The sequence below is a fragment of the Heteronotia binoei genome, chromosome 5 (assembly GCF_032191835.1).
Source record: "Heteronotia binoei isolate CCM8104 ecotype False Entrance Well chromosome 5, APGP_CSIRO_Hbin_v1, whole genome shotgun sequence".
NCBI lineage: Eukaryota > Metazoa > Chordata > Lepidosauria > Squamata > Gekkonidae > Heteronotia > Heteronotia binoei.
The window spans coordinates 166,213,341-166,285,429 of NC_083227.1; positions in this window are offsets into that span (position 1 = coordinate 166,213,341).

The window sequence follows — 72,089 nt, forward strand, 5'->3', positions numbered from 1 at the left end:
CTAACAGGATTGGGGACTCAGCAGCGTGGATACAATTGGGTATTTTATAAATCTATTTTATTTTATGAAACTTACAAAAACAAACTCTCCACTACAATTAAAAATTATAGGGCTGATAATATTGATTGTCAAGTTTCTCTACCGACAAAATGGGAGGCTCTAAAAGCCGTCCTCCGAGGCATGTCAATTTCTTTGGCTTCTCACCTAACACGGGATAGGGAGCAGAAAGTTAAATCGTTAACACAATCCATAGTCACTGGAGGAAGCTCACAAGAAGACTGGTTGCAAAAAATATATATAAAAGACTCTTAGCAGAACGCAAAGTTCTTGAGACACTTGAGACATCTCGCATTCAGAAGAACTTGCTCTACATGAAACAACACTTTTGGCAAAAAAAACTCCCAGGAACTTAAAGGTACTCTCCTGGAGGATGAAGGAAAAAAATCAATGAGGCATATTCACCAACTAAAAGACAGCTCAGGGAAGCTATAGACTGGAACAAATAAGATAGTTAAGGTTCTTGCCGATTATTATAAGTCCCTTTATGCAGCTACACAAATAGATGCCCAGTCCATTAAAAATTATCTCCTTTCATCTGCAAGTTTCAAAACACTATCTGATTCACACAAATCTTTTTTGGACCAACCTATAGCTAAACAAGAAATTCAGGATACAATAAAGCAATTAAAATCTCACAAGACCCCAGGCAAAGATGGGTTTGGTCCTGAATTTTATAAAGTTTTCAATTCTGAGTTGGCTGATTCAATGGCATCCTTATGCAATTACATTTTAGAACATAAAGAACTCCCTCCGACTTGGACAGAGGCCAATCTGATACTGATCCCAAAAGAGCACAAGGAAAGGAAAGGTCCCCTGTGCAAGCACCAGTCGTTTCCGACTCTGGGGTGACGTTGCTTTCACAACGTTTTAATGGCAGACTTCTTACGGGGTGGTTTGCCATTGCCTTCCCCAGTCATCTATGCTTTACCCATCATCCTATCACCCAATAGCTTTATTAAATGTGAATGCTAAAATCTTTACAAAAATCCTTGCCAATAGACTACAAAAATAATCCCAGACTATGTCTGTTTATCAAACAGGTTTTTATTCCTCAGAGATCACTAACTGATAATGTCAGAAGAACCTTAAATGTGATTAATCATTGTAAAAACCATAAAATGGAAGCTATGACACTAGCCTTGGACCTCGAAAAAGCTTTTGACTCTGATATAAGTTACCTGAAATCCCTTTTATCGCTGATGAATTTTGGCTCTAACTTTCTAAATGCCATTGAGGCAATTTGCGCTAACCCTCTGGCCACAATGAAAACAAATGGTGCTTCCTCACATAAATTTGTTCTCCAAAGAGGCATTCAGCAGGGATGCCCCCTGTCGCCTCTGCTCTTCGCCCTGGCCATGGAGCCTCTTGCAGAGGCAATAAGGGGTAACTCCCTTATTAAGGGAGTCAAAATAGGTAATACTGTGCATAAGGTTAGTCTATATGCAGATGTTCGTGTATTATATATTCTGAACCCTACAGCTTCTATTCCAACTTTACTATCAACTGTATCTGACTTTTCAGAGATCTCAGGTCTACACATTAACCAAAGTAAAACAGAATTGTTTCCATTGGACTTTCTGATACTGTCGCTGGCATCTTTAAATCCAAATGCAATTTTCATTGGCTTGCAGACTCCTGGCATCATTTAGGGGTCCAGGTTCCCTTAGATCTTTCTAAACTGATCCAATATAATTTTGAGAAGGTAACACAGAATGTGAAGGCACAATTGAAAAAATGGTCTAAGACGAATTTCTCCTGGGCTGATAAGCTACACTTGATAAAAATGTTTATTTTGCCCAAATATCTTTTTCTTTTTCGATCCCTTCCAGTGCACATCCCAAAATCTACAATGCTTTCATGGCAGAAACTGATCGTAGATTTTTTTTCTGGGCCTATAGGAAACACAGACTTTCTGCCACCACTCTGTATAAACCAGCAAAGGGGGGGGGGTGTGAATATGCCTAATTTAATGCTATACTACGAGGCCTCCAATATTGCAAACATTATACAAGGGTTTTCTAATGAGACTCTGGATGGTTGGAGACAAATAGAGAGTACTCACACTTCCCCATGCTCCTGGGAAGACTATTTTTGGAATCTTCCTAAACATGGGCACAAACTGCCAATAGCCAATCCTTTTTTGGAGTCCTCATCAAACATCTGGGACAAAAAACGGAGACTTTTACTCTCTGGAATTCCGCAATTCTCATCCTTTTTGAACCAAGCATGGTTCCCTCCAGGTAGAGAATTACAGGCTTTTGAGAATTGGCGTCTGAAAGGCATAACTAGATTTATAGATCTTTTAGACAAAGCGAAAGTAATGGAAAAATCTAATCTTGAGACCAAATTGGGGGAACCAATCCCTTGGTTCCTTTATTTGCAGCTCAGGCATCTGGTAATCACAATGGTTCTTCATAAAAACTCGATCAGATCCTTTACAGCTTTTGAAATCCTGCTAAAGAATCAAAAATCTAATGAATCAGGACTGGTGTCAAAACTGTATAAAATACTCCTAGGTGATACCAAAGAAAAAATACCACATCATTTAAAATTATGGCAAGAAGACTGTCAAAATAGAATAACAGAGGAGCATTGGGACCAACTTTGGAATACCTTTAGTTTCACTTCAAAAAATTTTAACATACGATTCCAGGCTCTAAAAATGGCTACCCATTGGTATTATACTCTTAAACAACTCTATAGCATGAAAGCTATTAGTAGCCCTTTCTGCTGGAAAGATTGTGGACAAGGTGGTGACTTCATACATCTGTGGTGGTCCTGCCCTAAAATTCATAATTTTGGGGTTCTTATATTAAAAGAAATGAAGGAAATCACTAAAGAATCTCTCCCCTTTCATCCAGAGACTGTTCTGTTAGGCTGGTGGCTTAATGCACCATCAAAGGTCCGGCCCTTACCCAGCCGAGCCTGATTGCAGGTATTGAGGCTGGGGGCCGTCTTTGCCCCTCCCGGAAGGAGGGAGGAGCAGCATCACCCGATATACGGGTGTTTTGCTGGGGTGGGGAATCGGGGCTTTATAAGCCTCGGTTCCCGCCCTCCAGTCACGCAGTTTGTTTGGCTCTCTGGACGAGAGCCACGTGCGTCAGGAGCGTTGCGCGAGGGCCTCAGCGGGGAGCGGTTGGACGGTGCGACCCGGCTCCTTCCCTTAGCGGGCGGCGCGTGCGACAGCTGATCGGCGCTGCGGGGCTAATCGTTGGCGCGGTGCTAGGGACCCAAGCAGGAGCGGTTGGGCGGCGTGGCACCGGCTTCTTCGGCTCCTTTCCTCTTTCGGGCGGCGCGTGCGGCCAGCTGATTGGCGCGGCGAGGCTGAGTCTTTTGCGCTGCGTTTTTCGGGGCCTGGGTGGCTGGGCCGCGGGGGGGGGCTTGCGCAGTAAGCCCTTCGGGCTGTTCAGGGCGCGCACGACAGGTGGAGCGAGGCCGTGTGGGGGCAAAAAAGTCTGGTGGGCCAGGTGGTGAGTAGAGGCCAGCGCGGCACTGGGCTTTGTGGGGGCTGGGCTACAGGCCGGCCACGTTGCCCCATAAGGAGCACAGCGCTTCAGTTCGCAAGCGCTCGGCCAATAGTAGGCAGTAGCCTCGTGTTGGGGCCTACAAAAAGGGGGTTTCTGGTGCCTATTAGGGCCTTCCACACGCGGGGCTGGGTGGGTGAGGCATTCGGCCTGTTCGTGGTTAGGCCCTGAGGGCAGGAAAACCCCTTCCCCCCCCCCGTTTTTTCCTTTTTTCTCTGGTGGTTGGAGCCTGCTGGGCTAGTGGTTAGGGTGTAATTGGGCGAGGCCTTCCTGAAACGCCCCCCCCACCCCATCCGGACCTCCTTTCCTTGGGCGCAGGGTGCCGTCTCCTTAATTCCACCCCTCCTTACACCACTTTAATTGTAAGGGAGTGCTGGGTGGGAACCCTTTGAGTGGGGTTGCAGTCACTCCTGTTTTTGGACAGTGCCATAGAAGTATTTGGGATGGCTCCCCAAAAAGGGCAGGGCAAATCAAAGGGCAAACAGCCCGCCCGCCCACCTTGTGGGCGGGGCCAGCAGCAGCCCCTGGTGGAGGAACAGGTTGATAGCGAGCAGGTGCGGCTGGCCATTATGGGCCAGCTGGACGCCCTAGAGCAGGAGAGAGTCGCTAGGGGCGCTCCCATTTGGGAGGGACGCCGCCGGGCCTCAGGCCGGTCGGCAAGGCTGACCTTTGAAACAGAATTGCTTGCACGTCTTTCTGCTTTACAGGGTGGGCCAGCTGAGACCGAAACACCACTGGAACCGGACCAGGAGGAGGATCCGGAGGAGGGCCCATCGGGTGTGGCACCGGGCGGTGGTGCACCTGGCGGCGGTGAGCTTCGCACCCCGGGTGGCGCCGGGGTCTTCACGGGTGACGGTGGTAAGCCCCTTTTTCAGCCAAGTCATGGGTGGCCGTGGGGCCCCATTCAACCTCCCCCCCCCCAGCAGGTGCAGGGTGGGGCGTTTTGGGGTGTAGGGCAGCTAGGAGTCAGTGAGCAGTTGGTTCCAGTCCAGCTGTGGGCTTGGGGTTTTCACACACCTAGCCCGCTGCCCAACTCGGTCATTTCTCCAGTTGGCCAGCAGGTAAGCGCCATCGCGCCATCTGCTGTTTCTACCCCCCTGTCCACACCTGGCATTTTGCCGTGGGGTGGTCAGCAGTTTGCTCAGCTGCAGGGGGCTTGGCCAGTGGCTCAGGGTAGTGGGTGGTTTTACCCCCCTAACCCTTACGGCAATATTCCTTTTCATGTCCTCCCATATGGGGATACCTCCTTACCCCTGGGTGACCATTTGACAATCGCTACGCGGGAGAAAATTCTCCGCGGCGAATATGTGGACGTCTTCAGTCTCCTATTCAGAGAGCTCGAAAAGAAGAATAAGGACAAGCTCGATGATAAGGAGAAGGAAAAACTGAAGAGGAGAAAAGTGGATAGATCTTGGGCGAATTGGTTGCCGGGATTTCTGATCTATGCTGGAGTCATTGCAAGAGCGCAGCCGGCTAGGGCGGCCGCCCTCTTTCAATATATAGACATTGTGTATCGGGCGTACACGGACTTCGCCAGTGCAGCATGGCTGCAATATGACGAAGCTTTCCGGATGCGGGCCGCAGTTAATCCTGGAATGCCGTGGGACCAAATAAACCAGCAGCTGTGGTTGCAGCTGATGTCCCCAGCGAAACCAAATGCTGGTGACAGGTCCGATAGCGGCCATTTAGTGCTGAGGGTGCAACAACAACAACAGTCTTCTACAGGTGCCCGCGTCACCGCGGGCCAGTCGGTTCAAACCCGGTTGCTTTGCTGGGAGTTTGCATCCAAAGGTGCGTGCCCCAGGAAGCCCTGTAAGTTCCGGCATGAGTGCCCTCTCTGCGGCGGACCCCACGCACTGTCGGCCTGTAGCAGATCTAAGTTTAGGCCAGGCAGCAAGCGCCCTGGGGGCGGTGGGGGCGGGCAGAACCCCCCTGGTAAAGGGGCCCAGCCCCATCCGCCTGACGGCTCTCAATAGGTGGTTACGCTTATACCCGTGCAAGGCCGATGCTCGGTATTTGCGTGACGGGTTTAGCTTAGGTTTTCGGATTCCCTATCAGGGGCCTAGGGCCCCCTTTTTGGCTCCTAATTTGCGTTCTGTTGTTGGGCTCGAGCACGTGGTCCGGGAAAAAATAGCCAAGGGATGTCGGGAAGGAAGGGTCCTGGGACCTTTCGATACACCACCGGTTCCCACGTTGAGGGTATCGCCCTTGGGGGTGGTTCCCAAGAAGGTGGCGGGCGAATATCGCATTATTCACCACCTGTCGTACCCCAGGGGAGCATCGGTAAACGATGCTATTCCCGAGGAATTATGCTCGGTGCGTTATACCTCCTTTGACCAGGCGGTCAAAGTGGTGCGCTCCTGCGGGATTGGGGCGGAGATGGCGAAGTGTGACATTAAGTCAGCTTTTCGCCTCTTGCCTGTTCACCCCGGGGACTTTGAGCTACTTGGTTTTTGCTTTGAGAAAAAATTTTATATGGACCGGGCTTTGTCGATGGGTTGCTCGATTTCTTGCGCAGCGTTTGAGCGCTTCAGTTCCTTTTTGGAATGGGCGCTCAGGCACAAGACTGGGGTCAATGCTACGGCGCACTACCTGGACGACTATCTTTTTGTCGGTCCAGCGGGGTCTGAGCAATGCGCTAAGTTGCTGAACGCATTTCAGGAATTAGCCCTTGAACTCGGGGTGCCCTTGGCACACGAGAAGACTGAGGGGCCAAGCACGGTCCTCACTTTTTTAGGCATCGAGCTTGGCACTCTGCAGCAAACGTCACGTTTGCCGGACGCCAAGGTCGCCGACCTGAAGGCCAGGCTGGCCACTTTGAAGGGGCAGCGGAAGGTTTCGCTGCTGGAACTACAACAGGTTGTGGGCCACCTTAACTTTGCCTGCAAAGTGGTGGCCCCAGGTAGGGCTTTTTGTAGGCGCCTTTGTGACGCTATGGGCCGGCTGCGCCTCCCCCATCACAGGGCCCGCGTTACTTCTGGAATGCGAGCAGACTTGGAGGTCTGGGAGGATTTTTTGGAATCTTTCAATGGCGTTTCTTTCTGGAGGGAGGACCTGAAGTTAGAAGCAGAGCTTCAGATTTCTTCGGATGCCTCCGGTGCCAGCGGTTTTGGGGTATTTTTTAGAGGACATTGGTGCGCGGAGCAATGGCCCGCGGAATGGTTGGACAGCGGGCTCTGTAGGGACCTGACGTTTTTGGAATTTTTTTCCATCCTGGTGGCCGTTTGGCTCTGGGGGGAGCAGCTAGCCAACCATTCGGTCCTCTTTTGGTGCGATAACTTGGCGGTCGTCCATGTTATCAATTCTTTATCTTCTAAATCTGTGTTGGTTATGAATTTGGTTAGGTCTTTCACCCTACGTTGCCTCCGGTTGAATATTTTATTCCTGGCTAGGCACGTACCTGGGATATGTAACGGGGTGGCGGATGCTCTGTCTCGCCAACAGATGGAGCGTTTTCGAGAACTGGCCCCAGAAGCAGATCATTGGCCAGCGAAAATGCCAGAGGAACTGTGGCGTCTTGGGAAAAGGAAGCTGGTAGGGCCATTCAGTTGGCACTAGCTCCTAGCACCAGGAAGGCGTACGACAGAGCGTCCAGTCAATTTCGGGAGTTCAGAAGTGCGGCAGCACTGCCTGACCTTTGGCCGTTCCCTGTGGAGCACATTATGCATTTCTGTGTGCACCAGAAGGAAAGAGGCCTGGGACTGAAATCCATTCGGGGCCAACTTGCAGCATTGGCTTTTGCTAGCAAGGCCCGCGGTTTCCCTGAATATACTAGTGATTTTAGGGTTAGAAAAATGCTCGAGGGTTGGGCCCGGGAGCGGACCCAGTGGGTTGATGATAGGCAACCTATATCCCCGTCTGTCCTTCGAGGGTTGTTTGGGGGTTGGCCCTGTGTTTGTTCCTCCCCCTTTGAAGCAGCATTGTTTCATGCTGCCTCACTGTTGGCCTTTTTTGGGGCCTTGCGTGTAAGCGAGCTGGTGGTTCGGTCCAAGGCCGATACTTCTGGGAGGGCGCTCCAATCCAAGGATATCAAAATTGCTAACAGTCAGCTTGTTCTGACAATTCGCCGGTCCAAGACTGACCAAAGGCAGAGGGGATCTGTCATCACAATTGGTATGTGCTCCATTCAGGACTTATGTCCGGTCAGGGCTGTCCGGCGTTACATTCGCGTTAAAGGGAATGGTGAAGGCCCCTTTTTAAGGCATGCCGACGGCTCCCCTCTCACCAAGTATCAATTTTGGAAGGTCACAAGTAAGGCTCTGGCCAGGTTGGGTTTACAAGGCTTCAAATTTGGAACGCATTGCTTTAGGATTGGGGCGGCCTCCACAGCCGCTTCTATGGGTTACACGCCCTCTGCCATTCAGCATATAGGCCGATGGCGGTCGGCGGCTTACAAAACATATGTTCGCCCTTTGGTCACCTAGATGGAGGTGGGGGGGCCTGGCTTTTTGTATTGTGGTTACTGTATGTTGACAGTTGTTTGTCTTTTCAGGTGCTGGTGCTTGTGGTGAGAGACGTCGCGTTCTCATCTGCGGGCACAGCATGGTTTTCTGGGCTGCTCATTTCGCCAGACGGTCTTCAGTAGGCACCCAGCTTGGCCTCAGTGCGTGGGCCACTGTGGATTGGCTGGGTCGTCGGGGGCTGCGCTGGCCCGGGATCATGCCCCTGCTTTTCAAGGAATGGAAGGCAACACCTCCACACATTCTTGTCGTCCATTTGGGTGGGAACGACTTGGGGCTGCTGCGTGGGAAAGCTCTCTCCCAGCAGGCCTTGGCCGACCTCCGGGAAATTCGGCGGAGGTGGCCTGGAGTTATCTTGGTTTGGTCGGCAATTTTGCCGCGTAGAGTGTGGAGGCATGCCATTTCACCGGGCGGGGTGGAACGAGCCCGGCGTAAAGCTAATCGGGCTATTCAGAAAGCCATGGAAGGGGGTCTAGGAATCTTTCTCCCTCATCCGGCCATACGGGTCGAGCAAGTTGACCTGTATCGGCCGGATGGTGTTCACCTTTCCGATTTGGGTAACCGGGCCTTTTTGGACGAAATTCGGCAGGGGGTGCGGTTGGCTCTGGGCCAATCGTTGGGGCACTAATGCCAAAGCAGAGGCTTGACATTGGCGGTGGCTAGAGGAGGTTGGCCACAGGGTTTTCCAGGGGAGCACCTATGGCCTAGCACCGTTGGTGCGGTGGTCTGTATGAACCGTAGATGGGCTACACGGCTCAGTGCGGGGATTGCAGATCACAGGGAGCCTCACCTGGGCGGATCTTTCCACGGGGATTGATGCCGGCTCGGATGGTGGTGGCTCGAGGCCTGGCCGCTCAGCTACAACCCGAATTTGGCGGGCTTGTGCTGGGGGCAGGGTGGCTTGCCCTTTGGACAAGGCGGGGTCCGGGGTTGACCCCAGGGCTTGTCTGGTCAGGTTCTCACCCCTCCTGCCAGTTACAGTTATTTAATGTTTTAATAAAGCGGCCCGGTTTTAAACCCAATACTTGTGTCTGCTTCTTCATTCCGACTGGGGGGGCAACAAAATTTCTGCAGACAGGATTGCCCTCTTGCTGGCAATAGCGTGATTGGATCTTGCTGCACACTGGAAAGACAAGGCTCTGCCTTCAATACATGCTTGGAGAACCCAACTGTGGGATTATTTCCTACTAAGTAAAATCTCAATTTATAGTGCTGATGCTCTGACAGAACGTATTCAAGAAAAATGTACTGTGTTCTGGTTCCAAATCGTGGAATATCTCACCAAACAAAATATTCTCCCATAAACCCATTTTTATCATGATATGCTCTATTTCCAATATGTTCTGGGCTCACTTTCTCTCCTCTAGTCTGAATACAAAAAACTGTGAGCTCTAATGAGTTGACTGGATTTCTTAATAGAATATTGGGGCAGTTTATTTGTACATTCCTACAATAGAATCAGTCAATAGAATGTATTTTCACTGGATGCTCTTCAGTATAATTGTATGACTGCTTCTTGGTTCTCTATTTTATGGATTACTCTTTCTTTTTCTTGTTTTTTTAAAAATTTGTTTATTATCCTCGGCGGGGAGGGCGGAGTATAAATAAAAATTTATTATTATTATTATATTATTATATCCTCGCTAAGGCTGCATTATTTGAGGTGATAGATTACAGTGTTCTTTATTCTAAACTGAAAATCTGTTAATAAAAGACTGAAAGAGAAACAGGGTGAAGAATGAGAGAAAGAACAGAAGGGGAGGTAGAAAAAGAGGGGGAGAAAGGAGTGAGAGAAAAGAAAAATGAGAAGAAGGAAAAGACAGGGCCCCGAGGAGAGGCAGTTGTAATCAGTTAGCTCACAGCAGAGAACTGTCTGTGTCAGTGGCCATCTGATGGTGTTCTTGCCTATCAGTAGGCGGGGGAGGGCATAGGGCGAGGGACAGGACAGTGAGCCAATGTGAGGTCAGAGGGGTTGATGGACACATGATGGGCCAGTGGCTCATGGAGTACAGGCTTAGCCAATGAGGGGCCTGGATTTGACTTCACCAGAGGACTTTTAGGCTTTTATTATAAAGGATATAAAACAAGATGAGTAACTAGTTATAGACTTTACAACTTCTTCAGAAGTTTTCATTATTCATTAATTATCTTCCTCTTGTTGTTCTGTGGTTATCTACCTATTGGAGCAATTCAGCTTTAACATAAGGAGCAAGCCAGTCCCTTTTGATAAGAAAGTACAAAACCTTCTATTGCTGGAAAAACACTCTCTCAAGGTGCAAGCAACTGAGCCTTATGAAGGAACCCTCTTAAAGCTATAAGTAACAATACAGTAATAAAGGTTGTTATTAAACTAATATTGTACATATAAATGACCATGAATTGAACTGAAACTTCTTTCTTTCTTTCTTTCTTTCTTTCTTTCTTTCTTTCTTTCTTTCTTTCTTTCTTTCTTTCTTTCTTCCTTTCTTCCTTTCTTCCTTTCTTCCTTTCTTTCTTTCTTTCTTTCTTTCTTCCTTCCTTCCTTCCTTCCTTCCTTTCTCTCTCTCTTTCTTTCTTTCTTTCTTTCTTTCTTTCTTTCTTTCTTTCTTTCTTTCTTTCTTTCTTTCTTTCTTTCTTTCTTTCTTTCTCATTCTCAGAATTATTTAGCCTCACTGTTATAGGGAACATATACCCTTGGGAATCACCTGTAGTTGCAATTAAACTTTCCTACTGGGAGCAAGCCAGTCCCTTTTCTTACTCAGATACAACCTTCTGTTCCATAGCACTTGAGTCTTCCTGAAGGAAAATGTTTCTCTAATTTTTATAAAGAGCACGCCAGTCTAATTTCTTAAGCAGGAGTAAAATCTTTTGTTCTGTGGCTGGTAGAATCTGTTCCCTATGATTTCATGCAGCTGGACATAAACTCTCATTTCCTTAAAGGTACAGATACTAATTTTAACAGTGATTGAGGTTGCCAAATCACTTATGTACTACATTTTATGTAATATTGGTTCAGTTATTTTAAATAATCTGTGATAATACACTGTAACACTTTTTCTATTTTTCTATGGAAACCATCCCAATGGTCAATGTGCATCATAAGCATGTTACCAGTTTTGTTCTTTATCACACCAATATACACTCATTTTATTAACACAGCATTTTATGGAGCCATATTACCCAAATGAAGCAGTAAAAGCAAAAAAAAAACAAATAGATGGGATTGTGGTGTAAATTACAAGGAACAATCACTGTGATTGAAAGGGCCCTCCTCTTTTCCCATAGGTGTTCCCCCTGCTACCACTTAAAACCAGCCCTCCTTGCTCCTCCCCCGTCTGCCAAGGCTCTGGCTCCAATCCTGGGTCCAAAGTTCCCCCTTTTTCTTCCACCCCACTCCCTCTCCCTGGCTTGACCTGGCATGCAATTGTATGCAACTTAAGTGATGATATTCTGTGTTGTGAAATATATACTTTTCTTTGAGATATTCTTCTTTATCTCCTACTCATTTCTTGCATGAACTAAGCCTCTTTTTTCTCTGACGTCTTGGCCTGTATCTTTTTTGGTAAGCCAGGCAAGCTCTGCAGGACTCCAGGAGGCTGTCTGCTGGTTTCCAGAGGTGTGAGGGGTTCAGCAGCAGGGCCAGATCTGGTGCTCCATTGCAGTCACTCCACTGTGAGCATTTGCAGTGGCAGCAGAGTTCACAGTGGTGGAGGGGAGGGCGGGTCCTGAATGAGTGATTGAGGTGTTGTGGCTGCAGAGCTGGTCCTAGGGCTCCATCACAGCCAGCATTCTCAGCAGCGGCAAGTGGGGAGTTTGTCAGGGGTCTTCAGGAGGGCTCAGCAGCTCAGGTAAGTCCTTTAAATGCTTCTTGTAAGCCAGTGTTGCTTGGAGTTCAAAGCAAGCACCAGCAGCAGCTGCATTCCCAATGCGATGACATCACATGTATGTCACGTTGGGGACATCCCCTCCTCCTCTGGAACACCCCCCAAAGCCCCCCACCAGCAAGCTGAGGGGGCCCGACAAGCCAAGGGACAACTATTATTTAGGAACATACTTGAAATAGATAAATCTGCAGATTCTGCCTATGAAATAATAAGATGGAATAATGAGATTGGATCTTGCTATCTGTGGGCACAAATATCGGAGAAAGACCTCCATCCTCCCCTCCCTCCTGGAGCCATTTCTGATCCTGGGAATGTTGATATATACCGTAAGTACTAGTTGTCAAGAAACTGGTTTTCCTTTGCAGTTTCTTGTTCAAGTTTTCAACTTGGGTTCAAACGTTTGGCCTAGTAAAAAAGCCTGGTAAAGAGGCCTTGCAAAAGAAAAAAAAATCCTCTGAAATAAAGCAAGCTGTTAGAAACTTCAGAGACATAGATAAGAGAGATGGGATATAGCCCAGCTGCAAATCATTCCATTAGGCCTGGTAACTCTAAAGACAGGAGATAAGGGAGGATACATTCCATCTTGTTCGCTCATGAGATATGAGTGAGAGAGAGATGTTTGTTCATTTGAACCTGGAACACCTGCACAGAGAGTCTGGTTAATTGAGAAGCCCCTTTGAGTAGTCAAATCATCACCTTAGCAACTGGTCTGGTGGTTAGGTTGTATCATTTGCCCTACACCTGATTGGCTAATTAGAATCTAGTTTGTTGCTACAGGCCACGTTGTCAGGCGATGGAATCTCAAGGCAGTATTCATTGAAAGAATGTATACTTTATTGGAAACTCATAGCTGGATACAGAAGTTGAGACTAACGCCTGGAGTCAGGCGATTACTATTCTTAAGGAATCTACATCAAAGGATTCTCTAAACAAAGTCACTATTCCCATAACATAAAGGGGGTGAAGGTGCAAACTTTCATGCAAGAGCTCCAGTTTATCGTCTTGCCCTGGGAAGAAGACTGGCGGCCGCGTTATCTACCAACGGCCGCATTCTTTTGTTCTCTGGCAACATAAAGTTTACACATCAATCGCTACAAGCCATTGTGTGTGGTGATACATGCCACTGTGTTTTTTATCAATTGTGTCAGACCCTGGGCAATTGCTGTGACAGACCCTGTACTTGGATTAGCCTGGGTTGTGGGGGATTGTTTGGTTGTGAGGGAGAGTATTTGCATCTGTGCATGCACACATGGAAGTCATGGTTGATTCTGGCTTGGATGTTTCAGAGAGATGGCTTGCTTGTCTGTCTCTGCATCCCAGCCTTGGTATTCCAAGGAGGTATCCTATTCAAGTACTTGCCAGTGTCAGTCCTCCTTAGCTCCTGAGTGCTGACAAGATCAGACTTGCCTGAACTATCCAAGTCAAGGTTTGTTTGGTGGGTCTTCCTGATCAGAAACCTTGTCTTGGACTTTGAAGTATGGAACCTTGACGACTTCAGCCTACTGTTGGACGATATCTGAAAATCTGAACCTTTGTTTGTGGAGAGTCTTTTCTAGACTTTATTTTTATCCTCACTGGTCACTGCTCCACTTTGATTATTTCTGCACAATTAAATTACTTCCATTCTAATCTTCTGGACTGCTTGAATTCAGGAGGCTCTAATCTGAATCTAGTACTTCAGCCCTCATTGTCTACGGCTACCAGAGTAATTGTTTATGAAACTTGTCTTGAAAGTGTCCTACCCTGCAAAGGTGACTTTCTTGATTTTAGTTTGCCCCTTGATCTCTGGCTGTCTGGATAGTAGAAGGTGACTGGCGGCAGCACTACTTTGAGGTGTGAGAACTTACATTTCAGCCTTTTGGGGTTGTTTGGCTTTGACCAGCACCCCATTCGTTGGGGGCAGCGGGTCCCCTGGTTTGGAAGCTTCTCTCCACTTCAGGGTTATCAGAAAGTGGAAGGGGGGAGGGAAATGTCTGCTGTGCACTTCATTTTACCCTATGGAGACCGATTCCCATAGGGTATAATGGAGAATTGATCCATGAGTATCTGGGGCTCAGGGAGGATTTTTTAAAGGTAGAAGCACCAAATTTTCAGCATGGTATCCAGTGTCTCTCCTCAGAACACCCCCCCCCCCCCAAGTTTCAAAAATATTGGACCAGAGGGTCCAATTCTATGAGCCCCCAAACAAGGTACTCCTATCCATTATTTCCAAAGGAGGCAAGGCATTTAAAGGATGTGCAGTCCCTCTAAATATGATGGTCAGAACTCCCTTCAGAGTTCAGTCATGCTTGTCACACCCTTGCTTCTGGCTCCACCCCCAAAGTCTCCTGGCTCCACTGCCAAAGTCCCCAGATATTTCTTGAATCGAAACTTGCAACCCTAAACCCCATTGAAACTTTGGCTCTGGATCAGCAGTTAGGACTTGAAGTCCTGTCACTCTGATAGCTGCACAGGCCAAGCAGGGACAGGGTAGATGGCAAAATCATTCCTTTCTTTCTTTTCTGTGAGCAGAACTCCACTCGAGCAAGAGGCAAAATCAGCAGTTTCATTCCCTTCACTCTCCCCACTACAGCTGCCCAACCAGTGCAGCTGTTAGTACACACAAGTGAGTCCCTTAACTACATTCCCCAGGATTGGAAATGGCATGAGGGCAGGGGGGGATGGGGAACATCCTAGAGAGTCACCATTTTCAACTAGCCAATCTCTTTTAAGGAAAAATATTCCTATGCACAGTCTGAAATACAGATATAGTTCAGATAGAGGCCTGGTGAGACCCAGTTCTTGGTTTTTCATTTCTTGCTTGAAAAAGGAACTTTCAGTTACAGAAAAAGGAACTGGTAGATGTTGTTTCATAATACAAGAGAATGTCTTTTACATTTATATATAAAATGTTTTTTTTTCAATTTACCCCCTGCTCCATCTGTCCCCTCAGGCTCATAATATCTTCTATTAGCGGAGAAAACATTTGAAAGCTATATAAAAATCTTCTTTGGTATTATGCCGTTCATTGACATCGCTACAAAAATTCTTGTCAAATGATAGTACATTTAAGAAGAAACAATAGTATTAAATTCTGAATGCATTAGAGCAGAGCTTTCAGATGCCAAATATTAGATTTCTGGGGGGAAATCTTCAGAATACTGAAGAATGCAGAAAGCACAATGTTGAAAGCTGATGTGGCTTGACAAAAAAATAATGAGGCACAGTTTGTGCTGCTAAAGCTTCATACTTTTACTCACCCAAACTTAATTGGCTTGAAAGTTGGTGCAAATTGTTGATAGCAGCATATGTCGCTAAACAGAAAACAACAGATATGTGAAATGTGTAAATTAACACTTTAGATCTTCTGTTGTTTACCCTGCAAATCATCAGCTGATAAACGGTAGGATTATGGCGTAATCATAACACCTTGTTATTTTTGCATAACACCTTATTTTTGCACCATTCCATTTCATGCAAATTAGGAAAAAAGATAAATTTTTACGTTAAGATTTTACGCTAAAACTGTCTAAATCCCTTCCTGCTGTTGAACATCAGTAATGTACAATTCAAGTCAATGCTTAACAAGACGAATGGGTTCTTTAGTATTAGCCAGGTGAGTTTGCATGAAAATGGATGCACATCATTCATGCTAATTACTTGCTTGGGTTTGTTTTTCCTATGCATCAGCAGTCTCAGTTCTACCCGGTAGCATCATGTATACATTAAAAAAAAAAAACCTTATTGGGCACTAATTCCATTTGCTAGGTGGAATTCTAGAAAGAGATAAAGGACTTTTCTTCACAGCCCATGAGCTAAGCAGTAAGTGAACAAATGGCAGTACCATGGGCACATTTGTCTTTCTTATGTGCCACTCCCTTTATCCATACATACCCGGGAGAGCCGGTTTGGTGTAGTGGTTAAGTGTGCAGACTCTTATCTGGGAGAACCGGGTTTGATTCCCCACTCCTCCACTTGCACCTGCCTGGAATGGCCTTGGGTCAGCCATAGCTCTGGCAGAGGTTGTCCTTGAAAGGGCAGCTGCTGTGAGAGCCCTCTCCAGCCCCACCCACCTCACAGGGTGTCTGTTGTGGGGGAGGAAGGTAAAGGAGATTGTGAGCCGCTCTGAGACTCTTCGGAGTGGAGGGCGGGATATAAATCCAATATCTTCTTCTTCTTCTTCTACCCATCCAGCGCCTGTTTAGGTAATCTTTCAAAAAATGTTATTCTGAGAAGGCATATCGGCAGACTGATCTTTTCCAGTGGGGGGTCTTCAAAGCTTCAGCGGGTCCTCGGCATAAGTAGGCATGATATAAATTTTGTTATCCGAAGCTGTCGTTTTGATGTTGGTGAAAGTTTATTTTCCCCTGCCCCTGGAAGCTTACTCTCTGGGCTACCAGAGGTCTGTCTACACCTAGCCTGTAACTGTTGTGTTTGGTAACCATCTGTCAAGCATGGTGAAATTCCATTGATAATTGATCGTTATAGGGTCCTTCCTAACACTGGTCTGTGAAGTATCAGGGAGGACCAAGCTTTGTTAGCGCTGTTATTCTTTCCCTTCCCCCTTCTTGCTTTATTGTCTGAAAAGTAGAAGTAGTGAGAAACGAAACTAGCTTGAGAAGAAGTAATCAGCACCTTCCCATACATTCCTGGTAGGGAGTGCGACACATCTGGGGAGAGCAAGGACAGAGTCCTGATAACACTATGAGAATGTAGGCATTTATGATAGTTTATGTGTGAGCGCTACCCTGCACCCCCACCCTTTGAAATCCTTTTGAAGTAAGCCTTAAAAGTATTGTATCAATGTATTGGCAGCATTACTCTCAAGAACCTGTTACACAGAAAGTATCGGTTTATCAATAAATGTAGTCTTTATATCAACTTCGTCTCATCATTGAACCCGCATGCTTGACACCATCTTCCAAATAGCATTCACCTTATCTTTTTCCTATTAAAGCTGAAGCCCAGAGCTTTATTAATATGTGAAGTTCCCTATTAGTATATACATCACCCTAATACTTTCAGAATTATGGTTTTACAACTTCTTCTTTATCTTACCCTCATAGCAGTTGATTTCACCAGTTACTGATCTATATAAAGAAACTAGCTTAAAAATTTTTTTTAAAAGCTTGCTGCTTTCCTCCACTCTAAATTTTAAGAAATGCAAATTAAATATATTAATTATTGGCTATTTCCAACTCCAGTCCACTCAGACTGAGGAATCATGCAAAGGCTGTAACAGAAACTTCTGTGGACAGAAAAATGGAGGAGGAAGTTGGGAGAAGGAAAAAGCTTTTTAAGACTTCTATAATACTTTATTGTTAATGTTTTTCTTTTTTCAGTGAGAAAAAAAATCAGATATGGGGGAGTTTCTCAGGGACAGTAATTGTGGAATCACCCCTTATTTTTGAAAACCTTGCTAAATTTTTTGCCCTGTTCCTGAACTGAGCTCCTTGAAGGACAGGCAAGATAAAAGTCTACTTAATTCATTAATTAATTAATATTCATTGCATTCCATGGTTCCCTTCCACATCAGTTTGCATGTTTGAAAATAGAACTTTACAAGTGAGACCTGAAAGAACTTGCTAGGGGGCACCTTATTTTCTCCTCCCCCAATATTTTCTCTTTCCCTTCCCCAAGAGGCCCCATAGCATCTCCTCTTTTCCTTCTGCCTTCTCTCATTTTCATTCATTTATCCACCTCCATTTCTTCAGTTTGTCCTCCTTTCATACTACTGACACCCTGTCCCAGAAGTCGGACTGAGCTGTGTGGCTGCTGGTGCCAGGCCTAGTTGTCTGGCAGAGCCAAGTTATGTGGGTAGAGTTTCCAGTAGTCCCCACTAGGCCTGACCCCAGAGAGTCCTCCTCCACTTGCAGCTTCTGAAATGGCCTTGGGGTCAGCCATAGCTCTCACAAGAGTTGTCCTTGAAAGGGCCGCTTCTGGGAGAGCTCTCTCAGCCCCACCTACCTCACAGGGTGCCTATTGTGGGGGAGGAAGATAAAGGAGATTGTGAGCTGCTCTGAGATTCTGATTCAGAGAGAAGAACAGGGTATAAATCTATGGTTTCTTCTAAAACAAACCCTCTGTTTGGTTTGCTGGTTTCCCTTCCTTTCTAGCAGTTCACTGGGAGCACCCGTGTTGTTCTGCTGGATCACCCCACCCCCATTCAGCCTGGCACCTACAGATTTGAAGGCACACACACACCTTCTAAAAAGCAAGTAGTTTTCAAGCTTCTTTTAGCCTTCCGAGGTGGAAAGGCACATGGTGGCTGTTGGGGTGAGGCTTTCCTCTGCTGGCCAGCTGACTGGGGGTGGGAAGGAGCCTGCAAAACCAGGGATCCCCTGCTGGGCCTTGGGGATTGGGAGGCCTACCCCAGATCCATTTTGTGACTCTATTGATCATATCCTCCATGGCATGGGAAAAAAAGATATATTGATATGAACATTACAGCATATTAATTGCTTTTGTTGGATCAGCAATATTCTTTCTCCAACCCACTCCGCATCACATGAGATTTGATCTGAAATGCTTGCCTGACTATCATGTTGCCTATGGAAGGACAGAAGAAAGGTCTCTGCTCTTCCTGTGAGGTAAAATGTTGTTCTACAGGCTTGCTTTTGTTCTGGTGTTTGGTGGTGGTTTTGCTGTCACGTCACAGCCAGTGTTCCCTCTAAGCTGAGCTAGTGTGAGCTAGCTCACAGTTTTTTAGCCTCCAGCTTAATTCAGGAAGGATGACCCCAGAGCAAACTAATTTATGCAGTAGTCAAATTGGTCACTCACAACTTTAATGCTAGTAGCTCACAAAGTAGAATTTTTGCTCACAAGACTCCAAAGCTTAGAGGGAGTATCACAGCTGACTTATGGCGACTCTGTAGGTTTTCCAAGGGTAAGACAGGTTTAGATGTGCTTTGCCATTGCCCACCTCCATATAATGACAGTAGTGTGCCTTGTTGTTCTCCCTTCCAAATATTGACCAAGGCCAACTCTGTTCAGCTGATGAAATCAGGCCAGCCTGGTCTATTCACTTCAGGGTACAGGCATGTATGGGGGAAGCAAAAGCAGCATTTAGGCTGAATCCTTCACACATGGGAATTGTCTAATCTTTTTTTTAAAGGCTGAGGGAGGGCTTCTTCATCTATAGCCATAATTTATAAAAGAAATCATTCATATAGCACATTGACTCATAAAATACCTAACCATAAGGTCTGGCATTGATTACTAGTTTAAACACCTTTTAAAGGTATATATCATCCATAGAGGATAAGTCTGTTCACAGCAATTAGCTGTGATAGTTAAATGGGTTTGAGCCACAATTCTGTCTGATTACCAAATGCTTTGGACCAAAAAAGGGGAAATTGCTATCATCCTGTCTTTACAAGAAATAACTGACCACTCTAGGAGATGGAATATTGCTGATCCAACAAAACAATTTATATGTGTAATGTACTGAGTTCCGAGACAATCATGTTATAATGTTCTTTTAATGTTCTGTTCTCAAAACATTCCATTTACTTTTTATTTAAAAAAAATCCAAACATGAAAAAAAGACTTCCATGAGGGAGACAGGATTATTTGTATATGCATATACTGGGTGAAAAACCCATTACATTTGCAGTTTCCATGGTAACAGGTCTGAAGCCTTACCTTTTTCATTCCATTACCAGTGGTGAAGCACAAATAATTTTTGCAATGTTTGAATCCAGTATTAATGTATTTTTCTATGTTGTTAAAGGCCAAAATCCCTCAAGAAAGACCAAACATTTTCTGTAATCAAGGGCTTTACAAGGTAAAGATTTAAACACCATGTTCAGTAAGCATTCATGATTATGTGGAATTCTAAGTGCTCATTTCTATTTACTATGCAAATGAAGATCAGATTGTTTGCAACCAAGATGCTTCTCAGTCTCTTGGAGAAATGGTTTCAATGTAACGTCATCTGGGGTAGCCGCTAGCACATGCCTGATGAAGTCTGGATTTCTCAAAAACTCAACATGTTTCTCCTTGCATGTTTATTCAGAAGTAAATCCCATTGATTGCAAAGGAACTTTATTCCTGATTGCAGACTTCTCATTTACTCATTAACTGCTCATGAAATTCACAAAATTCACTGAGTTCTATGTTACTTCTCCTCCTTCAGTCTTGTACAATTTACAGTTCTTGGATTCATGTGTCATTTTCTCATGATTTATCAGTTTTTGTGCGTTGCATACTGTAGAAGTATCTGTGAAAGCTCTAGTAAATTGTTGTTTTGGATTATAATGAAGCTAGGACTCTTTTCCATCCTCAAAGTTAGAAACATAGATGAAAGAAAGACATTAAAGCAGGTATCCCTGAACAATAACAATATTTGCAGGTAAAAGGTAAAGTTAGTCCCCTGTGAAAGCACCGAGTTGTTACTGACTCATGGGGTGACATCACATCATAACATTTTCTTGGAAGCCTTTTTGTTATGGGGTGGTTGGCCACTGCCTTTCCCAGTCATCTACACTTTACCCCCAGCAAGCTCATTTTTACCGACCTCAGAAACATGGAAGGCTGAGTCAACCTTCAGCTAGCTATGTGAACCCAAACTCAGGTTGTGAGCACAGCTTGAACTGCCTTATTGCATCTTACCACATACTACAGAGCTCCTTATTTGCAGGTACTAGAGGCCAATTGCCAGAGTAGCAAATACTTGTTTCCACGATTCACAATTAATGGCTCTTATCAGATTTAATCACATGCACAACAGGAGCAAGGCTCACTGCTCAATGAGGAAATGCATGGCAATTGCCAAGAGCTGTAGCCCAAGGAATTTTTTTCCACTTCTCTAATGCACGACAAACAAATTGCTTTGCAATCCCTTCTACAATCAGCAGCCAAATAGGTGATGGAGAGGACAAATGAACAACAGTTTCTATGTAGCACTGAATGTGATGGAGAGAAGAGGAGATATGGATAACATATTTCTTTCAACCATAATATTTGGTTTAAAATTCATAAATGGAATGGCAGATGAGAATGTAAGAACATAAGAGAAGCCATGTTAGATCAGGCCAATGGCCCATCCAGTCCAACATTGTGTGTCACACAGCGGCCAAATATATATATGTGTCACACAGCGGCCAAATATATATATGTGTCACACAGCAGCCAAATATATATATGTGTGTGTGTGTGTGTGTGTATACACACACACACACTGTGGCTAATAGCCACTGATGGACCTCTGCTCCATATTTTTATCTAACCCCCTCTTGAAGGTGGCTATGCTTGTGGCCGCCACCACCTCCTGCGGCAGTGAATTCCACATGTTAATCACCCTTTGAGTGAAGAAGTACTTCCTTTTATCCGTTTTAACCTTTCTGCTCAGCAATTTCATCGAATGCCCAGGAGTTCTTATATTGTGAGAAAGGGAGAAAAGTACTTCTTTCTCTACTTTCTCCATCCCATGCATTATCTTGTAAACCTCTATCATGTCACCCCGCAGTCGACGTTTCTCCAAGCTAAAGAGCCCTAAGCGTTTCAACCTTTCTTCATAGGGAAAGTGTTCCAGCCCATTTAATCATAATGTGTATGTAATGACCAGGAAATTGGATGGAAGAGGGCAATTAATGGCATAGGAGTTTCAGCCTTCAAAAAGTATCAGGTAGTAAAGATGTTCATGGCTGATTGGAGTTTATTGTTGAAAACAAAGATTCAAACAGGTCCACGTTTTCAATAAAGTTAGATGTGTCTTTGAATGCTGTGAACATAAATACCATACCTAAACTTACCTTTTTTATAGTGCAGCCTATTGATTCTACAAAAATTGCACGCATCTGTGAAAACAAAACTGCAACAATATCTAGGTGATTTCATTTATTTTTATGTTTAACACTGAAGTATTCGTTCAATACATAATTCAAAGAGAAGGCACTTTTTACCATATGTGGTGAGCTTGCAAGAAGGCAAGGAAATTATGGAAAGATATACATGCAGAGATTCAGAAAGTTTTAAAAATTAATTTTGGAATGAAACCAGAGACTATGCAGCTGGGAATTTTACCAGATAAAACTGAAAGAATACTTCATGAATTGTTCAGATACATGCTGAGGGTGGCCAGAATAACATGGGCAACCAAATCGAAAGCTGAGCAAACAATGAAAAGTGGAGAGATAAAATGGCAGAATGTGCCATTATGACCAAACTAACCAATTATATAAATAGAAGACCAACAGTGTTCCCTCTAAGTTGAGTTAGTGTGAGTTAGCTGTCAGTTTTTTGGCCTCTGGCTCACACTTTTTTGTTTTTGCTCAGGGAAAAATGGCACCAGGACAAACTGATTTATGCAGTAGCTCACAACTTTAATGCCAGTAGCTCATGAAGTCAAATTTTTGTTCACAAAACTCCACAGCTTAGAGGGAACATTGAAGACCACTCAAAGAATTTGAAAAAAATGGGGAAATTAAATAATTATTTTGTACCTTTATAGTCTGCCGTTTCCCATAAGGACTCAGGGCGGATTCCAACATGTAAAACAGCAAAATCAACAATAAAACATCAGAATAGTTAAAACAAGCCAATAAATTAAACTTAATTATTTAAGACGGCATGGATGGTTTGAGCTCATGGGGCATAATTAAGAACATATGAACATAAGAGAAGCCATGTTGGATCAGGCCAACGGCCCATCAAGTCCAACACACTGTGTCACACAGTGGCAAAAAAATTTATATACACACATACACTGTGGCTAATAGCCACTGATGGACCTGTGCTCCATATATTTATCTAAACCCTTCTTGAAGGTGGCTATACTTGTGGCCGCCACCACCTCCTGTGGCAGTGAATTCCACATGTTAATCACCCTTTGGGTGAAGAAGTACTTCCTTTTATCCGTTTTAACCTTTCTGCTCAGCAATTTCATCGAATGCCCACGAGTTCTTGTATTGTGAGAAAGGGAGAAAAGTACTTCTTTCTCTATTATCTCCATCCCATGCATTATCTTGTAAACCTCTATCATGTCACCCCGCAGTCGACGTTTCTCCAAGCTAAGGAGTCCCAAGCGTTTCAACCTTTCTTCATAGGGAAAGTGCTCCAGCCCTTTAATCATTCAAGTTGCCCTTCTCTGGACTTTCTCCAATGCTATAATATCCTTTTTGAGGTGCGGCGACCAGAACTGCACAAAATACTCCAAATGAGACCGCACCATCGATTTATACAGGGGCATTGTGATACTGGCTGATTTGTTTTAATTCCCTTCCTAATAATTCCCAGCATGGCGTTGGCCTTTTTTATTGCAGACGCACACTGTCTTGACATTTTCAGTGAGTTATCTACCATGACCCCAAGATCTCTCTCTTGGTCAGTCTCTGCCAGTTCACACCCCATCAACTTGTATTTGTAGCTGGGATTCTTGGCCCCAATGTGCATTACTTTGCACTTGGCCACATTGAACCGCATCTGCCACGTTGACGCCCACTCACCCAGCCTCAACAGATCTCTTTGGAGTTCCTCACAATCCTCTCTGGTTCTCACCACCCTGAACAATTTTGTGTCATCCGCAAACTTGGCCACTTCACTGCTCACTCCCAACTCTAAATCATTTATGAACAAGTTAAAGAGCATGGGACCCAGTACCGAGCCCTGCGGCACCCCACTGCTTACCGTCCTCCACTGCGAAGACTGCCCATTTATACTGACTCTCTGCTTCCTATTACTAAGCCAGTTTTTGATCCACAAGAGGACCTGTCCTTTTACTCCATGACTCTCAAGTTTTCTAAGGAGCCTTTGATGAGGAACTTTATCAAAAGCTTTCTGGAAGTCAAGGTAGACAACATCTATCGGGTCGCCTTTGTCCACATGTTTGTTCACCCCCTCAAAGAAATGTAACAGGTTAGTGAGGCAAGATCTTCCCTTGCAGAACCCATGCTGAGTCTTCCTCAATAACCCGTGTTCATCAATGTGCCTACTCATTCTGTCCTTGATAATGGTTTCTACCAACTTTCCCGGTATTGAAGTCAGACTGACTTGCCTGTAATTTCCCGGATCTCCTCTGGAACCCTTTTTAAATATGGGGGTGACATTTGCTACCTTCCAGTCCTCAGTAACGGAGGCAGATTTCAATGAAAGATTACAGATTTTTGTTAGAAGATCCACAAGTTCAACTTTGAGTTCTTTCAGAACTCTCGGATGTATGCCATCCGGACCCAGTGACTTATTAGTTTTTAATTTGTCTATCAGTTGTAGGACCTCCTCTTTTGTCACCTCAATCTGACTCAGGTCTTTCAACACCCCTTCCAGAATTAGTGGTTCTGGGGAGGGCAAAAAGTTCTCGTCTTCCACAGTGAAGACGGAGGCAAAAAATTCATTTCGCTTCTCAGCCATTTCCCTATCCTCCTTCAGTAATCCTTTTACCCCATGGTCATCCAAGGGTCCCACTGCCTCCCTGGCTGGTTTCCTACTTCTAATATATTTGAAGAAAGTTTTATTGTTGGTCTTTATGTTTTTTGCAATATGCTCCTCATAGTCCCTTTTTGCCTGCCTAATTATCATGGACAGCCTTAAGTTACCATGCTTACTATAAGTAAAGATGAAAAATTAATGTTTTGTGTTAGCTACTGAAATGCTTTCTATTATTTCAGTTATTAGTATTAAGTTAGCATAGGTATTAATATATCTGTATTAATATAATTTAGGTTGTTATATCATAATGGCATAAATATAGGTATTTTTGAAATAATGATTACAAAAGTTAACTTTGATGTACAAATAAACTTTATTGTTATCTTTTTACATTTTTAGAAATGCTTTGAAAATATTGGATTTAAATTTGACTATTATAACTGTGATAGTTCTAGGATGTATTAGGATATATAAAGAAATAATGAATGTTATTAATGAATAGCAGCCCCGTGGCGCAGAGTGGTAAAGCTGCAGTACTCTAGTCCAAGCTCTTTACTCATGACTTGAGTTCGATCCCAGTGGAAGCTGAGTTCAGGTAGCCAGCTCAAAGTTGACTCAGCCTTCCATCCTTCCGTGGTCGATAAAATGAGTACTCAGCTTGTTAGGGGAAAGGTGTAGATGACTGGGGAAGGCAATGGCAAACCACCCCATAAAAAGGCTGCAGGGAAAACATCATGATGCCATGTCACCCCAGAGTCGGAAACAACTGCTGCTTGAACAGGGGACTCCTTTAAAAAAAAAATGAATGTTAACAATAGTAACTTATGATAATAAATGTTAGGTTTCAGTAATAAGCATAGTATGTAGAAATTACTGAATATTAGGTATCTTAAATGCTTATGTTTTATATTTACTCTGATGTTATTTGTCGTTATGATGAACAAATAACAGAAAAATATGATACCTATAATTTCCCTCCTTTGTTCTTTCTTTTCTGTACCCCTACCTCAATTTATAATAGTAATAAATATTTTAAAAATTGAATTTTATCGAACAGCATTTCTGGAGACTATAAACATTTAGTCTGCAATGAAGAACACAACTACCCATTCTTAAATTTTCATTGAATATAAGACACAAGAAAATGATTTTCAATTGAGCCATATTGCTCCAGTGGACAATCTACAAGGGGGGAGGGGTCAAAACTGTGGTGGGTGAAAGAAAATACTGCCTCAGTATTGAAGAAGATATCACACCCATTCTCATTAGTTTGAGAGTTAATAAAGGATCACACAGGGAAAACCCCCTTCGGCCACAAGTAATTCTTTCGCCTCACACGCCCATTCACTATGAGAAGCCAGAAAATGAGTCCATTTCACATAATAGTAAACTGTCCCTTTCTTCTGTTTAGAGCCCAGGATTTCTTCAACTTCATGGTGGGTTTGACCCTTAATCATCACAAGCGGAGGAGCCATTTGTTCATACCAGGATTTTTCTTTAGTAAGCAACAATGAAAAATCAGGTCCACTTTTTTTAAGTCTTAAGCTATTCTGCTTCCACAATGACACTTTATGAATTACTTTTTTAATAACAACAACAACAAAATTTTATTTGTATCCCGCCCTCCCTGCCGGAGCAGGCTCAGGGCGGCTAACAACAATAAGGTATGCATCACAGTTTGTCCTTATGGTGGGAAGACCCCATGCTGGAGAAGTAAACTTTTAGTTAAATCTCATCTCTGTGAACTTCTTCATCTGAACTATCACAAAATTGACTTGATTACCATCGGATTTCTTAATGATCAGTCTCAAATGCAGAGGATTCTGCTTACCTTTCAATCCCTCAACATTCCTTCACTAATTTTGAGGCGAAAGAATTACTTGTGGCCAAAGGGGGTTTTCCCTGTGCGATCCTTTATTAACTCTCAAACTAATGCTCTGCTGCCTAACCTGTCCACAAGGCACAGTACGTGAAGTAATTTTCATCTTTTGAAGAAGGTATCAACTTCAGCAGCAAAATAGAAGGCTTCGATGTGTTTTTAAGGTATCCAGAGCATGCTCTGGTCAGTCCAAATCAAACCCCGAGTTGGATAATGAGTCATCAGTGCAGTCCTCTATGGATGTGATGCATAGTCCCCTTAACGTTTCAATAGAAGATGGCCTTCTGCAGTCATTTGGGAGCCTTCCAGCAAAAGAACAACAGGTGATCCTCGTAAGACTTGAATGTACTAAGCGGCAGCTGCAAAGGTCTTCAGAGCCAGGGAAATCAGTTCCTTCAATCAACCTGGATCCTGCAGGCAACCCCCTGTCCCCTTGTCCCCCATTGGTTGACTTAACTGATCTGACTATGGAAGCCTCTCTAACTGGCTCAAGGGCACCCCAGCATAACGGCTGTATTTTCACTGATGATGCCAGGGTGATAGAAAGGATATCCATTATCGATTGACTACCAGCTAGGGAAGCCACAAGGAATATCCACATTGTCTCCTGGAACATAGCTGGGTGGAAGAGTAAAGTGAATGACTCAGATTTTTTGGACTTTTTGAAATCCTTTGATTGTGTCTTCCTTCAGCAAACATGGGCAGAAGACAGTTTTAGACTGATGGATTTTAAAGTTTTTAATCTCCATGCTTATAGAACTCATTCTAAAGGTCACAGTAAAGCAGGCCTGGCTGCTTTGGTGAAATCCAGCTTACCATTTAAGGTGATCCTCTTGGATCCTTGCCCGCTATCTGCCCAGGCTTTATTGCTGTCCTCTCCAGCACTGACTCTAATCATGATTAATGTTTATTTAGCCCCTTCTAATGGAGAGCTGGAGTTTGATACTGTCTGGGAGAAATTTTCTGATTATGTAATGTCTTTGTCTAGGAAATTCCATACTGCTCAGCTCATGATTTTTGGTGATTTTAATGCTCAGATAGGCAGTAATAATCAGAAATGGATCTCTCATTTTGGCTTTGAAACGGCTGAATCCCTTCCACTACAATTATGTTTGCCCCGGTGTTCTAAAGATACTTTAACCAATAAGGCGGGTCTTAGATTAATTGAATTCTGCATAGCACACAATGCTATAATATTTAATGGTCTCTCCAAATTTCCCGCTGCAACTGATTTTACTTTTTTTTTCCACACGAGGTTGCAGTGTGATAGATTTTTGTTTGGGTTCACCCAACCTTCTGTCATCTATTGATAACTTTTACATTGATTCGTGCACGGAAAGTGACCACTTGCCCCTAATTCTATCTTTAAGATTGGATCTGGAGATTAATATGGTATCATCTTCCCAATCTGTGAAGGCCTCTGAGAATGTTCTTAAAAAAATCAAGTGGTCCCCAGCCCTAGAAAGAGAGTTTTCTTCCCTCTTTGGCTCTGAAGCACTGTGCAGATTAAGGGATTCAGTCATAAATTCCAATTCAGATGATACAATCCTTTCAGGATTCTCATTATTAATTGATTACTGTAGTGCTAAAGCTAAACCTGTGATCTTGTCTAGCTCTAGTTTCTCTAGCTGGTTCTATACATATTGTTTAGCTTGGAAACAAGAACTGAGAGCACTATTTAAAGAGGCCTGTCACTCCAAAGACCCAACAAAAATTAAGGCCTATATTGCTTGTAAGACAGCCTACCCGGAGCTTATTACATCCAAAAAGAAAGTCTTCTTTCAGAATAAATGGGACCTCTTCCACTTTACTCTTCCACTCTTTACCACTCAATAAAATCTAATGATAATAAGGCTTTCTGGAGAATCATTTCAGGTAATCTAAAAAACAATTCTGTTACTGACCCAAATATTTCTGCGCAAACAGGGGTTGATTACTTCTCTAACATTTTTGCTGCTCCATGTGTATCCCCTCCTATCTTAGCAAACCCCACAGTTACTGATATGCCAGTCTGGCCTCCAGTAACTCTAGAGGAAATCAGTGATTTATTGAAGGATTTCAAAGCGGTTAAAGCACTAGGCCCTGATGGCCTTCCCGCTAAGGTATTCACAAAGTTTCCCAATTGGTGGTTCTTGCCCCTTGCAAAATTGTTTTCTTTCATTGATCTGCATGGCTCCATACCAGACTCTTGGCTTGTTTCTATAATTATCCCAATTTACAAAAAGGGGGGGGGGGGGGTTGGAGTTACCAGAAAATTTCCACCCCATTCGTTTATTATCTACAGTGGGAAAATTGTATGCCAAACATTTAGAACTCCGATTAACTGACTGGATGCGCCTAGGTTGTGTGCTGGTCTCACATCTTTTTAATTTATTTTTAACTGACCTGGTACAATTTTTGAACCCTATTAATGGTCATCTGCCTAAACTAGCAGGCCGAGCAGTCCCCTTATTACTTCATGCCGATGATACTACCATCCTCTCTTGCACAAGTGTGGGCCTGCAAAGGTATTTGAATGCCTTCTATGACTACTGTGATTGTAATTCACTCTCTATCAATTATGCCAAATCTAAAGTAGTTGTCTTTTCAAATTTCTGGTGCCCACAGAGGTGGTTTATTGGCAACTCAACAATTGAGCAAACAAAATTTTTTAAATACTTGGGGATCACTTTTAATCACAAATTAAGCTGGGTTTCACATTGTAACAACACTATCAACTTGGCTAAATATTTGGTTGCTCAAATTAAACAGTTTTTCTTTGCAAGGAGCAACCAATTAGTCCCGGCAGCAATTAAGGCGTTCAAAGCTAAAACGCTAGCCCAAATTCTCTATGGTATCCCTATATGGATCTCAGCATTTACCAAGTAAGTGGAGGGCATTCAAGCCTCATTCTTTAGACAAATTTTTGGTATGCCAAAATGTGTGTCCTACTTTGCTCTCTGCTCTGAAGTGGGTCAGTCTTTGGTGGAGACAAAAGCCTGGATTGCAGTGTTTAAATTCTGGCTCAAAATTCACTTTAGAACAGATCCTAACAGCCTTCTTGATTGTATGAAAAGAGACCCATATATTTCATCCTGGTGAGCAGTTCTTATGTCTAAACTTAACCAATTGGGGATAGAGGTTGATGATTTTTTTACTTCTGATGAGTCATATATCTTCAGATGTATTAAATTGAGGCTGTTGGAGGAAACAAAACTACATCCAACAGACCCTTATATTTGCTCCCCAGCTTCCTTAGGTCTTTATGCTTTCTGCGGCAAAATGCCCCATTATCTATCAGACTTAACCATTCCAAGTCATCGCAGGCATTTATGTTGGCTAGACTAAATGCGTTTCCCTCCAAAGTTTTACAAGGGAGATATCAGCGAGTCCCTTTAGGCGACAGACTCTGTTCCTGTGGAGCGAATATTCCCAACTCAATTCAGCATATATTGTTTGATTGTTCCTTTTATCATAATCTCCGTAAAGATTTATTTTGCAAGCTTTCTTTCTCCCCAGATTTGTCTATTCTGCCACCCTGTTATTTATTGAACGATACTGAGGGGGAGGTTAGCGAGGCTGTGGCAAATTTTTTGTCTGACATTCTTAAATTTAAATCTGACCACATATGAATGCATCTGTAAGCTCGGTTTCATTTTGATTTTATTTCCAATGTTTAAATTTTTATATTTTGTGTATTTTTTATTTGCAACTGTTATGCCATTAAAGGTTTGGTATGGTATGGTATGCATGTGTGCTTGCTGAATTTAAGGCAATGGATGCAGGAGTTGGTGCAGTGTGCTTCACCTAGACAAAGGAGGCACAAAGAGTGTCTGTCTGAAGGGGCAAGTTTGCTACCACACCTCGTATAACATTTTAAAGAAATCCCACATAGGCCGAGGGAGGCCGGGGGGGGTGGGGTGAACATAGACGAACAAAGATTTTTTTTTCACTATGAAGAAGACGAAGTAGTAGAATGGAGCGAAGCAGCAGAAGGAGAATTAGAAAGGAGGAAAATACTAAGAATTAGTTCACTGACCGGAGAGCTGAGGAGGTAAGTCCTAAACACACAGCGGTCAGAAGAGAACTGGTGGGATCTTGGTGCCCCACCTCCTAAGCATGCATGGTGGAGTCCCTGAGCATGGACACAAAAATCTCTCTATTGGACATACATAGCACCATTTGAAACTGGTGCAGGCACTGTATTTCCCAAGGGCGTGATGCACAGAGACTACAAAGAAGATCTAACAGTTCTTATATGTTTTAAGAAGCCAAAAATGTGCAGACTTATCAAGTGAGGCTTTTAGGTATCGTTAGATGATTTTAAAATCCTATAAATGTGGGACGTTGAAATGATCAAGAGCTTCTTCTCAGAAAGGGTTGCTTGGTTGTGACCTGCTTATCTTGAAAATTGTATTTCCTAACCATTCTTTTTTGATATTCCATTGAACTCTCAGGCTGAATATAACAAAAAATGAATTTGTAAGCTTCTTCCACTTTTGTGAAAGTCAATTTAGTGTAGTGGTTCAGAGAGGTAGACTATAATCTGGAGAACTAGGTTTGATTCCACACTCCTCTACATGCAGCCAGCTGGATGACCTTGGGTCAATCACCGCTCTCTCAGAGCTCTCAGCCCCACCTACCTCACAGGGTGTCTGTTGTGGTAAGTGGAAGGGAAAGTGATTGTAGGCCATTCCTAGACTCCTTTGGGTAGTGGAGGCAGGGTATAAAACCAACTCTTTTTCTTCTCCCAAAAAATCTATTTTCTTTCACATCTTGTACTGTTGGAAAGTCTGTTGTCTCCCAGGCTTACAAATGTGGGCCCATATTTGACACCTTCTTTCTATAGAAAAACAAAACAAAATTGAGAGGACAACTGCCAACACTTTAAAAAAATGAAGTACATCCAAAATAAAAATATTTTTACAGTCACCCTGTGTTTTAGACCACAAGGAAGTTAAAAGCCTACTTTAGGAAAATAAATACAAGAAAGAAACTGCTCTCTCTCTCTCTTTACATTGGTGCTCATGGCAGAGAATTGCTAGGAATTGTTGAGTGCCTCTTACCATGAGCCGTGGAGACAAGAGTTATGCTTGTGTGTAACCTGTAGTAACTTTTGTGGGGGGCGGGGGGGAGGTGATTTGTAGATTTGGGCACTTTGGCTTTTGAACTATGTAACAGATGGCCCCTAGGTATATCTATGTGGGCAGGGACCATTGACTCCAGTTTCTGCCATGTCTTTGCTTATTCAATAAATACCTTTAATGGAAACAGAGGTGTGTTGATTGGTGAAGAACTTGCAGTACTTGACATTCTTTCTTCATTCTTTCAGACATTTTCAAAAAAAGATGTTTTAGAAACAATAATAAAGTTTACAGTAATTAAATAAACAGGGGTCTTGAGTAAGGTTATCAGCCTCCACATGGGACCTGACGTTCCAGAATTACAGAAAGTACTATGTGAAATGTGACAATTGTGAGGAAAAAGCCCCCTTATTGACTAACATCGTAGCTTGGTTGCCAGGGCACCTGGAGAAGTAACTCACACACGTCTGGCCAGAGAGTGTGGGCAAACCTATCCAGGAACGTAAGGGACTTATGCAGTACAAGCAGCCATAACGCTACATAGGACCTCTAGACTGGTACAGAGGGCCTACCAGCAGAATGGACGTTTCCCCGTCATTCTATATGCCAGTCATAGAGCAGAAGAGACTGCACCGCCAAGGAGCTATCCAGGTGAACGGTTATGAAGCGCTGACCATGGAATCCACCGTGGAGGGCTAACACCACACGCAGCCACCTTCCCGCCAGACTCGACTCCATTTCATCGAGGCGGATGGCTCACGTACACACCAGATGTCACCTTTGGCCTGCAAGCAACCTACCCACCTCAGAAGTGGTTAATCATCCAACTGCCACTTTCTTTGTTCAATGGAACCTCAGACAAAGACTAGTGCCCAGAAGAAGACAGAAGAGGAAGACCATCTTCAGCCAGAGCCAAGTTTCTTTGTATAAACTGGGCGTTACCTAGGTTAAGATTTGACTCTCTATTGTCACCCTTTCAGATAAATTCCCTAATCCCCACAGAGTAGTCACTTCTATTCTTCTCTCCAACTGCCACTTTGGAGCCTCCCCCAGGTCCATTTCAACCTGAAAGTTTACTCAGGTACTCCTGGACCAAGTCAGTCTATTGGTCAAGAGCAAGCAACCAATTAGGTGCCACCAGTGAACTTTCTATTGGCTACTGCAGTAGTCCAGCCCTTATGGTCATTGCAGAGCCTCCCCTTTCTCCTCCTTCACACCTCCCATTCCCCGAGGGCTCAAGGGAGTCCTTATAATCTGTGGACTAGCTACCCACAGGTGTGCATCTAGCAGTATCCCAATTCCACTGCATAGATCCATCCCTGGTTCTAAGGCCAAGTTTCGAGTCCCCTCTCCCACTTCCTCGCTCGTCGCCGTTGGAGCCTTCTTCGAAGACTACGATAGGTAAATATCACCCTGTTTGTCTACCCTTGTGTTCCCCTGTCTATCTATCTATATTTCCTAGGACTGAATGTATGGTTGTATGAGTATTTTATCTTGTATGGAAGCCTATAGTTTTCTTAATAAATTTTAACTGATTTTACTTAATTAGAGTCTCTATATTTTTAAGCATTACTTTCTGGATGGTTAAATTTTGTATACATAGGTAAAAAATCCCTAGTGAGCCAGGTGCCCGCCTGACTATTCCCCAACCTCGTTTTGAGGGCATTTTGGCTTACACTGTGTAAAATTCATACCTAATTCAGGAAAGCAGAGACCATTCAATATTTTTGCTAACTTATACCGTTTTCGCACACAGCTTACCTTGCAGTCACAATCCTGTTCCCTCCGCAGCGTCCAATCAGATTTCCCACCATCTGCACCGGAGTTACAGGAAGTGCCACGGCTTTTGCATAGCAAACGTAAACCACTAAAACCCAGTTTACGTTTGCTATGCAGAAGCTGCGGCACTTCCTGTAACTCCGGCGCAGATAGTGGGAAATCCGACCGGACGCTGCGGAGGGAACAGGATTGTGACTGCGAGGTAAGCTGTGTGCGAAAACGGTACCAGTTAACACCTGTAATAACTGAACAGCCCAGTTTGGGTAAGATAATTAACAGGAATAATGACAGAAATCTCATGTCTCTATTCAACCCTGTGCAAGGTGAGGGGAAAGCAAATGTGAAATCTCTTAATGAATTCTAATTCAGCTCTTTCATGCTGGATTCTCCCCTTTAAGCTCTTCTGCAGAAAGCTTGTGGTTTTTAGATACAAAATAGAATATTCTGGAAGACTGAAATGTTCTTTCTCTCTCGCTCCAGAATATTGCAACATTTAATGTCAAATTTGTGCTCATTCTTTTTGTGTAGCATCTGACCTGTTTTCTCTATGCAGAGAGCATCATAGACCCAAGATGCTATACAAGGCTTTTTTAATTTAATGTAACTCACTGGTACTGAGAATTGGCACCTGGCAGGGGGGAAGGGAGCAAATCAACAATAGAACGGTTTCGTGCAACTTTGGAAAGGGTGAGTAGAATCAAATTAGAACATCTCCAAATCTACTCTTACCACTGCTTTGAACTCATGCCCTAGGTTAGGCAAGCCAATGCTTCTCAGTCTAAGACCAATATTTATACCCAGGACATACTAATACTCAGGGGTTGTTTTGTAGAAAAATAGGCGGTGAAGCTCATCCAGGGATTGTTATGCAGCTGAACCTACTATTCAATGGACGAGGTAGGTAGGTGGGAAGGAGTGGGGGGCACAGAAAGGTTCAGAAGCTGTGCTCCTGTGAGCTCCTGCTGAATTCAAGGCCTGCTAATACTGATCTACTTTACAGGGTGATTGTAAAAATCACCAGATAATGGCTTGTATCCAGTCACACTTAAGAAAATTGAAGTACCTTTTCTTAAAATGAGGCAGCAGACAATCACAACCCACTTCTGTCTATTTAACTTACACGGAAAGTTCCTGGTGGGAGGCCACTGGTGGTAAAGAGCAAGCAGAGCCTAGTCCCAGTAATTTTGCCAGGACCTCAAGAACTATTTGATTTGGACCCTCCAGCAGCAACAAATGGTTAGTATCAGTTCACCAGCTTCCTCCTGAACTTCCTTTTCTTTACAGGAAGAGGCAATGGGTGAGCCACTACCTGCTTCTGGACCTGCAGCAACAGCTCGTAGCACTGTAGGGGCTACTCCACTTGGCTTGCTTCAAAGCCATGTCTACTTCCCAGTTTGCCCCAATGCTTCTCACTACAATTCGGCCCTGCCCTGACCGGGCTGCAAAGCGGCTATGTGCCGTGGAGTCATCCTTTGCCTCCCTGGAAGGATTGGGAGGCTGTAATGCTTCCTGGGCATCCGGGGAATGGTGGGGGCAGAGCGTCGGGGCTATATATAGCCCTGCCCAAGCCCTGCCCAAGCTGTCGCAGTTGCTTGAAGCTCTCGGTCCACCCACCCAACCTGCAGTAGTACAGGATTTGACCGGTTGCCTTATTAGGGGCCAGGTAGGAATTTTTTCACTCTCACCAGATTGGTTGGCGGTGGGGTGTTTTTCTCCTACCTTGTACTGCTGGGCAGAGGTGTGGAAGTTAGGTAAGGCAGGGTTTAGTTGGTCACTTGACAGAAGGAGCAAGGGGTTACTGACTTTGCAGGTGAGCACCCAGGCCTCTGCACCTGTTTAGTGCAGGCGGTCCGCAGGAACGGCAGATGGGCTTTACGGCTCAGTGCTGTGTAATGTGGATTGTATTTATGCCTCCCCCAGGACTCGCCTCCTTCTGGTGATCGAGGCTGGATTTGTGGAGGAGGGTAGTTTGACCCGGCCGGCCCTGCATTGGCCATATTAATATGGGTCATGCTGGGGGCAGGGTGGCTCGCCCATGATTGGACAAGGCGGGGTCGGAGGATGACCCCAGGTTGCCCTTGCCGCGTTATTTGTGTTAGTTCAATAAAGTGGCCCGTTTACCCAATACACAGTGTCAGCCTCTTTATTCCAAGGGGGGGGCGATACTCCCCCTTCCCTTTGGATAACTCCTGTAAAAGGGACCAAGAGGTCATGAGTTCCTGCCGCCCCGCCCCCTTCCTGTTCCACTGTTAGGGCAACAGAGAGTGTCTGAAAATGGCAAGAATGTTAGAAAGCCATCCTGAATGTAGCTTTCCGATAACTGCCTTCAACGCTTATCTATTAATAGTTCCATTTCATACATCATTAGGTTGCAGCTTATGAAAGCTTACTCCTTAAGAAATAACCAATGTTACTCTCTAAGGTTCATTCTTCCTTTTCAGGTATCTCTCATTTTTCTGCACCTTCTCTTCTGATCTAAGGAAGACTTTATTTGAGCCAAGAATCACTACAAGTCACTCCTATAAACTGGGGGCAGACTGGAATATGTAAGGAAGTAAGTGTAGATGACTGGGGAAGGCAACGGCAAACCACCCCATAAAAAGTCTGCCATGAAAATTTTGTGATGCAGCATCACCCCAGAGTCGGAAAAAACTGGTGCTTGCACAGGGGACCTTTCCTTTCCCTTTAATACACATCTGTAAAGTACCCTTGAATACCCCCAGCCTCTTTTCTGGGATTAGAAAGTAATGCTTTTATATTTTTTAAAAAATAGACTTAAGATGTGGTTAACATTTGGCAACTCCCTCTGCTTAGAAATTGTTGACTGGACCCACCAAAGCAGGACCGTCCTAGTTTAGACCACACAGCAATGGTGGGGGAAGTTATGTGATCACTCTGACGGCAGGAAATGGCTGCCACCAAGCAGAAGCAGAAAAAGACTATGCCCTTCCTGGCAGGCATCATTCAATCTCTTTTGCACCAGGAGCTAAAGTCAGCACCATGCAGTTGCTGCCTAGTGAGGGGTGGTCCCTTACAAGACCCCCTAGTTAAGGGAATCTCTTTCGCGGCTGAATAACGGTGGCCAATCACTTTCAGCACAGTACTTCATTTAGTTACCATTGCTACCATTTATTTAATGTCGCTAGGATTTTCCTGGTTATAATTTTTAAAAGGTTTAAAGCTTTCAGATCTGTTGACCAATTCTTCCTTTGGGAACTTATATGAATTAATAATGTCTACTCGGTTAGTTCAGCTCACTCCTTGTGAAGTGGCTGCAGGGCACGGCTGCTCAGCTCGTGGCCTCTGTCTTACTGGTGTCATAAGTATCCATACTATCTCATATGTTATTTGACATCTATATGAAGCTTCTTTTGGAAGCAATCCAAAATACTTGAAATGATGTACCTTTGGACAGATGACGCCACCTTTGTTTTCCATGACATTCTAGGAAACTGCTGAAGTGGTGAAGGCAGCAATAGACTGAATTGGGATGACAAAATGCAAATCCAGACAGAAGTGGGTATTGTTGCTTTAGGTGATTTGGGAATTGATTTGCACCCCATTTTGAATGGGGTCCCACCCATTTAAGACTCATGTACATAGTTTGTTATTTATTTATTTATTTATTATTTATTACTTTACATTTATATCCCACCCTCTCCGCAAGCGGACTCAGGGCGGCTTACAATATCATAAAAACAATCAATTCCATAAAACATATAAAAACATAGTTCACTTATCAATTTAAAACTATTTGCGCTGTCTCAATCCAGTCTGGCGGTATTGGGTTCTGACTATGATCGCCAGCTTCTGTAGGATGTCCGGTGGCAGCCCATTTTCAGTCAACCAGAAAAGCTTGTCTAAACAGTTCGGTCTTACAGGCCCTGCGGAACGCCGACAGTGTTCGGGAGTATTCTTGGATCCTTCACTGTATCTGAGACCGATTTCGCACTCACCCTTACACCGCTCTCATGTCCGTCTTCTCAGCCCAGCGTCCTCCTGATTTCCCACTATTTGCACTCGGGCTGCACCAAACATTGCGGTTTTTTGTGCAGCAAATGGAAACTGCTAAAAACCAGTATCCATTTGCTGCTTGAAAACCGCTATGTTTGCTGCAGCCCCAACGCAAATTGTGGGAAATCGGGAGGACGCCATACTGAGAAGATGGACATGAGAGTGGCATAAGGTGAGTGCGAAATCAGCATGAATGTTCGTATTATGATGGTGACCAGTAGTGCCTATTACTAGCTGGTATTCCAGTAGCAGCCTTTCCTATAGAAGACCAACCTGTTCACCGTCTTGCATGCCCACTAGCTTCCTGAAGGCACTCTGCATAAAGTTGCCTTTGAGAAGTGGTCAAAACTCCAGCTTTTCTACAATCAGAAGGCTTGATTCTTAACAGGAACAAAGCAAGGAGATTACACTGAATAATCAACCAAGTACTCATAACAGATGTCTCTGTGCTGCCAAATAAAGTGCAAATGTATTCTGTATTGTTATTTTATATTATATGAGATCGTAAGTGGTCCATGGTCAAAGACCAAATATGGAACACTGGAGACTTGTAAGTAAGTGTACATATACAGTGCTCCAGACTATGGGAATCTCTTCCCTTAAGAAATTCAACAGCAATATTCAACTATGTAATTTCAGTAACAGTCTCTAAGTCATGGGAGTCAGCTCCCATACAGAATTCAGCAGTGATTCTCAGATGCACAGTACCTAATCAAATGCACAATGGCAATGTATGCTTGCTAATACTTGCTCTCAGAGGCAGGAGATAATTCAGCAACTGGCAGTGCTGCAATATGGCTCTTCTTCCTTATGCCAAACAGTTGCCAAATGGATCAAAGCAGAGCAAAACAGGACATGCCTCCCAGTTAGACGACTGTTCCATGTATCAGACCATCAACTATATTGTATACCTTTCTGCTTGATCTTAAACAGAACCATATTTTAAAAAATGAAAACCGCACAAAACAGATATCCAGCCCTGTATACAAACAAAGTAAAAAGCATCAGATTCTATTGTGCACTTACTCCAATGAGAATAAAGGCAGACTCAGCCTTCCATAACCTTAGAATTTCCCATCTCATCCTCCTATTACCTGTGGTCAAAACTCCAGCTGGTCCACAACTGGACAACTTGGTTCTCAACTGGAGCTTCTGATCCAATACTGCTCCAGTGATTGCCTACTCATTTCTTGTCCTCTGATGCAGATGAAGCAGAATGAGCCATCTCTGTGCGTCCTCATCTGCAGAAGTAATATCAAAGGCAAAGTTTTCCAAACCCCTAAATGGCCTGAAACTGACTGACTATCTTTAAGAATATAAGAGAAGCCATGTTGGATCAGGCCAATGGCCCATCTAGTTCAACACTCTGTGTCACATAAGAACATAAGAGAAGCCCTGTTGGATCAGGCCAATGGCCCATCCAGTCCAACACTCTGGGTCACATAAGAACATAAGAGAAGCCCTGTTGGATCAGGCCAATGGCCCTTCCAGTCCAACACTCTGTGTCACCTAAGAACATAAGAGAAGCCATGTTGGATCAGGCCAATGGCCCATCCAGTCCAACACTCTGTGTCACATAAGAACATAAGAGAAGCCCTGTTGGATCAGGCCAATGGCCCATCCAGTCCAACACTCTGTGTCACATAAGAACATAAGAGAAGCCCTGTTGGATCAGGCCAATGGCCCATCCAGTCCAACACTCTGTGTCACATAAGAACATAAGAGAAGCCCTGTTGGATCAGGCCAATGGCCCATCCAGTCCAACACTCTGGGTCACATAAGAACATAAGAGAAGCCATGTTGGATCAGGTCAATGGCCCCTCCAGTCCAACACTCTGTGTCACATAAGAACATAAGAGAAGCCCTGTTGGATCAGGCCAATGGCCCATCCAGTCCAACACTCTGTGTCACAGAAGAACATAAGAGAAGCCATGTTGGATCAGGTCAATGGCCCATCCAGTCCAACACTCTGTGTCACATAAGAACATTAGAGAAGCCCTGTTGGATCAGGCCAGTGGCCCCTCCAGTCCAACACTCTGTGTCACATATGAACATAAGAGAAGTCATGTTGGATCAGGCCAATGGCCCATCCAGTCCAACACTCTGTGTCACATAAGAACATAAGAGAAGCCATGTTGGATCAGGTCAATGGCCCATCCAGTCCAACACTCTGTGTCACATAAGAGAAGCCATGTTGGATCAGGCCAGTGGCCCATCCAGTCCAACACTCTGTGTCACATAAGAACATAAGAGAAGCCCTGTTGGATCAGGCCAGTGGCCCATCCAGTCCAACACTCTGTGTCACAGAAGAACATAAGAGAAGCCATGTTGGATCAGGTCAATTCAATAGCCCTTCCAGTCCAACACTCTGTGTCACATAAGAACATAAGAGAAGCCCTGTTGGATCAGGCCAATGGCCCTTCCAGTCCAACACTCTGTGTCACATAAGAACATAAGAGAAGCCCTGTTGGATCAGGCCAGTGGCCCCTCCAGTCCAACACTCTGTGTCACATATGAACATAAGAGAAGTCATGTTGGATCAGGCCAGTGGCCCCTCCAGTCCAACACTCTGTGTCACATAAGAACATAAGAGAAGCCCTGTTGGATCAGGCCAGTGGCCCCTCCAGTCCAACACTCTGTGTCACATATGAACATAAGAGAAGTCATGTTGGATCAGGCCAATGGCCCCTCCAGTCCAACACTCTGTGTCACATAAGAATGTCAGAGAAGCCCTGTTGGATCAGGCCAGTGGCCCCTCCAGTCCAACACTCTGTGTCACATAAGAACATAAGAGAAGCCCTGTTGGATCAGGCCAGTGGCCCCTCCAGTCCAACACTCTGTGTCACATAAGAACGTCAGAGAAGCCCTGTTGGATCAGGCCAGTGGCCCCTCCAGTCCAACACTCTGTGTCACATAAGAACGTCAGAGAAGCCCTGTTGGATCAGGCCAATGGCCCCTCCAGTCCAACACTCTGTGTCACATAAGAACATAAGAGAAGCCCTGTTGGATCAGGCCAGTGGCCCTTCCAGTCCAACACTCTGTGTCACATAAGAACATAAGAGAAGCCATGTTGGATCAGGCCAATGGCCCATCCAGTCCAACACTCTGTGTCACATAAGAACATAAGAGAAGCCCTGTTGGATCAGGCCAATGGCCCATCCAGTCCAACACTCTGTGTCACAGAAGAACATAAGAGAAGCCATGTTGGATCAGGTCAATGGCCCATCCAGTCCAACACTCTGTGTCACATAAGAACATAAGAGAAGCCCTGTTGGATCAGGCCAATGGCCCTTCCAGTCCAACACTCTGTGTCACCTAAGAACATAAGAGAAGCCATGTTGGATCAGGCCAATGGCCCATCCAGTCCAACACTCTGTGTCACATAAGAACATAAGAGAAGCCCTGTTGGATCAGGCCAATGGCCCATCCAGTCCAACACTCTGTGTCACAGAAGAACATAAGAGAAGCCATGTTGGATCAGGCCAATGGCCCATCTAGTTCAACACAGTGTCACACAGTGGCCGAAAAAAACAGGCACCGTCAGGAGGTTCATCAGCGGGGCCAGGACACTAGAAGCCCTCCCACTGTGCCCCCCCAAGCACCAAGAATACAGAGCATCACTGCCCCAGACAGAGTTCCAGCAATAACACTGTGGCTAATAGTCACTGATGGACCTCTGCTCCATATGTTTATCCAATCTCCTTTTGAAACTATGTTTGCAGACGCCACCACATCCTGTGGCAGTGAATTCCATGTGTTAATCACCCTTTGGATGAAGAAGTACTTCCTTTTATCAGTTCTAACCCGACTGCTCAGCAATTTCATTGAATGTCCACAAGTTCTCCTATTGTGAGAAAGGGAGAAAAGTACTTCTTTCTCTGCCTTCTCTATCCCATGCATAATCTTATAAATCTCTATCATGTCACCCCACAGTCAACGTTTCTCCAAGCTAAAGAACCCCAAGCATTTTAACCTTTCTTCATAGAGAAAGTGTTCCAACCCTTCAATTGTTCCAGTTGCCCTTTTCTGGACTTTTCCCAATGCTATAATATCTTTATTGAGGTGCAGTGATCAGAATTGTACACAAATGAGGTTGCACCAACAATTTATACAGGGGCATTATGATACTGGTTTATTTGTTTTCAATTCCCTTCCTAATAATTCCCAGCATAGCATTGGCTTTTTTTTATTTCAGTCACACACTGTCTCGACATTTTCAGTGAGTTATCTACCATGACCCCAAGATCTCTCTCTTGGTCAGTCTCCATCAGTTCACACCCCATCAACTTGTATTTATAGTTAGGATTTTTGCCCCAATGTGCATTACTTTGCACTTGGTCATCTTGAACCTCATTTGTCCACTTGCCAAGCCTTGACAGATCCCTTTAGAGTGCCTCACAATCCTCTCTGGTTCTCACCACCCTGAACAATTTAGTGTCATCTGCAAACTTAGCCATTTCACTGCTTACTCCCAACTCCAAACAATTAATGAACAAGTTAAAAAGCATCGGACCCAGTATTGAGCCCTGTAGTACCCCACTACTTACCACCCTCCACTGTGAAAATTGCCCATTTATACTCACTCTCTGTTTCCTATTAATTAGCCAGTTTTTGATGCACAAGGGGACTTGTCCTTTTACCCCATGACTCTTGAGCTTGCTAAGGATCCTTTGATGAGGAACTTTATCAAAAGCTTTCTGGAAGTCAAGGTAAACAACATCTATTGGGTCCCCTTTGCCCACATGTTTGTTCACCCCCTCAAAGAACTGTAACAGGTTAGTGAGACAAGATCTTCCCTTACAGAACCCATGCTGAGTCTTCCTCAATAACTTTTGTTCATCAGTGTGTGTATTAATTCTCTCTTTGATAATGGTTTCCACCAACTTTCCCGGTATTGAAGTCAGACTGACTGGCCTGTAAATTCCCGGATCTCCTCTGGAACCCTTTTTAAAGATGGGGGTGACATTTGCTACCTTCCAGTCCTCAGGAACAGAAGCAGATTTCAATGAAAGATTACATATTTTTGTCAGTATCTATCTATCTATCCATCTATCTATCTATCTATCTATCTATCTATCTATCTATCTATCTATCTATCTATCTATCTATCTATCTATCTAATCTATCTATCATCTATCTATCATCCATCTATCTATCATCTAACTTTGTGTGTGTGTATATGTGTGTGTGTGTAAAATCTAGATTCACAAAGCAGTTCAGTCATATCAAAAGGGGAAAATCCAATAGAATTCTAAAAGTATAAATTAGACAATTAGTAAAAAAAAGACAATGTTTTTAAAAACCTTCAGTTGAAACCCTGAATGGAAAGGCACCTAAGACTGGCAAGAACAGACATCAAGCAAACCCCTACTGGAAGACAAATTGTTGTTGTTAATATAATCCTTGTCATCTTATGGCACTGTGTGCAGAATACTCAGGAAATCCTAAGATTGTCTGGCAGCATGTAGTTCTAGATCTTTTAGTATTGTGCACCACTAGGTGGCGAACTAGACTTGTTTTTCAGGCAAGAGGTGTTTCAGAGGTGGTTTGCCATTGCCTGTCTCTGCATCATGACCTTGGTATTCCTTGGAGGTCACCCTTCCAAATACTAGCCAAGACCAACCCTACCTTGGAAGTATATAAACAGGGAAGCGAAGTATATAAACAGGACAAGCATCTTTATTTGATTCAACATCCTTGGTAGCCCTTGAAGTTTGTATGGGGCACATTTGTACAAACGAAAACATAAGATAGTCTTTTTTTTCACGTTGAAACATGGCCATAAGCAGGAGAAGGAAGAATGGAAAACACTGCAGTGATGCTTACAAGCTCATCCACAGTTTCTAGCCCAGCTAGGTTATAGATTCCTGCTCTCTGCTCCTAATTCAAGCCCTGTTTGCAAGGTTTATGCAATTTTCCTTAATACCTTTCTACACAAAGCTGTCTTGTAAATAATGCTTTTCAAGCAAAGATGCCCTGGAAATTAGCAAGTGGAGTGTTGAATATTTGGAAATTGTGTTTTTTGGCAGGTAATCTGCTTGATGGGATTTACCAAACACCAGAAGGAAAAGGTTTCTACAAGTGGTGTGACTTGAATAATTCATTCAGACAGTTCTGCAGAGCGGCGTTGGTCCCCTCACTCGAGCGGTGACTATCAAGAAGTCCTGTTGCTGTCTTTGCACTGGATTGCTGTTTTCAAACACATTTTCTCTCAATTTCCTTAACACTTCCTTGAATTTACTGGAAGAACACATCATCACATATGGATGGGATCAGGATACCCTCAAAGCAACTTTGATAGAATTCCACATTCTGTACCAATAATTAGAATTCTTATAGAAACAGTCTGAGAGACCAAGAGTTATTAATCATTCGCAGAACTAGTCTGTCCATGGGGATATGTTGTAATTGGAATTGTGTCAGCCTCTGAAGCAACTGTTTAACAACATATGGTCCGACTTCACTGACATCTGCTGCTGCTAAGGTTGTTTTGTTGACAATCAGGATCAGCTCAACCTGTGAACATCTGTCAGTGGCAACATCTGGCCAATGGTTGTGTTTTTATAGGACTGCATCTGCTAGCGACTCTTGATCTTGCTTCCTTCTGTGGCCTGCTTTCTGTGATGGTCCACTTAGAACAGGCAACTGAAACAGGTACTCTTGGGTCAGCAGGACAGTAACATCGGCATGACTCTGGTGCCTACATACTTCAAGTGAAAGTCAGATTTCAATATCTGGGACCAGAAGCAACATCAAACTTTGAAGATATTCTTTTCAGAGAAGAAACATGAACGGATAGTAGATGGAACAACTCCCTCTCCTTACCTCAGCCCAGGAAGAAAAGTAGAATAGTTCAAATAGATGAATGGAAGCATGATGTGCAATGCAAATCTTCTCATGGCTTCTCAACAAATACTTGGACCTTGCCTTGGGATTCAGACCCCTTCTTGGAGGAGTTCAGATTGTTAGGCATATCTGCTTTCTCTCTCTTGCTCTACTTCTCTGGCCTCTTCTTCCCCCCCCCACCCCCCTTATGAATGGAGTAATTTGCATGCTGGTGAGAGCCTGAATAAGTTTTCAAACTCATTGAAGATCTGGACAAACAAACACCAACAATTCAAAACTTAATTCAGGCAAAACAGAAATGCTGCTGGTTAAGAATCTATTGGGATGGGTTGCGCATCTCCTTAAGATACAGGTTCACAGCTTTAGGCTATTGGACATGGCATTACTGCTGGAGGTCTGAGAGCCAACTATGGCTACCAGTTCGAACTGTTTTGCCAAATGTTTCCTGATTGAAAAGAACCTAGCTGCACACTCCAGTGATTTATGATGTGCCTGGGACTTCACCTGATGCTGCTTTGTGGACTCCATGGCTGGAGGAGGGAACAGCAGAGCCAGCCTTTGCACATAGCATTTGGTGGGCCACTTGGTGGCAAGGGGCAATTACCAGTGCTCAAGACACATGTTCACAGGGGTGGGTCATTGGGCTCTGCCTGCCCATCTACACCCCTATGGAAGGGCCAGCCACCCGGGCATCAGGCCTCTGTTCCGCACAGCCTGTTTCCCCTCCCATGCTCCCTATGCTTCAGTTATAACAAGGTCAGGTTTGATGTTTTCTTATTGTCACAGGTTTTGGTGGTTGGAGCACTGGGATGGATCCTTTGGCTAAGGAGGCAGTGCCTATGGCCACATCCTCAGTTCTGGGGATCCCCCCCACCACGGGGGAGCCAATACATTGGCATGCTGCACTCAGGAGCTGCCAGTGAGGCTATCACCACTGAGTGACAGGGGAACCACTTAGTGGCCGGCACCCACATGGGTCCCAGGGGACAGCTTTGCCAACCCTTGGATGCAACTCAGCAGAAGGGCTGGAGGTGCAGCGTTCATCAGGCAGCAAGCAGGTCACCCAACCCAGGATCTGTCCCCATGCAGTGCCAAAGCTCCTGTGGCATAGTCAATAAAAGTTGTGGCCTGTTTTGCCATTATCAAGTTGTTCATTGCTCTGTCCATGCCCGACCTTATACCCCTGGATCCACAAAGATTAAATCATTGCAAAGTACTTTATATGGACTTGCTTTGTTCACAAACTGCCAAAGCAACTGCCAAACTCAGGACTGGAGTAATCTGCATGCCAGTATTCCAACACCTTCAGTCGCTTCCACTTAGTTTCTGAGCCCAATTCAAAGGATTAGCTTTGTCCTTTGAAGCCCATTGTGGTTTGAGCTCAGGGTAGTGAAGTGCCTTCTTGCATCTGAACCTACACAATCTTAAAGATCTTCCTCTGAGATTCTGTTGCAAATTACACACACCCCCCATGTGAAGTAGGGTAGCCAGACCCCCAGTCCGGCCAGGGGATCCCGTGGTCTTCAGGGCTCCAAACCACTGGCCCCCAGCTGGCCTGTGGGGGAGCCCCATTTCCAAACAGGGATGTCATCATACAAAGTCTCTGAGGCAATGATGTCACTCGGAAGTGATGTCATCACATTGCCAATGTCACACAATATCGCTCTGGATTTTGGGCAAGCATAGAGCATGGCGTGCAATGTTGGGGATATGATGGTGTTGCTTCTGAGTAATGTCATTGCACCATGAGCAGGGCAGAAGACTCCCAGACCAGGTCCAGGATTCCCCTTCCAGCAGTGAGGTGGGACCTGCCAACCATAATATGAAGTGAGTTCAGTGGTTGTATATGGGGAAGGCATAGATCCAGAATGGTGGGATTCTTTCCCACTTACATCATCAGTAATGGTTTTCAGTTGGCCAGTGAAGATACTCCTGTTCCCAAGGGCACTGGGAAGCTTTTGATTGTGCTCCGGTGGGAAACTTTGGATTGTGTTCCAGTGTGTTTTGCAGTTCCTTGGTTGGTTGGTTTTGTAAGCTTGATTCTTATATTGATTGTACTTTGATTTATGATTATGCTTTTCTGTCTTGTTGGTTTGATTTTGAGTATTTTTGTATACTAGTTTGTTTTCCTCATTTGAATTGTGTGATCTTTAGGGTTGCTTTTTTTTAATGGAGTGCCACAGGAAGCCTAGGTGAAAGACAGGATAATATTTTACTCTGCATTCCTAAGAATACTTTCGTATCCACACTTCCATATCCTTAAAAAGAATTTTTAAATCACCAAGACAAATGCCCAACCATCCAGACAAAAAAAAGTCTTCTCTGGCCATTTTGAAATGAGCCACTGAATAGTTCCATTTTATAAATTCTCCTAAAAGCCAGGAAAATCAGCATCTTCCTGAATAGTCTCCCTGGGCTGAAACCTACAGAGATGTGAATACAGTATTCAATCTGCCAAAAAATTAGAAGAGCCCTCCATCCCAGGAGACCATCCACACCAAATCCCGAGCCACACACAAATGTAGGTACAGCCTTCCTGCCCCACATAAAAGCTGTCACCGATTGCATTGGCAAAATTCTCAAACACCACAATGTGGACACAGTCTTCAAGCCCACACAACAGATCCGCCACATGCTGCGCTCTGCCAAAGATGTGAGAGATCCACTTTCAATCCCTGGAGTCTACAAAATACCCTGCTCCTGTGGTGCAGTCTATGTTGGCACTACACAACTCAGTATCAACACCCGCCTCACCGAACACAAGAGACACTGTCGCTTGTTTCAGCCAGAAAAATCAGCTGTCACTGAACATGCACTTCAAGAAGGAGACCACGTCATCCACTTTGAAAGAACTGAAGTCCTTTTTATGGTCTCACAATATCACACCAGCCTGAACAGAGAAGCTATTGAGATTTACAAACACCAGCACAACTTTAACAGAAAGGAAGAAGGCATTTCCATCCACCATTCTTGGTATCCAGCTCTGCAAAACACCCTACAGACTACAAATTGCAGAAGGTCACAGAACAACCAGCACATTCCAGAGAAAAATCAGCACAATCAACAACCATCTTCCTTATCTTCACACCCCTTCCAACCCTCCCAGCAGTCAACACAGAACAATGGTCACATTCCACAGCCAGTTTCCTTATCACCACCCTTCCAGGAAGCCCCACCAAACAATGGGTACATTCACAAACCAATTGCCCTCTCACCACACCCCCTCCAGCCTAGAAATAGCAGCTCTCCAGCAGCCCTGGCCTCACTCAATGCACAGCAGTCAAGAAGGTCAGAATGCCTGCTCTGGCTGCAACGCCACTGAGGATGTTCTCCGCAGCTGAGGACGAAACGTCTGGAAGAAAAACTTTCTCCAGTAGAACATGGCACTTGAGCCCGAAAGATTCTACAAACCCTAATGATGATGCCAGCCGTGAAAACCTGAAATCTTTGATAATAACGGTTTCCTCCTAAGTTAACCTCTCATCACAATCATGAATATATAAGACAAGGAGGACTCGGAAGAAACTTGCAGGGAAAGGGCACCCCCCACCTCTGGTTCCCTCTCCCTCCTTCTCTGTCACAGTTTCTCTTCTGACTTTCTGCACCCACCCCTTATTTATCAATCTCCCCTCACCTCCCCTTCTCCTCTCTTTCCTTTTATGTCAGCTTTCCTTCCTACCCCCCTTCTCTAGCAATTCTTTCTTATTCCCTTTCTTTTCTCATCTGTTGTATGTCTCGCCCCCTCTTACCCTTCTCATACAGTCTTCTTTCCCCCACCCCTTCTCAGTCTGCCCCTCTTTTTGTTTTCCCTATTTGTCTCCCCTGACAATCTCTCCCTCATCTTTCTCTTCATCTCCCCTCCCTCCGACAATCTCCCGTTCTTTCTCCTCTCCCCCAACAGACAATCCCCCTATTAGTTTTCTTTCACTTTCCCTCTAAGACAACCCCCTTCTTTCTGTTTCTTTCCCTCAGACATTCCCCTCTTGTTTTTGTTTTTCTCCCTCAAGCCAATCTCCCTTTCTCTCTCCCTCCCTCAGATAATCTCCCTTGTTTCTGTTTCACCCCCACCAAGTTGACCTCCACCCCTTCTTTTTCCCTGCCAGTGGTGGTGCCTGGGAGCCTCTCCAAGACCAGAGCAGCTCCCAGTGGTGACCAGCCTGGAGCCACTCCTGATGTCCACCCCATCCAGGCCAAGAGTGGCTCCTGGTGTTTGCCACTGCCGCGGCTAGACCCAAAGCAGCTTCCTGAAGCCAGGCCTGGAATGGCTCCTGGCATCCGTCACCACTACATCCAGGCTCAGAGTGGGTGCCTGAAGCCCAGGTCTGGAGTCGCTCCTGGCATCCATCACCAGCAGTTGTACAGGTAAGTGCATTGTCTGCATGTGCACTATGGGTCCCTGAGGGTTTGTGTGCAAATGTGTTGATTTTTCTGCAGACCCACTGCATGTGTGGAAAAACCTGTTCGGAGAGTGTGCCCTCCGTTTGTGGAAATAAGTATCCATAGGCAAAGGGAAATGTTGAAAATTATATAGATTTCAAGAAAGTCATTTTATCACCCACTACAATGGGGATTTTATCACTCTACTATGGGAGAGCAGGGTGTTCTTCATTTTGCCAATGTTTTCATTAGTCACATGCTAGCAGAAATGGATGGGTTTTTCTCTAGCCTGTAATGCTGGCTGTAATTCATTATATAATAATAACTGAGGAAACAGATTCAATGAACCAGCTCTTTATGTTGTACTCACTGGTGCAATCTCGTGAGAAAAACTCTGCTGCAGGTAGTGCAATAAAAACTGAAATAACTAGAATGATTAGCTGTCTCTTCATATCCTTCACTTGTGCAATGTGTTTCTGCCCCCTTTTGGTCAATTATTTTTTCTCTCTCTCTCTCTGGCAAGTATATTCTCAGCTGAAATTGTCACGAACAAGAGAATCCTGGTCACTAAAAATAAAATTATGTTCATTGAGGGTTTCCACCCCCCCCATTAGATTTGTTTAAAATCACTTTAAAACAAATGTTATGCTAATTCCTTGTTCTCGTTCAACCTTGATGCCCAAAAAACTGGAAAACAAAATTCAAGTAATTGAAGATCAGAGCCAGATTAAGGCTAAGAACTAGATACTAAGGCCCTAAACTACATAGTATTACCAAGAAACTGGTGGGGGAGGTAGTAATTTTTTTTTCATGTAGACACCCTTCATAATCAGATGTCTTTCTAAGCTATAATTTACTTTGTGCATGCATCCAGCGCTGTTGAGGTTTATAGGCTTACCCAGCAATGTCTCACTTAATATAGTGGGATTCACATCGGAGTAGGCATTAGGGTTACAGACTTCAATATCAAGTAGTGAGTTCTCTTGAAATTGCAACTGATATCCAGAAGGATCAGAACCTATGGTGGAAATGACAGTTACAGTATACCATAGAATCTAGGGAAAACAGAAGTCCTAGAGTGATATCACAGCTCTACTGAGCTCCTTCCCAAAACTTTGTATTTTCACAGGCACTGCTTCCCAAGCTGGAGCTGACAAATCCTATTAGGTGTGCATAGGATTACACTATATGTGTGGGGGGATTGTGGTACCACAACCGTTAGCGTGGTTGTGGTAGTAGAACAGCTTCCTGTCTTAGCCTGCCTGACAGAAATTCCTAAGTCACTATAGGCCTTGTACAGATAAGACCTTCATTCCCGTCCCAGCCACTACATGACACTGGATGCTGAGGTATGTATGAGTCCCACCTATTTCCTCAGCCCCTGCCTACTAGCGAGTGACAATTTTCAGTTTCAATATCAACTGCTATATGGCTACTGCTGCTAGGAGTGTTGCTAAAGGAGATAGTGAATCTTTAATCCTCACATGCCGTTCTTTTACCAGTCTCATAATATAATGTAAAGATCTCAATAGCTTTTGATATACAGGTGCCAAAATTAGGTACAGAGTGTTGCAAACTTCCAGGTGGGATCTATTACAGTTCATATCCAGACTACAGAGATTGGTTTCCCTGGGGAAAAAAAATGGCTGCTTGGAAGGGTGGTCTCTATGGCATTGTACAATGCTGAGGCCCTCCCTTCTCCAAACCTTGCCTCCCTCCCTCAAAATCACCATGTATTTTCCAACCCAGAGCTGGCAACGCTACCACATCAAACCTTTGTACATAGTAGTTTTTAAACTGTTAATGGATTGTAATCTGATTTAAACTGAAGTCGGACTCGACTGTGCGACTGAACAACAAATTCTTGTAAAACTTAGGCATTTCTGTCAGGTAGGCTAAGATAGGAAGCTGTTCTACTACCACAGTTCCTACACACACACATTTATTTTGTTGGTATATTGAAAAACATCAAAATTAGTAGAAATAACAAAGATGGTGAGGGATCTGGAGACCAAGTCCTATGAAGAAAGGTTGAAGGAGCCTGGCATGTTAAGCCTGGACCAGAACCAATGGGTTGAAATTAAATCAAAAGAGTTTCTGACTCAACGTTAGGAAGAACTTCCTGACCGTTAGCGCGGTTCCTCAGTGGAACAGGCTTCCTCGGGAGGTGGTGGGCTCTCCTTCCTTGGAGGTTTTTAAACAGAGGCTAGATGACCATCTGACAGCCATGAAGATCCTGTGAATTTAGGGGGAGGTATTTGTGAGTTTCCTTCATTGTGCAGAGGGTTGGACCAGATGACCCTGGAGGTCCCTTCCAACTCTATTGTGATCCCTAATTTCAGAACATCATAGTCACCCGTTTGGTTGCCAGGGTGCCTGGAGACGTAACTCACACACATCTGCCAGGAGAACATGGGTTTTGTCTACCAGACTGGAAGGGACTTATGTGAGTACTAACAGCCACAACGTTGCAGCAGCACTCCATGTCTCTGGAAGGGTGCTAACCAGGAGAACAGATGGGTTTCCAGTTGCTCCATGCACTCACCATCTCGGCTATTGCAGCGGAAGAAGTTGCACTGCCAGGAACTGTCCAGGCAAGCGGATTCCAGCCTTGACCATAGAATCCATATGGGAAGGCTAACATCACCAGCAGCTATCTTCCTGCAGTGCCAGACTCCATTACAGCAAAGTGCGAGGCTCACATACTCAACAGATGTCACCTATGCATAAGACAATCAAGCTTATCTTAGGTGTGGATCCTGCCAGACTGCCTAAGCCTTTGTCCAACGGAACCCAAGACAAAGGATGGTGCCAGTAGAGGAATGAAGAAGAGGAAGAACATCTTCACCCAAAGCCAAGTTTCTTTGTATAGATCGGGTGTTACCTTAGGTAGCAATTTGGCCATCTGTTGTCACCTTTTAGATAGGTTTTGATAGCCTTAATCACCTCCACCCCAATAATTTCTCCCATTCTTTCCCTTAATGATCATCCTGGAGCCTCCCCCTTTGGCCCTTTGTTACCTGGAAGTCCAATCAGATTTGCTCATTGGCCAGGTATGGACATCCAATCAGGTGCCCCCAATGAACTGGCTATTGGCTACTGCATAAGGCAAGCCCTTATGGTCATTGTAGAGCCTCCCCTTTTACTGAGGTCATGTACCAACTGACCACCTCTCATCCGCCCCTGTACCTCCCATTCCCTAAGGGCTCAAGGTAGTCCTTATAACCTGTGACCCAGCTCCCCAAAGGTATGCATCTAGCAGTACCCCATTCCTGCTGTTTAGATATATCCCCGATTCTTAGCCAGTTGAGGGTCCCCTTCCCCATCGTCCTCGTTTGTCGCCATTGGAGCCTTCCTGGAAGACTATGATCGGTAATTATCACCCTGTTTGTCCATCCTTATGTTACCTCTATGCATTTCTCTCTGTTTTTATTAGGTCTGTATGTATGTTGTATGAGTCTATTATCTTGTATGTGTGTGTTCTATATTTTTCTGTAATAAATTTTTAATTGTTATACTTAATTAGTGTCCTTGGTGAATTTAGCAATCATTTCTGGAAGTGGAATCCTGTATACATCGGTTCTAGATCCTTTTTAAGCCAAAGGTGCCCACCTGTCAATTCCTCAACCTCTTTTGAGGGCATTTTGGCTTACACTATGATTCTATGATTCTAATAATATTCTGATAACAATTCCTAATTAGGGTTGTCAACCTCCACATAGACGCTGGAGACCTTCTGAAATTACATCTGATCTCCAGAATTCAGAAATCAGTTCCCCTTCAGAAAATGGCTACTCTAGAGGGTGGTTTCTCCAGATCCACTCCAAAATTTCCAGGAATTTCACTACTTGGAATTGGCAACCCTGATTCCTATCCTATTATAAAATATCCATCCCATTTCCAGACAATTTAAAGTCCACAGAGAGGTGGACTGAAGTAGCAGACAATATTTGGAAGAGGGAGAGGACCCTCACTCAAGGTGGTGGTGTACATTCTCTGGGTGTGGAAAAGGTAGGAGAGAGAATGTGCAATGTGGTGCTTCCTGTTTTTCCAAAACTGGTAGCAGATTTGAAAAGGAATATGTGGGGGAAATGGGCAAGCTCTGAGCATAGAAACAATCTGCACATCTCTTTCCTCTGAGCAAATTCCATTTTTAATGTTATGCTTGCTGCATGAAAATAAGTTGTATAGCTCTTACTTCTAGTGCTGCAACAACTTAATAAGTGAAACTACACACAAGGGATATTATGTGACAGAGCTTACTGGAGATGGGGGTGGGAATAACTTCAGGATGGAGCAAGTTTGGGAGAGCAGAGGGAACTCCTTGAAGTGCATAGAAACTTCAACAAGTACTATTACTGTATCTAACAGGAAACTGGATGGTTTGAGCCAATCACAAAAGCAGCAAAATCAGGATACCGCAGACGAGTTAGGAGTTTCTGCATACTTGGAGAACATCACAAAAACCCCTCCAAAAATGGTCTTGAGGGAAAGTGAGTATTCTTAAGGAGGCACAGAATGTTAAAAATAGTTTGTTTGTTTTCCTCCATTTATTCCTTGTATTTCTCTGCAGTGTAGATTGAACATATGAAGCTGGCTTATACTGAATCAGACCTTTGGTCCATCAAAGTCAGTATTGTCTTCTCAGACTGGCAGCGGCTCTCCAGGGTCTCAAGCTGAGGTTTTTCACACCTATTTGCCTGGACCCTTTTTTGGAGATGCCAGGGATTGAACCTGGGACCTTCTGCTTCCTAAGCAGATGTTCTACCACTGAGCCACCGTCCCTCCCCAAAAGATTACAGCATTCCTCTATTTTATCCCCACAACAACCCTGTGAGGTATGTTAGGCTGAGAGTGTGTGACTGCCTCTAGGTCTTCCAGCAAGCTTCTATGGCAGGGTAGGGATTCAAACCTCAGTTTTCTCAGGCTCTGTCACACTAACCACTATACCACACTGGATCTCCAGCTGACAGTCAGTGACAGTGGCCTGAGAGAGAGGGTGCAATTTGCCTGCTCAAGACCCTGAGAATGTAACAAATTAGGGTGGGGAAGATTTGGGTTTTGCAGGAAATTTTCAAAGTGACCCCCCCGCCCCCGATGATTCCTCTAGCTACCAAGTATAATAGGATTGCCAACTGTCTGGAGGCGGGGGTGGGGGGGGTTTCCTGTCCCTTTAATGCAGGCTTAATAGGTTGCTGTTTACCAAGTTATGTTCTTTATTTCTACCCATTAAGCCTCTATTAAAGGAACAGGACATTTTTCTCCTAGCCTGTTGTCAACTCTAAAGTATTCTTATGTCGGCAGCTCTAAAGAATTCTTATCTCAAGTGTTGTATTGATTAGCCTTTTGATTTTAGTGACAGTAAATGCTTAATTGTGTTGTAGATGTAATGAGGGCACAGTTAACCATAGATGGCCAGTAAACGAAAAAAAATATTCTTGTACGAAGTGCTTTGTAAAGGTACAAAAACTCCTCCGCCTTCAGTGGCTTCCTTGTTCATGTCAGTGGAGTAACAGATTTGTTGGCACATCCCTTTACACATGTGGATCTGCTAACTCCTTTGAAGTAACAGGCTAATCTACACATGTAAAAGATTCCTTTGTGCATTGTAGCACAACTGGATCTTTGGATCAAAGTGAAGGTCTACCATCTGGTCTTCGCTAAATGCGCCAGTTGCCACAAAACATTGCTTTTCAGGATTCTGATGTCTGGCACACAGGCCTTGTGGCTGTCCCAGCATAGCAGAAAGCTGGTAAGAATTACATGCACCAGTCCAAAATGTAATACTATTCAGAAAGCTTTTGAATGCACCAATGCACCATTAAAGAGCAAAAGACCCAGTATTGTGTACCATTGTGCTGAACATAACTGCCTGCATTTTCTGTGTTCTGAAAGTATCTTGATGTACGTATTGCTGCCTGAAAGTAATTCTGCCTGGAAGATATAAATTTCGAGAGTCATCAGTGATAATAATACTTAACATTATGGAAGCCAAACCTGCACCTTAAATTTGCTCTCGACGTTTTTGAGGCGAAAGTGACTCTTTGAGGTGGTGACATCCCTCCTTTAAAACCAAAAAACCAAAAAAACCCAACCCTTTTTTGTTGTTGTTCACATATATTGGCTTCTGTCTTTGTCGCTACTTCAGCATTGCTTTGTTCTTTATTGCATTCGGCTTTGAATAACTGCAACTAGTTAGGGATCACATAATAGATGAGATGACATCATGGTACCAGATACTATGCTTCACCTTGAATGGGTATAGGGGAGGAGAGGAAAATGGCCCTACTAGTGAGCTACCCAGGCCACCAGTTTTGTACTGTCTCTCCTGCTATGTTCTGCTATGACAGCTCTGCACATGTGAGCAAAGCTGTTGCAGGGTGATTATTGTAGATGTGGACTTATGTGTATGTTTCTCACCAATGTTCCCACCTGGCTCATTGGAGCCTTGAGGACTGAGCTTGGGGACTCTAGAAAAATAGGCAGTAGGATCCAAATCCCTGCTGTCCTGGTCCAACCAGAAGCCCCCTGTTGGTTCAAACGATCCAATGGCGTTCTACCGCGGGAACACAGGACTGAATTGTTGGCCCAGTTAAGCAGTCTTCTTTAGCTACTAGTTACCATGCTGTAACCCAATAAAGAGTTATGTTCACTGCAACTGCATCTTCTCCATGCATTGAACCCACTATATTATAGTGGCGATGAAGGTGGGATCCTGTTGAGCGAGCCCCAGCAACCGGCACTGCACCACGCATCGTGTGTTCCAGCTCCATACATCGCATCACCACCGCTGAGCGGAATGGCTATCGCTCCAGGATCGTTGCCCAAGTTCGACCCAGCTCACCCCAAGCTTTGGGAGACATGGGTCAAGCACCTCAAATGTTACCTCCTGGCCCAAAAGATCAGGGACGGGGAAGAAGACCATGAAATGAAGAAGTTGCTGAGTTCCTGCAGCATCACCACCCTGAAGCTAGCCAAGAGCCTGGTTGCACCCACCACAAGTCAAGAGCTCCACGTACAACCAGATCATCAAGGCGCTGACTGGCCATTTCTCCCTGCAGCCAACCAAGATGACCCAGTGGCTTCACTTCTATGATTGCCACCAGCAGCCAAACGAGTCCACCGCTGACTACCCCACTGCCTTGAGGGAGCTCGGAGTCTGGGGAGAAGAGGTCCACTTCACGTACAGTCTGCATGACGAGCGTGCCCGCTGTAAGATTGCAGAGATGGATGACCAATGCTTCAAAAGGCCCTGAAACTCGCTGCCACTGCCAAAAAGGTTGTGAAAGATGTGGCTGCCATTTCAAAGCCAGCGCTCACCAGCTTCCCACCTCAGTGCCTGAAGACTCTGATGGCGACAATGCTCTCAAGCTCCACTACACAACTCAGCAGCACCTGCCACCATGTGCGATGGAGACCATGCCACCCTGGGCTTGCACCAGCTGTGGGGAGCCCCACGAGTGCTGCTCATGCAAATTCCGGGATGCCATCTGCCATCAGTGAGGGAAAAGGGGCCACTTGGCACAGGTCTTCCAGTCCAAAATGACACACTCCATTTCGGGAGGAGTGGCGCAGCAACAACATGGTTGACACCACAAGGCCATCAGAGTAGACAAACTGCATTCCCTCAATGCTGCATCTTCGCAGGTATGCCAGTTGTTGATGCCCTCCCCTGACAAACTCAAGACCACTGTGGTCACTGAGAGTGCTCCATGCAAAATGGAGATTGACTCGGGGGGCTACCATCTCGGTAATCTCAGCCCAGATCCTTAAACAACTGTGCCCAAGGAGGGGGGAGATCCCATCTGTACCCCTCCCCCATACTCATGTGGGACTTCCAAAAATGGGAGGTCACCATGGAAGGCGTGGGGTTTTTCCAGGTTAAATATGGACAGTTCGAGGGAACCCTGCCATTGCTAGTTATTGCTGGATCCCTCTCTAGCTTACTGGGACAGTCGTGTTTTGATCCTCTAGGGATCAGAGTCACTGCCATACACCAGGCGCAAGGGGGCACAGACTTCCAACATATTTGTGGGGAGTTCCCATCTGTCTTCAACGGAACTCTGGGAACTTATACAGGACCCCCCATGTCCCCGCAACTTCTCCACCATGCAGCCCATAAGGCTAAAGTCCTGATGCATCCCCTTCGCTTTAAAGTCAAAAATCAAAGAGGAGCTGGATCGCCTCGTGGCACAAGGGGTCTTAAAGTCGGTCTCCAATATATGTTGGGAGACCCCCAGCATCACCCCAGTGAAGCCCAATGACAGTGTCCACATCTGTGCAGACTACAAGTGTACGATTAACAAGGTGCTGCAGGACCACACCTACCCGGTCCCTGTGGTCAACCATGTTTTGGCTTCACAGGCAGGGGCCAAAATTTTCAAAAAATTGTACCTGGCCCAGGCCTACCAACAGCTCCCTGTAGATGAGGCCATAGCAGAGGTGCAAACCATCATTACGCATAGGAGCAATTTCTGGGTCAAGTGCCTACAATTTGGGGTCAGCGTGGCCCCAAGGATATTTCAGAACTTCATGGACTCTCTCCTAAAAGGCATCCCCAGGGTCCAACCATTCTTTGATGATGTGCTGATTGCCACCGCCAATGAGGATGAATTCACCTCCCGCCTCCGCGCAGTGCTCCAACGCTTCAATTCGGCTGGGCTGAAGTTAAAGCTGAAGAAGTGCCTCCTGGGAGTTCCCCAAATCGACTTCTTGGGGTACAGAGTGGACGCCAGTGGGATCCACCCCATGCAAGACAAGGTCTGGGCCATTGGCAGCACCCCAGCTCCCGCAAACAAGGCAGAATTCCAGGCATTTCTCAGCCTCCCAAACTTTTATCGTGCCTTCCTCCCACACAAAGCAGCCATGGCCAAACCCCTACACCAGTCAATCAGTCAGTCACATTTTATTTGTATCCCGCCCTCCCCGCCAAAGCGGCTCACCAGTTACTGGACAAAAGGGCACCCTGGGTCTGGGGCCAAAGAAATGCTGCCTTCCAAGTGGTAAAGCACCTTTTAACTTCAAACAGCTTGCTGGCGCATTTCAACAAGCGGCTACCCGTCATCTTGACCTGTGATGCCTCTCCCTACGGGGTGGGCGCCATCTTGGGTTGAAAGTGGCCAAACAGTGCCTTTCCATTGCACTCATCAGTGCAATGGGAAGGTGCCACTTGGCTGCTTTCAACCTGAACGTGGCCAGGCAGCATTAAAACAAAAACCTGAAGCAAATGCCAAAAGATTAATTAACTTCTATAATGAGAGTACTGTTATATGCCAAAACAGGCTTTGGAATAAACATATAGTTTTAAATACAGCCTTGTACAAAGGGAACTGAGAAACATGCTGTCACTGACCACTTTCCATGACATGTTAATAGCAAAGGTCTTGTTCTCCATAAGTGTAAAATATGGCAGCTGCAGGAAAACAGCAGGAGCAACTAGTTTCAAATGGCCTGTGATGTGTGAAGAGTACAGTTCCAAGTATCTCTCGTTGGAAAGGTCCAATTCAGCTGGCACAAATATACATCTTTAGCCATATATCTGGAAGCAGAAACTCATCTGTTAGCCAAAAGCACTGATGTGAACATTGATGAGAAATGAGAGGGGAAAGTACTCTTTCAGCATAAGCTTCCCTCAGGGATTACTTTAATGAAAACTATGAGCACATGGGGAAATACTGAAGGTAAACCTACTGGTGTAGTTGCTTGAGCAGAAATTAATACTCCAAAGAACCTCAAACATTGCTAGGAGTGAAGACTGCACGGTTTTAAAATAAATAAATCCCCCTTCCCCCCCCCCAAAAAAAATGATCAATTTTTTTTTAGAAATATAGAGTTGTTTTTTTAATCCCACAGTTGGGGACTATGAGCATACAAAGTCATGCTGAATCACACCAAAGATCTACCCAAAGGTTTTCAAGAGACAGGGATGGTACGGCAACTGATTTTGGAGAGCAGTGCTCTCCCATCCTGCCAACTTCCACCTCTGTCACTTTCACCTCAGAGCTGGACCACCTAATCCTTCCTGCTTTCTCTCCCCCAGCCTTTTTTTAAAATGGACGTTGTCCTCAGAAACACATGAAAGGTCTGCATGCATTGGTTTTTCCTGAGACAAGAGATCTGTCTTTCAAGGTGCATCCAAGCTGTTTAAAAAAACGCATGCCTTTTAAGACAGCAAGTGACATCCTAGGATCCCAGAGGCAGGATTTTTAGTAATGTGTAGAAACTTGGTAAACTGAAATTACAAAATTTCTGCCCTCTGCAAATTGGCAGCATCCCCCTATCTGCGTGGACTGCTGGAAATCCATGCATTGTGCCTTTCAGACAAAATGGGGATTGGCATACTGAGTGTTGTATGTGTGACCAGAACTGTGTATATGGAATGGCGTTCTTGCCTGGCTTATTGGAGCCTGTAGGACTTAGCTTGGGGACTCTGGAACAATGGACAGCAGGATCCAAATCCCTGCTGCCCTGCTCCAATCACGGGCCCTCTGCTAGTTTGAATGGTCCAATAGCATGCTAGCATGGGGACCCTGAGTGTATATAAATTGGCCTCATTGGCCTAGTTAAGCAATCTTTTAATGCAGCCCTATACTTTGCTGTATCTAATAAAAGAGCTACGATCACTACCAGCTCGCCTCTTCCTTGCATTGAATCCACTATATTATACTGAGAGAATTACATGCAGAGTATTCTCCATGTACACAATGCAACTTAACCCTAAGGAGAGCCAGTTTGGTGTAGTGGTTAAGTGTGCAGACTCTTATCTGGGAGAACCGGGTTTGATTCCCCACTCCTCCACTTGCACCTGCTGGAATGGCCTTGGGTCAACCATAGCTCTGGCAGAAGTTGTCCTTGAAAGGGCAGCTGCTGTGAGAGCCCTCTCCAGCCCCACCCACCTCACAGGGTGTTTGTTGTGGGGGAGGAAGGTAAAGGAGATTGTGAGCCGCTCTGAGACTCTTCGGAGTGGAGGGCGGGATATAAATCCAATATCTTCTTCTTCTTCTTCTAATGTGCAGCCCATAAGGCTAAAGGCTCGGCGTGTACCCTTTGCTTTGAAACCCAAAATCAAGGAGGAACTAGACCGCCTCATGGCGCAAGGGGTCCAAGAACAGGTCTCTAACACAAGTTGGGAGACCCCTCATCGTCACCTCAGTGAAGCCCAACAGAAGTGTCCACATCTGCGCGGACTACAAATGCCCTATCAATAGGGCGCTACAGGATCATGCCTGTCCGGTCCCTGTGGTCAGCCATATCCTGGCTTCCCTGGCGGGTGCCAAACTTTTCAGCAAGCGGGACTTGGCTCAAGCATACCAGCAGCTCCCCGTGGATGCCGCCATGGCTGAGGCCTAAACCATAGTGACCCAAAACCAGCCATTCTTTGACGGTGTGCTGATCGCAGCTGCAACAAAGGAAGAATTCGCCTTTTGCCTCCATGCAGGGTTGCAGCAATTTGACAAGGCGGGCTTTAAGGTAAAGAGGGAGAAGTGCATGCTGGGGATCCCAACAATCTACTTCCTGGGCTACCCGGTGGACGCTAGTGGAATTCACCCAGTGCAGGACAAGATCAGAGCCATCCCCCGATCGAAACAGCCGAGTCAGAAGTCCCAGCTGCACACTCTGGGCCACGTCAGTGGTCACTGTGATCCCAGAACCACCGACTGGAAGCCTGGCATCACCAGCTGCTCCGCTTGCCACTACTGAAGCTGCGCCCACTCCTCCGCCCACTCCAGAGCTAAGGCGGTCCACGCGAGAGCATCGCAAGCCTGCCCACCTCAGGGACTAGGTCAGGGACTATATCAGAATTGTGTATATGGAATGGTGTTCTTGCCCGGCTCATTGGAGCCTGTAGGACTGAGCTTGGGGACTCTGGAACAATGGACAGCAGGATCGAACTCCCTGCTGCCCTGCTCCAATCACGGGCCCTCTGCTAGTTTGACTGGTCCAATAGCACTCCTAGCAATGTTTGAGGTTCTTTGGAGCATTAATTTCTGCTCAAGCAACTACACCGGCAGGGTTACCTTCAATATTTCCCCATGTGCTCATAGTTTTCATTAAAGTAATCCCTGAGGGAAGCTTATGCAGCAGTAGTGGCCGCAGCAGGCTGAAAGAGTACTTCCCCCTCTCATGTCTCATCAGTGTTCACATCAGTGGGGGGGGGGGGGGGTTAAATGAATCCTTCCGTGGCAGTGGTAGGGACGATCTCAGGGAAAATCTGAGGGACTCGGCTAGCATGCCTTCTCTCCAGAGAGGATGCAACCCGCTTTTCACACTGACAGTGCAATTTGAAGCATGAATGTTAAAAAAAAAAAAAATCAATCAATAGCTGCAATCAGAAGTCATTTTGTAGAAAAAGAAATGCTGGAGCTCATTAGCACAACTCATTTGCACATGCCATACACCCCCTGACATCACCAGAAAGCGCACTAAATGATATCAGCCCAGCATCTACCTTCATATGCTTCTGGAATTATAATTGTCATAATAAAACCTTACTCCCATCATACTTTTAAAATTACTTTCTTTTATGTGGCCACAGTGGCATGATGAAGATTTCCATCTGTCTGCTTTATACGTTTGGGTTATTTTCCCATTTTTTGTGGGGGGAAAATATTAGAAAATTTGTCAAATCTTAGGGTTCAGCAAAATTCTCACAGGGGATTTGAACAATGGAGCCCAGAAGCAAGTATTGGGGGGGGGGGGGTTAAGAAAGAAAGAGCACAATAAAATGTAGAGGTTCTGGAGCTCTGCTCCTGTGAGCTCCCGCCCAAAATGAGGCCTGGCTGCAATCACACATGCTAAATAATGCAGTTTCAATCTACTTTCAATGTATCTTCCAACTGGATTTTACTGTGTGAATAGCAAAATCCAGTTTGAAAGTGCATTGAAACTGCATTATTTCGCATGTGTGATCACAGCCAATGAGTTCGATGGAACTCCTAGTAAAGTGGTCCCCAATGCGGTGCCATGGCAGTTGCCAGTATGTTTTCTAATAATTGATTGCTGCTTCTCCAAAGCAAAAAGAGAATCCTGGTGTCCCATTTGTTTCTATAGGAACATTAACTTGGAAATGGCTTCTTCCAACATAGCAACACATTGGGTTTGGCACCTATTAATGTTTCATTGAACCACCCAACATTTTGTGATTGGTTCCCCACCTGTGCTTTCATGGCAGCCATTTTGCTGTGTCCACAGGAAAGGAAGGAAAGGTCCCCTGTGCGAACACCAGTCGTTTCTGACTCCGAGGTGACGTTGCTTTCACATTTTCACGGCAGGCTTTCTACGGGGTGGTTTGCCATTGCCTTCCCCAGTCATCTACACTTTCCCCCCAGCAAGCTGGGTACTCATTTTACCGACCTCGGAAGGATGGAAGGCTGAGTCAACCTCGAGCTGGCTACCTGAAAACCCAGCTTCCACTGGGGATCGAACTCAGGTCGTGAGCAGAGCTTAGGACTGCAGTACTGCAGCTTTAACACTCTGCGCCATGGGGCTCTTGTTCACAACCTGATCTCAGAATTCCAAAAATGCTCAGAGGGTTCACCAAGGTCAGTGACCTCTATCTACTAAGCATGCCTAAGATTGCTGTCCAAATATATGACATGATCTTCTGGAGCCCATTATTGATCCCTGTGCCCACATTGTATCCAAAGAAGGTTTTCCTTTTGCCCATCTGAGTTACGCTACTTACTTATCTGCTTTTCTTCTATGTTGTATTGTGGCCAGTTTGACTGTGGCTGATTCCGCACTCACCTTTCTCCAGGGCAGGCTTCCATTTCTGAGCAGAGCAACCTGGCGATTTCGCACCAGTTGCTCAACGCTGGCATTTTGCGCAAGGCAAACCCACGATTTGCCCCAGCACAGAGCAACTGGTGCGAAATCGCCAGTTTGCTCCGCCCAGAAACAGAAGCCTGCCCGGAGAAAGGCGAGTGCAGAATCAGCCTATGAGAATATCAGGATTGTGCCTTTTGTCCTTTTTCTGTACAATTCTTTTTTTAAAAAAAAAAAAAATAATGGTAATAGTGGGGAAAAAAGGCTGTGGAAAATACGCAGACCTAGTAGATGGTGGAGATGTGCTGTGCTGTTCAAAATAGAAAGAGGTATGTGTCTTTGGCCTTGAAAATCATACAAAAAACTACAAATTCCCAGTCTTTTGTGCCTTGGAAAATCTGTTTATAAATATTTATAATAAATAAACTCTGAGTGAGCTAATATGAGTGTCCCCCCCACACACACCTCCATTGCAATTTTTAAAGCCTTCCCTGCTGGGCATTTCTGTTATCAAATAAAGTCAGAGCAGTTGCGTATTTAGAAACAATGCTGGGGAGTCATTCATAAAAATCAAAGTTGCAAGAAGGGCCTTGTAGTTATTTCTCTGTTTGAATTTATGGGAACGTTGCTTGAGAGCCATTTTTCTTCCGTATCAATTTTGTTCCCTCCGAGTGAATGATTGTTTGTCTGCTGACAGCTGGCAGCGTGATCAGCACACAAACTGTTCATAAATGTAACTGCTTTCAAGAGAGCTATTTGTACAAGGCAGGGAAAAAACGGTGGCTAATAGAGGGAACTGGAAAGCAGGGTATTTAGACGGTAAAATAAATTCATAGCTGCTTAGAGATTGTCCGCAGCTTAGAACAGCTTACACCATTATGAGAGGCAGAAGCTATATGTTTATTTTCTTCATAAGGTTTGTTACCTTGATTTTTTTACTGAATGCAAAATGCATATATCTTCTCTCATTTCATTGCCAGTGATACGGTGCTAATCTTGAACCCATGAAACGTCTGTATGCTATCAAAGCACTGGTCTGGCTAACACAGGGATGTCATAGGGTTGCCAAATGCCTAGTGGAAAAAAATGTCTAGCCCATTTAAAAGATGCTTAATGGGATGTTGTTTATCAAGTGATATTTTTTATCAACCATCACCAGTGGTCTGACCTAGCCTCAGATCGCAAAGCATGGAGGCACACCATCCACCAGGCTGTCTCTTCCTTTGAGAACGCACGCATAGCTGGTCTTGAGGACAAAAGGAGATCGAGGAAGAATCGCACTGCTCCAGCACCAACCCCAAATCAGACTTTTCCCTGCAGCCACTTTGGCCGGACCTGCCTGCCCCGCATTGGGCTTGTCAGCCACCAGCGAGCCTGCAGCAGACGTGGACTACTGCACCCTTTTTAAATCTTCGTTCGCGAAGTCAAGCCGAGAGAGAGAGAGATTTTTTATCTCCATGTCATGAAAATTATCCTGTTGCTTTTTAAAAAGCTTAATATGTGGAAATAGGCAGACGAAGCTTTTCATGGCAGAGGTGTATAACAGCACCCGGTAAATATTATCTCATAAAACCTCTATTAAACAGACAGGATATTTTTTTCCAGGCTGTTGGCAACCCTAACTTTATAGTCTGGTTTGCAAGCATAGTTCCTTATGGGATCCACTTACCTAAAAATGGCCTGTGTAAGAACCTCCATTTAAATGGGGAGGGAGGCAGATCGGCTGCTTTCACCCCCCCCCCTCTCCGCAAGGCGTAGAGGCGACAAGAAAGCGGTGTGCACCCTCTCCCCCATCCTTCTTGTGTGCGCAGGCTGCAGCACCAGCGAGCAGAGCACGTGCTGCCGTGGCGGGGGGGGAAGGTCGCCTTGTTTTGCTGCACTGCCCCCTTCTTCTGGCCTGCTCATTTTGCTTGGGCTGGATAAAACAATCAAAGGCTGCCTCCTAACGCTATCAAGTCAGGTGAGGCCTGCATGTATTGTCTGGTGACAGAGAGGGGGGCAGAAGAACGGTGAGGGTGGTGAAAGACTGGCAAGTATTCTTCAAGACAGGAGCCGGGTCTTTTTTCTTCTTCCCTTTCTTCTTCCCTTCCCTCCCCCTTCTGTCTCTATGGTCGTTTTCGCACTCACCTTAATCAGCAGCGACGACCCTCTTCACCGCGCAGGATCTGTGCGGATTTCACACTAATTGCCGCAGAGCACCTAGAGGAGCCGGAAAGTCCCGGCGCTTTTGCGGCGCAAACGGAAACTGGTTTTTGGCGGTTTCCGTTTGCGCCGCAAAAGCGCCGGGACTTTCCGGCTCTTCTGGTTGCTCCGCGGCAATTAGTGTGAAATCCGCGCAGATCCTGCGCAGTGAAGATGGTCGTCGCTGCTGATTAAGGTGAGTGCGAAAACGACCTATGTTTGCAAAGAAAAGTTGGAGCCCAGTCCTACTTAACACTCATGAGTATTCTTCATGCCAGGAAAGGGGACTGTTTCTTTCTTCCATTCCTCCCCCCCCCTCCCAAATCTGTGTTTCCAAAGAAAAGTTGGAGCCCAGTGGCAGCCTGGTGTCAAGCATGGCTGAATATTATTGTCAATTGATTGTTTCAAGGTCTGCCCAAATCTGATCTGTGAATTGTCCTGGAGGACCCAAGTCTGTTTATTATTCTTTCCCCTCTTTCTTTCCCGCTTTATGGCTGTTAAATTCGAGTAGTGTGAAGGGAACAAAGTAATCAGCACCTTCCCATATATTCTCCGGAGGGAGGATGAGACATCTGGCAAAAGCAAGGACAAAGTTCTGATAAACGTCCTGGGAAAGTAGACAGTCTGATAGTTTAGGTGTGAACGCTTCCCCGCAACACCTTCCCTTGGAATCTTTTTGAAGTATGCCTTAAAAGTATTGTATCAATGTATCAGTTTCATTACTCTCAAGAAATGACTCCGGCTAAAGTATCGGTCTATCAATAAATGTAGTCTTTGTATCAACTTCAACTCGTCATTGAACCCGCATGCTTGACACCTGGCCAGTAGCCAGAAAAGCTCTGTCAGAGGGGCACCAAAGAAAAAAAATTGGTGGGGGGCCGCGGGGCCTCAAAAGCAGTGGGGATATTGTGTGGGGGCAGAAGTGACTCTAGGGTGAATAGCACCCTAGCCAGGTACCCACCACACCCCCCTGCCGCTGCCACAGCACTCCGCTCACCCGCCCCCGCCACACTTCATTTGCCCCCGCCACCCCCCATGGCACTCCAGCTCACTGCCACCCCCCACCAGTGCTGCCACCATGGCAGTGCTCCACTCGCCCCCTCCCCCATCAGCTCGCCACAACTGAAATGAAGTCCTGCTGCCAGCTTTTTCTCATAGCCTGCGCCTGCGCATTTCGTCAAAACATGCAGGCACGGGCTGCAAGAAGAAGCGGACAGCGGGACTTAGTTTTAGTCATGGCGAGTCAGGGGGGGTGAGCAGAGCACTGCCATGGTGGCTGCGCTGATGGGGGCAGCAGTGAGGCGGAGGGGGCTAGCGTCGGCCGTGGCAGTGACAGGGGGGAGGGAGGAAGAAAGGAAGGGCCATCCATGTTTAGGGGGTTGGGTGGAGGGGCCGTGCCCCCCGGACCCCTCCCCCTGTGGCTATGGGCCTGGTGGCACATAAGATCCACAACGTTTTCTTTGTGGAGAGCCAGTTTGGTGTAGTGGTTAAGTGTGCGGGCTCTTATCTGGGAGAACCGTGTTTGATTCCCCACTCCCCCACTTGCACCTGCTAGCATGGCCTTGGGTCAGCCATAGCTGTGGCAGAGGTTGGCCTTGAAAGGGCAGCTGCTGTGAGAGCCCTCTCCAGCCCCACCCACCTCACAGGGTGTCTGTTGTGGGGGAGGAAGGGGAAGGAAATTGTGAGCCGCTCTGAGACTCTTCGGAGTGGAGGGCGGGATATAAATCCAGTATCTTCTTCTATCTTTCTTCAAGGTATGAGCTTTCCTGTGCCTTGCTACCCTCTCTGTGTTTGTGCGTTCTGTTGTGCTTGTTTTGCTGCAGTTCTCCCAGACGCGAGTGGGTCTGCCTCCCCCCCCCCTTCCCCTAGCCTTGCTACTGAGCCTCTTTGTGTGTGCAAAGCAAGCCAGGTGGACATTAGGCTGAGAGAGTCCAGACCAAGTTCACCCAGCATATTTTCTTTTATAGACTGCAGATTTTTAACTTAAGCCTCCCAAATAGTAGGCTCATACCTACCTCTATACATGGCTGTCTCTCTATTATTGCACTGCCTCTTAGGAGGTGTAACTGTTTTTTCTGGGGAAGACTATAGTTTTGTAGACAAACACCCCAGTTTAGTATTGTAGACTCCCCACTCCAGGCAGCATGGGGACATCAGCAACGAAGTATTGCAAGAGTGTTAATGTTCTAAGCATGTTTGCGATGATGGACGGTTGGGGCGAGAAGTGGCCCGTGAGGAGTCTGACGACCTCCCCGTACGTCCTCTCCGTCATCTTCGCTGGAGCGGAGAGGCCGCGCGCGATCTCGAACGTCTCTTCCCCACAGACGCTCAAAAGGACGTCCCTCATCCGGTTGTCGTCTGTGATCATGTTGGCCCTTAAGTAGCATTCGACCCGTCCGGTGTAAGTCTCCCACCGCTCCGGGTGGGCCGGGTTGAACTCTGCAAGGTGGCCCGTCGTTACACTGGAGTTCGCCATGGCGGCAGCGGGCGTCACGGTTTCTTGCGGTTCTGTGCCTTCCTCGTCCCCAGCCAGGTTAGCAGCTTCGCCCAGGGGGAAGCCTTCCTAGCTGCATCCCATCCTCGTCGCCGGTGTGATGTACTCGGAGACGAGACGTGGAGAAGGCAACTCGATTTATTAGCAGCACATCACCGAACAGAACAGAACACACGCAGGCCGGGACCCACTTTATATACATGTACCCGGCACGACCTCCCAAGCTGGCCAGTCAAACTTCCCGCCACTGATGGTGATTGGCGGGGCCTTTCGCGCGCTGTGCTGAGTCGCCTGGGGACTTCCCCGCAGTCGCCTCTGCTCTGCGGCCGCGTGGTGCTAGGGTTCACACAATACACTACACATTTAAAGTAAAAAAGGGTGTGTGGAGGGAAGTATTTGTGATTTTCCTACATTGTGCAGGGGGTTGGACTAGAGGACTCTGGAGATCCCTTAAGAACATAAGAACATAAGAGAAGCCATGTTAGATCAGGCCAATGGCCCATCCAGTCCAACATTCTGTGTCACACAGCGGCCAAATATATATATATATATATATATATATATATATATATATATATATATATATATATATATATACACACACACACACACACACACACACTGTGGCTAATAGCCACTGATGGACCTCTGCTCCATATTTTTATCTAACCCCTTCTTGAAGGTGGCCATGCTTGTGGCCGCCACCACCTCCTGTGGCAGTGAATTCCACATGTTAATCACCCTTTGGGTGAAGAAGTACTTCCTTTTATCCGTTTTAACCTGTCTGCTCAGCAATTTCATCGAATGCCCACGAGTTCTCGTATTGTGAGAAAGGGAGAAAAGTACTTCTTTCTCTACTTTCTCCATCCCAGGCATTATCTTGTAAACTTCTATCATGTCACCCCTCAGTCGACGTTTCTCCAAGCTAAAGACCTTCCAACTCTATGATTCTGTAATATATTTAATTGTGTTTTTCTATGTCCTTTTTAAAGTTTACGTCTCCACTACCCGGCATTGCATTTTGCGACGTACATGGCCAGCCAGACAAGGTCTCATTTATGTCACCTCCTCTTCCCATGCCCCCACCACCTGCTCCTTTGGTCAGGCTGCCACTGGGGTCCAAGCGCATAAAGGTAGCTGCAGGTGAGCAGCAAATGACAGCACACTAACACCTAGGAGCAGGAAACAGGCTTGTGCAGAATTACTATATTCAATGTAACTAACAACAATCAAACAAGTAGCAGTTGTCTAGGATTGTCTAGGAACTGAGGCTACTTTATTACCTGGAATCTCTCTTAGATTTTTGTATTCAGATTGGCTTTTTTTTTTTGGTCATCGAATATCAGGAGCATGAAACATTTGCAGTGGTTCTTAATCTTTAATGTACTGCTGCACCCCGAGCACCAAAATGCATAAGGTCTTGTTCAGTCAAAAGAAGCGCGCTGAATCCATCTGATTTCAGTGGATCACTTCAGGGCGTGCTTATCTTTCCTGCTGAAATCAAATAAAAGGGCTTCACTTTTAGCAGGACTCTGTTATGCCATGGTATCTTACCAAGTCATTTTGTTTACGTTGTTCTCCAGTTCTGTAACGGTAGTCCTAATGCATTGTTCATTGGAAACCAGAGATGCCGACCTCCAGGTGGGACCTGGGGATTCCCCAGAATTCCAGCTCATCTCCGGACTACAGAGATCAGTTCCCCTGGAGAAAATGGATACTTTGGAGGATAGACTCTATGGCATTGTAGCCTACTGAAGTCCCTGCCCTCCCCAGGCTCCACCCCCAAATCTCCAGGACTTTCCCAGTGTTTATCTGGCGACCCTACCCTCCATCCCCCACCAGAAGCCTCCAGGCTCCAGGCTCCAGATGAGATGACCCAGAATCTGCTGCCACCGGCTGTGTGTGTGCATCTGGTGTGTCCGCAACTCCTTCCCTGTTCTCCCTCAAGCATCCTCTTGTCTCTGCAGCCAGCCAGGCCAGCCAGTTTCATCTTCCCAAATAAGAAGGGGTGAGGAAGAGAAGGAGGGTGGGGGCAGGCGGAAGACTGGGCTCCAGAGCTGCCACATCTGGGTGTTGTCAGGGAGGGGACAACATTTGGAGACCTCACTGGCAACACAAGTGGCAGGAACATTATGGCGATGGTGAGACCATCTTTCCCCTTGAGGGGGTGAGGAAGAGAGGGAGGGTGGGGGGGTTTCTGGCAACCCTGCACTAAACTTAGTGGCCCAGACTTACAAGCAAGAAAGCATAGGAGCAATCTGCATATCCCTATTATTTGAATAGAGACGCTGGCTGGATATGGTCACCACCATATGCCAATTTTCCCAGATATAGCATTTGACGACAGTCACCATCTGGCAACCCTACTGCCTAAAATGGAGAGGTGGGGGAATAGTGGAGGAATAGTGGAATTTGGCAATGCAATTTTTAAGGATAAAACATCAAGCAAAAGCAAAAAATCCACAGCAGAAACTAAAAATATAAACTAAAAGATATAAAATGCTCTGAGCCTAGGAAAACATGAAATGGCTGGGCACTGCAAGCTTTCTTCCCTTCCCCCCATCATTTACTCACAGGCAGGCAGGGGCTCAAGATTTAGCTAAGGCATATACTGAGCAGCTGGACAATGTCCAGTCTGATGTGGTTCAAATCAGCTAATGAAATAATTTCCACCTGGAAACTAAGACATCTAATGGAAGTAGGGTTCCCAGGTCCTATCTCACTGCCAGCAGGGAGATCCTGGACCCAGTTTGGGAGACTTCTGCCAAATACACTTTGTGTGCACAGCACAATGACATCACTCAGAAGTGATGCCATTATGTCACTGATGTCACACACAACATTCTAGGTTTTGGGCAAAAAGTCTATTCCCCTTCCCCCAAAACCATACAAAATCAAAACCCAGAGCATCATTGCATGACACCGACACAATGACATCACTTCTGAGTAATGTCATCATCACATCAGGGACATCACATGCTGATGTTCCTGTCTGGAAGTGGAATTTCCCTACTGGCCAGTTGGGGGCTGATGGATTGGAGCCCCAAAGACTGGGGGATCCCTTGGCCAGACTGGGGGTCTGGCAATCCTAAATGGAAGGGAAAGTGGGATAGGACAATGAAGATGAATTATTTTCCTTTAAATAAATGACAGCCGGGGCTGGCCCTGCCAGTAGGCAAACTAGGCAATTGCCTAGGGCACCTGCCTTCTGGGGGTGCTAAATAGCACTCCGGCTTCCGTTATCTTGCAATTATAAATCAGTCTTTAAGTGTTTGGATTCCGACAGGCTTAAGTCATATTAATGACTTTTAATCCTCTGCAGATGTGTAGCAGACGCTTCCCTCTATGGCCGGATTTCAAGGCTTAAAGAAGGCAGCTCCCCGCCTTCCTAAAACCAAAATCAACAGCTAAAGGTGCTTGACATCATCTTGGATAAATCTTTAACTAAGATTGATAGGCATAGACCCCCCCCCGAGGGGTCTTTCATACCCTGAACAGAGGAAAAAAAAACCCTACTAGAGGGCAGCAGCACTGTCTTTCAGTCCAAACAGGAAGTCCCCCTTCTGGGGGTGCTAAATAGAGCCCTCCCGTGTGACTCGGTGATGTCATCAGTGCGGGGGGGGGGGACCCAGAAGTTAGCCTTGCTTAGAGTCCAGACAGTCTAGGGCCGGCCCTGACGACAGCCTTAGAAGCTGGTGTACCAATGGAATCTTTTTTAATATTTGGAAAAATTATAAAACCATTTGCATTTTAGATATTCGAGGAAAACGAGTGCAACAAGCAGTTTTTCTTCCTTTTTCTTTTCCACGTGGCTTCTTCTTGCCAACACATATAAGATCAATCAGCTGTTCCTAAATGTCATTGCCTATTTTATCTGCTACCATGCTGATGGGCACATACATGTAGTTTGGTTAACTCGTCCTTTGGAATTTGCTTGCAATGCCAAAGTGAACACCCTAATCTAATAAGTGTTACCATTGCCTTTGGGTATAGGTGCAATAGGACCGGGTGTGTTTTTTTTCTGTAACAGAAGCAAGTTGGTGCATGGTTAATGAAATCCCTGTAGAATGAAACTGTCTCTTCCTTTTCAAGGCCTTGGCTGAGAATCCATGTCTGTTCATATCCATCTGTTTCCTTTTCGAGATGAGATTTGTCAGGGCTGTTTCCGAAGCTACAGTTTTTACAGTGGCAGCCACCCATGAGTAAATAGTGCCATACTGGAAGAATATACACACACACCTGCAAGATTCATGAGATTTTCTCCAAAGGAGCTGAGTGAGAGGAGCATTTCCATTCTTTACAACTGTAGCATTAGGAGTTGCCTTCAGTCGCGAAACAAAACCTATAAATAGGCCTTACAAGGAGAGACAATTTATGTACACAAGGGACCAAATAGTATTGCGATTAAACAGGTAGTTCTTTCCCTCTGAAGAGATCAACCTGTTCAAAAGAAAATGTGCCAGGCTGGACATCCAATGTTCATATTAAAAGACAGATTCTTTTTTTTTTTTAATTTCACTTTTTAAATATAAAACTATCATGTACCTCTCATCCTTTCCACATACGAAACTGCATACTACTTCCTAATACAACGAACTAGATGTTTCTTAACAAGGTCATGTTCTCTGAACTTGTTGCTGTGGTGTTTCAGATAAAAGAAAAGCCTTCAAGCACATTTTCATGTCGGACTGCCTCCCTTGCAGCAGCCACCTTCATAATTAATCCAGTGGGGGTTTTTTATGAAGCCACCGAGGCCTGGAGGCAGAAGTGAGAGCAGATGGAAAGACAAGAACTGCAACAAACAAGCAGAACTGCCTTGCAGAATCTGGGCAAGTATTAGGGTTGCCAGTTCCAGACTGAGTAATTCATGGAGATCTGAAGATGGAGCCTGGGAAGGGTAGGGTTTGGGGAGAAGAGGGACCACAGTAGGGTGTAGTGCCATAGAGTCCCACTTCCACAGCAGCCATTTTCTCCAGGGGAACTGACCTCTGTAGTCTGGAGATCAGTTATAATTCCTGGAGATCTTTAGGCTTCACCTGGAGCTTCACCTGGGAAGCCTAACAAGGATCTATCTATTCCAGTTTTCTGTTTCCACCAGTGGCCACCCAGATGTCTTCAGAAGCCCACAAACAGTGGAAGCAGGTGTCTTCAAAAAGTGTGGGTTATATGGCCTTTCCACAATATTAGGCTATTTGTCAAGTCTGCTTTAACTCTGGTCAAGCCTGCACTCAGTCTTTGGTTCAGGAGAGAAGCATCCTGGGTAAAGCCATACTGTATGCCAATGCTGCTAGCTTGAATTCTCCTCACCCCCCTCCTTTCCTTTGTTATGTAGTTGTGCTTTGAAATGGGAATATGTGAAAGAGATTATAGAGCCTTCTCGGGCCGGGCATCGGGGGAGGTTGGATCCGAGGAGACGCTCAAGGCAAAAGCAGGCCTGAGA